This window comes from Tenrec ecaudatus, chromosome 3, assembly GCF_050624435.1.
Source record: "Tenrec ecaudatus isolate mTenEca1 chromosome 3, mTenEca1.hap1, whole genome shotgun sequence".
In the NCBI taxonomy this organism is placed as follows: Eukaryota; Metazoa; Chordata; class Mammalia; order Afrosoricida; family Tenrecidae; genus Tenrec; species Tenrec ecaudatus.
In genome coordinates this window covers 33,019,483-33,091,571 of record NC_134532.1, presented here as the reverse complement: position 1 = coordinate 33,091,571, position 72,089 = coordinate 33,019,483, and the positions used below count along the sequence as shown (strand labels likewise).

The following is a 72,089-nucleotide window of genomic DNA, read 5'->3' as shown; positions in this document are numbered from 1 at the left end:
GTTTGGTCCAATATGCATTGGTGGGAGCACAAGATATAATGCAGCTCTCTCATACCAGGTCAGTATCACCTGGGACACCTCCAAATGCAACTTTTATTTAAAATTGAGCTCTTTGGATCCTGAGGACACCGCCATGTATTACTGTGCTAGAGACACAGTGATGGGAAGTCAGTGTGAGCCCAGACACAAACCTCCCGGCAACAGGCCATGATTTTGGCAGATGCAAAAGAGAGAGAGAAGTCAGTGATGTTTTCCTCTCAGAAGCTGTGCTTTCCCCACCTTGTCAGCACCTCTCTAGGGACCACCAAGCACAGACTCTAGGGAGCCTTCATGTATCTGAACCTGGCTTCTGTTCATTGGAGTGGGCTTTGTCTGTATTTTACCATCTATCCAAAGATAGAATTCTCAGAAATACTAGTGTGTATTGATCACATCTCCATTTACCATTTAGGGCATTAACCACTGCTGTTTTTTGCAAAAGTTAGAAATATTCCAAGAAAGCAAACTCACTGCCATCGAGTTGATGACAATTTGATGATGCCCCTGTAGGTTTCCAGGATTGCAACTGTTGTGGGAGTAGAAAGCCCCATCTTTCTTCCTTGAGAGGCTGAGGGTTTCAAACTGTGGACATACACATCTCAGCACAACACATAACCAGTACGCCACCAGCCTCATTATAAAAACATGAATGCAGATGGGTGTCCAAAGTTTTCATTCCAGTGAATGCTGACAAATGTATGCTTATGTAATAATTTTAACTTACAATGACCTTGATAATATTGTTGATATTGTTAGGTACCCTTGAGTTGGCTTCAACTCCCAGAGATCCTATGTACAAGGATGAACTGCTGCCCTGAAGTGCACTCTCCTCAGTCATTCCCGTTTGGACTCATCATTGCAGCCTTTGTGACAATCCACCTCCTTGAAAGTCTCTCTTTTTCAATGGCATTCCAATTTAGCAAACACAAGACCATTCTCTGGGTTCTGGTTCTGCATGATGCCATACCCAAATAAGTGAGATAAAGTCTTACTTGAATGCTTCCAAGAACCATTCCAGATGTGTTAATTCTGAAAGAGACCCACTTGTCCGGCAGGCAGCCCGTGGTATATTTAATATTATTCTCTAACACCATAACTCAAATGCATCAATTCTTCTTTGGTATTTCTCTTTTTTTCTTCTTCTTTGCATGCAGGTTGGATATTTTTTATTATTTTATTTTTATCAGTTTATTGGGGGCTCATATGGCTCTTATCACAATCCATCTATCCATTGTGTTGAGCATATTTGTACTTATGTTGTCATCATCATTTTAAAAACATTTTCTTCCTACTTGAGCCCTTGGTATCAGCTCCTCATTAAAAAAAATTCTTATTTGGCCTTTATTAGAGTCACTCTTAGGTATCACCACTACGGCAGCTGTTTCTGGCATTACAGATAGAGACCAGGGTTGCTACTAAAATCACACAATGTATAGGAAAGCATCCTACAATAAGTACTCAAGGAGCAATAAAATAGCAGTAGTGCCAGCATTGAAGAAATCTATATAATGTCTTAACACCAGTCAACATGAAGAGAAATGTTCATCAGCAGAAAGTAAAGGTCATGATGTATGTAAGTTATACTTAGAGGAACCTGGATCACAAAACCATGTGGCACAATGATTAAGTAATCAACTTTTAGGCAACAGGTTGGCAGTTCCACTCATTTGGATAAAGATCTGATAACTTTCTCCCATCAGTACTAAAGAAAAGAAAATCCTCTTCAGATAGTTCTCTTTCATGCAGGCTCTCTGAGTCTATGAGTCTCTGCGCCCAAACAACCTTGGATGCTTAAAGTTCTTTAAATATGTGGACAAGACAATGGCTACCAATAATTAGCCAAAGTACAGTGAACGTCAACATAAGAGCACTTATAAAGACATTGTATTGTGTTACATATTTCCCTTTGCTAGACGTGCTTCTCTGCATAAAGCATGTACCTTTCCCCCAGCACTGTTATTCAAACCAGGAAGAATGTTGTGTGTTCTGTTATATTTTCTTTTTGATGGTGCAAAGTGCCAGAGTCAGTTCCAAATTCTAAGTGATTCAATGTACAACAGAAGGAAATAATGCCTAGTTCAACATCACAATAACAATGAATATTTTTGAGGTCATTATTACAGCCAATGTGTCAAACCATCTCATGATGTGCCTGTTCTTCACTGATCCCCTACTTTATCATGGTTGATGTTTTCCTCAAGGGACTGGTATCAAGAGTCTCCCCATCCTTGATTCTAAGCAACTCTCTGGCTGTCCTCCTTTCAAAACAGATCTGTTTGTTTTATTGCCAGCCCGCCCCACAGTACTTTCCTCAGGCCATCATTTTTTCCATGGCCTTCTTTTTTTATAGTCCAGAGTTCATATGCATATACTAATAATGAAAATATTATGACTTGGCTTTTGAAAGTGACATTTTTGAAACCCTGTACTGTGGGCCTGTCGGTACAGAGATGTAAAGGGCTATGGTGGTGCTGTGGGATAAAATTTGCTCACCACAAATAAGGTCAGGGATTCAAATCAGCCAACGGTTCCTCCTGAGTAAGATGACATTGTCTATTCCTGTACATAATTATACTCAGCAAAAGCCTAATAAGCAGTTCTCATCAGTCTTCTAGGGTTCCTATGAGCCAGAGTACATTTGCTTTTGAAAGAAGAGATTGTTCATTTTTTAGCTCAATTGCTTGGTTTTCTGATTTTCCCTCAGTCAGAAGAATGTCTGGTGTGTTCCTAGCTCTCAGACCTCACAAAGAAAAATTAATTCATCAAACAAGACTGCTACACTGGAACTCTGATTTTGTAATTTCAAATGTTGGAATCTGGGGAGCCAGCTAATTAAATGTATGCTTGTGGGTCACATCACTCCTATCTCTGTCATCCAACTTGATTCAAGAATCAGCTCTGGAGATACTTTCTTGTGGAGCTGTGGTGCCTGTACATTTGCACATTGTTCATAGTCCCCACCTCTTTTAACAGTCAGGAACACTCATAGGCAAATACCTGTTGTGGTTTCTTACTTAATAAGACCACCACCATCAATGCCCTGCAACCAGGGTATTCCAGAGCCTTCTGAGTCGGGGAGCCTTTGATAGAGAAATGTCTGCCTCCTTTCTCTTCCTCCTCCTGATGGTGCTGGGTCTCCCATCAGGTCACTGGCAGGGAGATGCAGTGGATCACAGCACATTCAAAGACATATGGGGCCTTTAATACTTGTTTCTGAAGACTCCAGGGGCCCTGTCCCACATGCAGCTACAGGAGTCAGGTGATCAGATGGTTAAGCTTCTCAGACCCTCACTCTCACCTCTACCATCGCTAGGGAGTCTATCTCCAACACCAGTGCTACTTGGGACTGGATCAGACAGAGCCCTAGGACAAGCCTTAAGTGGATGGGAAGGACCTTCTCTGAATCAGAGTGGTTTAGCAAATACACATCATTTCTCAGAGACCATCTAGTCACATCCATGAATCAGTTCTTCCTGCAGCTGAGCTCTTTTACCACTGACAAGCACTTTGCAAGGAGATAAGGAGAGGGAAAGTCAATGTGAGGCCCCACACAACCCACCATGCAGGAGAGCTGGGGGCTGAACTAAGAGAGCTCTTATAACAGCAGGGGTAGCACAGGCCCAGGAACCAGAAGCAGGTGGGTGTGTGAGCGCAGATGAGATCTTCTGCTGTGTCTTGGGTTCGCTTTGTTCCCACTGCTTAGGAGCAGATTGAGAGGAAACTCCAGTAGAAACTGCCCGAGGAGAGTATGGGGGTGGGGGTAGTTTTGACATTGTATGCTGAATTTTTCTTTTCTTTTTAACCTGATGAGTAATTTCTTTTAAAATTTGGTAAGTAGTCGCCATGTTCTTAAACATAGACCCTGGGATCTTCTTCAGGATTACATTAAAGTTATAGATTGTTTAGAGTGTTTTACTTTTACAAAGTTAAGACTTCCTCTTCGTGAACATGACCCGTTATTCTAATTATGGGTGTGTCTTTTGGTATCTTGGGAAAATGTTTTCTTATCATTTTCATTATATAAGACTTTTGTTTCTCTGCTTGGGCTTACTCCAATTTACTTTATATTTTAAGTGGTTATTGTAAATTGTATTATTTTCTGATTTTCTTTTCAGAGCTTTCTCTAATGGTACGTGGGAATCAAACTGATTATCTGTGTTCCCCTTATAACCTGTGAAATTGCTTAACCTTCAAAACCGGTTTCAATAATTTTCTTCTAGAGCTTTTGGGTTTTCTATGTTTAGAGTAACATCCTCAGCAATTATAGAGAGTTTGATTTCTTTATTACCATTTTGGATGCATTCATCTATCATTTGTTGATTTATAGTTATAGTTAAATTTGAAGCATGATATGAAATAAGATTTATATTTAATGGTATCCTTATCTGGTTCCAATTTGACAGGTAAATGCTTGTGCTTCCTCTCCATGGAGTGCAATATTTGCAACTGGCATTGTATGTTGCTGTTTTAAGTCCTATCAAATCAGTTTGGATTCATAGCAACACTAGAGAAAACAGAATGAAACAGAATCATCCTTACAATTGTCATGTATGAGGCCCTTTTTGCAGTTACTGTGCCAACTATGTTCTTAAAGTTCATCCTTTTAAAAATGACCTTATGCTTTATCAAGCATGATGTCTTTTTCCAAGTTCTGATTTCCTTGACACATGTTCAAAGTACTTGAGATGAAGTAATACTATGCTCACTTCTTTCTATTAAGCATCACAAGTGTACATCATCCAATATACGCTTGTTCCTCTGACAGTCCACCACACCATCAAATTATTCACCAGTATCATGATTCAAATACATTGTTTCATCTTCGATCTTTCTCATTCATTGTCCAACTTTGACATGCATATGAGACCACTGAAATTTCATAGCTTTGGCCAGGTGTATTTTAGTCCTCAAAGAGACATTCTTGCTCTTCAATCTTTAAAGAGGTCTTGTACTGCAGATTCACTGAAATGCATCATTTGATTGACGGCGGCTTCCTGAACACTGATTGTAAATCTAAGCAAGATGAACTCCATCACAGCTTCGATCTTATCTCCACTTATCATATTTTCAATTGGTCCCATAGTGAGAAGTTTCATTTTCTTTGCATTGATTTGTAATGTAGAGTGAAGGCAGCAATTTCTGAACTTCATCTGTAAGTTTTCAAGTCATGCTATATTGGAACATGTAGTTTTATTTCACCTGCATATCACAGATTATTAGCTGGGTTTACTACATCCTGATGTTGTGTTTTCCATTTAGTACAGCTTCTTGAGTTATTTGTTCTGTTTAGCATGGTGCACAGAGAAACGGCTGACATTTCCAGCAATTCTGTATTTCTGTGATGCACAATGAATACCCATGGAAGAAACAAACAAGAAATCACACCATGGACTGCATTGAGCAGAGATATGAAAAATGACTTTATGAAAGTACCTAAAATGCTTTCCAGAAAATATGGCCATTCTATAACCACCCATTCCAAGAAAATATCTCCAAATGAAACAATGCCAATCTAATACACAATAATAGCACCAATGAATAATGTGTTACTATATTTGTATCTTTTCAACTTAAATGTCTCCTTCATTCAAGTACCATTTCATGCCCTTTGCCTATTTTGATTATCCAAACTCTGTACATGTTCCACTGTCATGACTGGTATTAAGTGAGATGACATGATAAAGAAATAGGAATTAACTCTCCAGGAAATATGCAGAGAAATGAGAAAACATAGTAGAATAAATGTTCACTAATAATTAGGGGTATTAATAAAATTAGAATTTCTTAACACTCTATGATTTCTGTGTCCATAGTTTCTCTGATCTTCAGCCTAAGGAGCTTGATTTCTCAATAGATAGAGGCAAACAAACCTCAAGAGAATGGAGGACATTAGACTTTCTCTTTTCAGTTTCTGAGAAAAGACTGGAGGTTTATCTGCCTTTTTCCTTTTTTCTTCTGGGATTTCTAACATGCAGATCACCCCTTCAATTTCCAGATTAAATTTCAAAACTTGGTGAAAAACATCACATTTGGGGAAGAGTTTTTTTTTTAAGAACTACATAACTTGTCCCTAGTATAGATTTTCTTTTGGCTATTCTTTGGCCTTATAATTAATTTCTAGTAGTATCATGAAATTCTAAAAATGTGTAGGAATAAAAGAAGTGTGCATTAGTTACCATCATTGATTATCTTGGATGTCCTGTGACAGCTTCAGCATCATTATTTGGACCCAGGAGTGATGAATCCTTCACAGAGACTCATCACTTAAAATTTGCTGCCTCTGATAACTACGTATTTTTGGCGCTGGATCTACCAAAACCTGCAGAAGAGATTGGAGTCGTTGTTATCAATATGTTTTAGTAGAAGAAAACAATTACCCATCACAATTGAGTTGACTCTCAAGCTCAAAAAGCATGTCCACGAAGAAGTTCTCCCTGCAGCTGAGCTCAACGACCACTGAGGGCACCGCTGTCCATTACTCTGAGAGGAACTGTGAGAGGACTCAGTGCCATCCCATGCACAAGCTTCACTACAATAATGACATTGGCGTATAGGAACACGTAGGCTGCACACAGTACAGGAGCCAGGCTCCCAGGGCAATGGGAAAAAGCATGGGGGCAAGGAGCTCCTTGTTGGCATCTAGGGTTTCCTTTCCTACCAAATCATTTTCTCCAAGAATTCTCTCTTCCATAATGTTTATTACAAAACACATCAGTTTCAATATTCACTCATATGTGATATAAGTAAACACAATTAAATATATGTATGTGTGCATACATGAACTCTGGTGGTGTAGTGGTTAGTTGATAGGGTATGAGCTTAAAGCCCAGGGGTTCAAAACCACCAGCTGTTCCACAGGAGAAAAATGGTGTTTTCTGCTCCCATAAAGAGTTACAGTTTCAGAAACGCTCAAATCTACCCTTTCCTATAGGGTCGCAATGTGTCTGCATTGACTCAGTGCAATGAGTGAGAGTGATAAATACATTAATAAATACAAATCCTGTTTGAATCATTAACATACGTTTAATGGTTTTCGTATCTTGGATGGCTGTACTGAATGAAAATTAAAGTGCAATATTAAAAAGTGTGGGAAATCGCTAAGCCAGGCAGCGGATGGAGGAAGCCCTAGCTTGAGCTAGCTAATAAACTCCTTGTTCCACTTTTGCATCTCAACTGGTTGTGATGATTATTGCGTGCACCCAAGGTAAGTTTGCCTTCCTTCCTCAAATCTCATATTTGGGAGCTCGTCCAGGATTGGTAATAGACAGCCTGAGCCCTGCCAAGGACAAACTGACTGACCTTGGGATAGGAGGGTTATTTTTTCCTCTAAAATTCTGTCCAGACACATGTATGGGTGGCGCTGTTAATTGGGACCAGAATACAACCAATGTGGAAGCGCCAGAGCTGTCACTGGTTGGGTTCAGGGTGGGAGATATCCTCCTGTTCCACTGGTAAGTTCTGGTTAGAGTCTGGACCTAATCATGATTCAGCACTTTTTTGCCGGAAGCCATGTGGATACCCCCACCATTCTTGAGATGATTTCCCCTTCACTGACTTGGCTTTTGCCCTACTTTGGGTCTCATTTCATCTCTTTTGTGAGATGGTGGAAGCTTTTTTTTGGATTGTTGGTGCACATAGTATGTTGGAGCTGTGAGCATTGGCAGCTCTGGAGTGGTATGTTTTCTTGATGCGCATTGAACATTTAATTAAAATTCTCTTCATACACGAAAAAAAAAGTGTGGGATTTACTATTTCACGCTCCACTTGATCCTTAGCGCCTGCTCCATCCTGCTCTCTCCCCTTCGTTAGTCTTCGCTCCCCTCAAAGGAATTGCTGCTGCCGTAGTTGCCCAAAGAGAGTCGGAAACACCACAAGGCCATGGTCCTGCCTAAGAATAAAGGTAAAGGAGGTAAATATAGACGTAGAGGTAAGAATGAAAACGAGTCTGAAAAAAAGAGAACTGGCGTTCAAAGAAGATGGGCAAGAATATGCATAGGTCTTCAAAATGTTGGGAGATGGATGATTAGAAGCCATGTGGTTTGATGGTGTAAAGAGATGTGTCACATCAGGGGAAAATTGAGGGGAAAGGTTTGGCTAAATACCTTGGACATCACATTGGCCAGTCTACGAGACTATCAGGATAACAAAGTGGACATCATTTTAAAAGACAACGCAGATGAAGCTAGAAGTCTGAAGGCCTATGGCAAGCTTCCAGCGCATGTCAAAATCAATGAAACGGATACCTTTGGCTCTGGAGATAATGATGAAATCCAGTTTGACGACATAGGAGATGATGATGAGGACATTGATAATATCTAAGTAGAACCGCATGCTTTACATTCCATTAGAATGAGGATTGGCCTACAATTTTGTGCTCTCCCATTGTAGAAGATTGCAATTTCATCAGCATGAGTACTATTTATTCAGGCAGGTTGATTTGTTTTTAAGGGGTTGGTGTTTCCTTTAAAGCCGAGAATGTTGAAATATCTTAAGTAAAATCTTAGGCCCACTTTATTCTGTTGAAGTAATAAGAGTTTCTGGGTAAAAGACCAACCATAAAAGCTATTATTAAAAAAATATTTTAAAGCAATTTTGCCTTTCCCAGGTTGGTCACTTTACTTCCAGGAACTAGATATTCAAATTAATTCATTGTCCACTACTTATTATGGGTTTTGACAGGTCTATTGACTATACAAAGTCTTTCTGTCTGCTCCAAATACCTATTAGTCCCTGGAGATTTTGATACTGTTTTAAGAGTGACAGAAGTCTGCATCTATAGTCAAAATAATTGGGTCTATTTTTTTTCATATTTGAATAGCATATGGCATTTTATACTGATTTTGATATCACATAGTTCGGTTTCTGATCTTGTGTTGTCAGCATTAAGACATGTGAAAAGGCATTTGCAAAATTCGCTTTTCAGAACTTCAGTTTTAGTGGCAATTTTTAATTTTTAAAGCTAGTAGTTACAGAAATTGAAAACTAGGTGGCACTAAATTATTTTAACATTGGAAATACTGAGTAATTTTGACTTTTTTTTAAAGTCGTGTGCATAGGAAAGTTCCCAAATGGATATGTTCTAATGAGATGCATGTATGTAGACTGTTTTTACAGAACAAAATCCTCATGCTAAATATATTGTTTTATTTTCAAAAGTTATAAATCATAAGCTATAATTTGGAGTATTTTATAAACAATTGAGTTATATATAAATGAAAATCTAATTTCATTAATTTATACAAATGAAGCCTTCTTCACACCATCCCTAAACTAGTGAAGGGGAATGGAATCATTGCAGCTTAAGGAATGGAAATAGAAGTGTCCAATTTCTAAAAGGAAAAGCTACAGCTAAGGAACAAAATAAGTTGAAGAGTGTATTATGTACTTTCCATTAAGGATTATGTATTTGATTTTGTGTACATTTGTGGGGCGGTTAAGTTTATCCTCTTTTCAAATGGTATTAACTGTGATAAAGTGAAGATCAAGGCTGGAATAGTTCAATCTCCCTGACCACATTTGAGTTTCATCCTACTTCTGAAGGAGCGATCCATAATGAATTGATTTCCAGAGAACTTTCCAATGTTGAGAAATAATTAAGGAGAATATAAAGGGGATAAACTTCCCTTCACATGGCTATAGGAAAACTAATGTATCATCCCTTATCCTTCTCTGCTATAATTCCCTTTTCTGAAAAATCTGAGGCCAGAATATGTGCTAAGAATCGAAAAATAGGAATCATATCTTCACACACACAAAAAAATTATGGGACTCAATGTAAGAGAACTTAGTTTGGACTTCATAGCAACAACCCTATGTAAATTATAGAAACAAAATTATAAAATTAATTACCTCAGTTTCTATCTAATGAAACTAGAAAAAGTTGCAATATGCCATATCACAGATTAGAATGGAGAAAATAATAAATAAAGGAAGTCAAATAAATGAAATAGCAGGAACACAATAAATAAGCTAATTAAACAAAAACTATTTGAAAAGATGAAGTAAAGTGATAAATATCCAGTTTTCCTGATCATGACAAAAGGAAGAGGACTGGAATCTCCAAGATAAGAAAGCAGAGAGGAAACATCATTGTGCAAGGTTTGTGGACATGTTTTATGAACAACTAGATGTCTGCTGTTTAAAAATATCACTGAAATGTGAAAATTCTTGGAACATAAGGAAACCAATAATGTTTCCAACAAGAAAGAGATAATAGAGCCATCCAGTATATGCACCTGCATCCACATCTTAAAGGGAACAAGTCAGAATGTACTGTTACCTCTCATGCCACAATGGGTATTGTGTATGTGATATAAAGTTCATAAACTTACAACTACTTTAAAAATATTGATAATATCTAACAACTAAAGCAATGCCTGATAAACAGATTAAGAGCTCTGTTGTCCTTTGAGAGTGCTTGTGTTTCTGAGTCTGAGGGAGAACTCTGGTCCATATTCTCGATTCCTCTGCTTCTAAATATCAGGGGACATGCAAATGCAGCTCTCTGCCTGCAGATAAATCAGCCACAGTCCCTGATGTGGGAGATCTCAGAGGACAGTCCCAGTCTCTGAGGTCTCTGCTATTTCCATTTGTGCTCAGGAGCTAGTCCACAGGATACAACATGCGTTTTTCACCAACCTTGGCTTTCACTGTGGCCATTTTACATAGTAATCATTGTAGACCATGTAAAATGGTCTGATTTGATATTATTGTAAGTATAATTGTGCATACATTAGTTTGTATGTGTGTGATCTAATCACGGTGCCTCTGTATTTGCAGGTGTCCAGTGTGAGGTGCAGCTGTTGGAGTCTGGGGGCGATCTAAGAAAGCCTGGGGGGTCTCTGAGACTCTCATGTGCTGCCTCTGGATTCACCTTCAGTAGCTATGGCATGAACTGGGTCCGCCATGGGCCAGGGAAGGGCCTGCAGTGGGTTGCATGCATTACTACTGGTGGTGGTACATACTACACAGACTCAGTAAAGGGCCGATTCACCATCTCCAGAGAAAACGCCAAGAACACGCTGTATCTGCAGATGAACAGCCTGAAAGCTGAGGATACGGCCACGTATTACTGTGCAAGAGACACAGTGAGGGGAAGTCAGTGAGAGCCCAGACACAAACCTCCCCTGCAGGGAGGAAGCATGTCTCCAGGGGGAGCACAGGCCCCAGAGAGCACAGGATCAGTCCCAGCAGCAGGTGCAGATGGTTTCAACTTGGGGATTCTGCCCCATCTCACTGTTCCCCAGGAAATCTCTCTCTTTTTATTTCGTGATTATATACCCACCCATGATATATCCTAATTCAAAAACGGTATTTTAAAAGTAGGAAACATTCTCACATGCAGAAAGAGCAGCTGTCCCTTATGGAGGGGGAAAGACCTTGACAGGCGCCCCCAGCGTCAGATATCTGCTAAAGCTCAAGAATTGATTTTACAATCAGATGCAGGGAAAACGCAGTCCCTAGCTAGTGCTAATTGTGAAATGTGAACTCATGTCTGAACGGTTAGTTTGAGCCCACCCATGGATGCCATAGGACACAGGACTTATGATATGATTCTTGTTGCTGTTTGGTGTAATTGAATTGCTTCCAGCCCATAGCGATCCTGTGCACAACTGAACCAAATACTGCATGTGCTGCACCATCCTCACAATTGTTCCCATGGCCGAGCCCATTGATGAAGCCAGTGTGTCAATCAATCTCGTTAAGCGCCTTCTTCTTTTTCACCACCCCTCAACTTTATCAAACATGATGTCCTTCTCCAGGTCCTGGTCTCTCCTGATAATATGTCCAAAGTATGTAAGATGAAGTCTTGTCATCCTTGCTTCTACGGAGCACTCTGGCCTTACTTCTAAAAATGCAGATCTGTGAGTCCTTTTAGCAGTCCCCGGTACTTTCAATAATATTCTCCACCACAATCCAAATGCATTGATGCTTCCTTCTTCCTTATTCAATGTCCAACTTTCACAGGCACATGATGCAATGGAGAATATCATGGCTTGGGTCAGGAACACCTTATTCCTCAAAGCAACATCCTTGCTCTTCTGGTGCACAAGAGACCTTCTGCACCAGATTTATACAATGAAATCTATGTTTTGATCTTTGACTATTGCTTCCATTAGCATTGATTATGGATCCAAGTAAGACAAAATCCATGACAACCTCAACCTTTTCTCCATTTAGTGTGATGTTCCTATTGGTCCCGTGGTGAACATTTTGGCCTTCCCTACAATGAGTTGTAATCTATACCCAAGGCTAAAATCCCTGGTCTTCATCAGCAAGCCCTTCAATCCCTCCTCACTTTCATTAAGAATGGTTGTCTCATCTGCATACCACAGGGTATTAATAAACCTTCATCCAATCTTGCTAGACTTATTCACACAAGTCAGCTACTCTGCTGATTTGCTCAGCATATAGAATAAACAACTATGGTGAGAGGATACAACCCTGATGCACACCTTTCTTGATTTTAAACTGTGCATATTCCCTTATTCAATTCATACAAATGCCTCTTGATTCATGTGAAATTTCCTCATGAGCATAATGAAGTGCTCTGGAGTTCACTTTCTTCTCAAGGTTATCCACAGTTTATCATGGTCAACACAGTTGAATGCCAGTCAATGAAGCATAAATAAATATCTTTCAGTTATTCTCAACTGTGAGCCAAGAACAACCTGGTTTCAGCAATGATATCCCTTGTTCTACATCCATTTCTGAATCTGGCATGAACTTCTGGAAGTTCCGTGTCCAAGTACTGCTTCAAACCGTGTTGGTTGATCTTAAGCAAAATTTTACTTGTGTGTGGTATCAATATCATTCTATGGTTTGAAAATTTTTTGTACCACCAGTCTTCGAAAAGGGCACAAATATGTGTCTCTTCCAGTCCATTGGCCAAGTATTTGTCTTCTAAATTTCCTGACATATATGAGTGAGGGCTTCTAGTGCTTCTTCAGGTTTCTGAAACATTTCAATAGGTATTCCACCAATTCCTGGCCAATGCATTCAGTACACTTTAAATTTCTTCCTGCAGCACCACTGGTTCTGGTTCATATGCTACCTCCTGAAATAGTAGAAAGTAGACTAGTTTTTTTTTGGTATAGTTACTCTGTGTATTCTTTCCATTTTTTCATGATGCTATGTCATTCATTAATGCATGCAGGAAGCATGATCTACTTGGGAAGTATTAATCTCAGGGATTACAAGAGAGTGTAATTTCTTCAATATGATACTCTCTAGGATTTAATTTGAATGAAGAGGCTGGGTTGTTCCAGGAGAGTAACATCTAATAGCATGATGGGATTAATACCTGACCCTTTGCCTCATATAGGTGTGTGGGAGTCAAGTTGAACTGCCTAAAACACTCTATATTCAATATATCATCATGTGATGAACCTAGATTTGGCTCCAAGCATGAGCCCAGCTAGCACTGGTGTTCCTTGCAAATCTTGGTTGTCACAGAAAGTTATTTCTGGTTCTCAGATGGTTGTTATACAATTAAAGTGAGGATAATGCCAGTAAACTTAATGCATTGTGTTACTTCTGTTTTTCCCAATGCATGTTTTTTTCAGGCTAAATTTTAGAGGAGTGACTCAAATCTTCAAGATTTCCCTGACCGTAAGGACAGAGGAGTATTTTATTAATTTTTTTAAATTTTGGTATGATCTCATCCATAATCTCAGGACTCAGTGACACATAACCTTCAATGGGGAATGTTCAGATGATTTTTCAGTATAATAAGCCTCCTGGTTAAGCTCCTAAAAACACCCTGCCACACAGTTGATTTGAATTCATAGTGTCCCTGTAAAGCAGAGTTGAAATGGCCTTTCCCTTTCCAAGGACTTACATCTACAGAGGAGCAGACAGCCACCATAGCTTCTTCTGCCTCTTGGTGCAGTCTTCACCTCTGAGCAGTTATCTTGTCCCTTCTGACATCATTCAGAATGGAGTTCTACTGCCCCAAAATGTTCATACAATTACCCTTAATGTAGTCGTGTTTATTTTACTTCTAACTGTCCACAATCCACTGAAGAGACCCAGCAAGGCAGAAAAACCACACTATTTACATGAAATCAATTTTATGAATGTGTTTTACTAAATTACATCTACAAGTTGTTATCATTTGTGTGCAGAGTAGTTTATTTTCCTCATATATTTCCTTCAATGAGAGAGTGTTCAGGCCCAAGATGTTTTGTAGATACCCAACAGTGTGCAGAGAAAAAGCAGGAAATGGGGTGAGAACTAGCCCATAACTTAATAAAGGCAACCTTCTAAAGTAATAAAATTGCTTTGGATTGAATGAATACTTTGCACTCCACAGTAAGTTTTAAATATCTATAGCTGTAAATTTGTTTTACTTGAACTAATGGTTTTCCATGTTAGTTACTCACTCAGAGTGATTCTGAATATAGAAAATAATGCCTATGGCCTGGTTTCCATTGAGTGTGATTTCTAGATCTCAATGATTCATAAACGTAGGAAAGTATAGTCAATTTACCATGAAATAATGGAGAAAGAAAAATGATGGGTATTTTATAATCTGTAAATCCCTGGGACTTGAAAATCATTGACCTTCTTTCTAAAGCTATCTTCTCCTTTGGAGTTTTCTACCTCTTTGACCAGTTATTCTAGCATCAGCCTTGTTCTACATGAAGAGGACTCTGGGCTTGGTGAATGGAAAATAAAGGTGGAGGACTGTGTTCTCCTGAGGGGCAGTCAACATTCCAGTCCCAGAAGAGTCTATTACAAAGATCCTACTCACATGCAAATCTCCACTTAGTTCATCAGATGAAACTTCATAATACATTTCTTTATATTTATGCTCTTTATAAGTCCATGTACTATTTATGGAAATGTTGGACTTTATTCACAAGAGTTTGGAATGTGTTTGTGTCATTTTCTTCTTGGTGGCAGCTCACTGATGCAATAGCTCAGGGATTCAGACACGAAAGTCTGGAAATGTTTCATTCTACCCAGTGGTTCACTGGATTCTTCCTCGTTCAGAGGTCTCCTGTCCCAGCTGCAGATGCAGGAGTTGGACCAGGTCTAGTGAGATTCAAAGATCTTTTCCTTTACTTGTGATTTCTCAAGGTGCTCCTCAATCAGCATTTCTGAAAGCTGGGCCACTCAGGATGCATTAAAGAGATGAAAATATGTCATTACTATATGGAGAGGTTGGAGTTATAACTCCTCTCTGATTTCTTGAGTACAAATTACTCCTCTCTGATTTCTTGAGTGCCCCTTTAATACTCATATTTTTATTTAAAACTGAGCACTCTGATGGCTGATGACATGAGTGTTAATTTCTGTGCATGGAGGCAGTGAAGGAAGCTTTACCCTAACACAAAATGTCAACTGAAAAGAGAGTTTTGAACTTCAGTGTGCTCTTGAGGCTATTGAGAATGGGGGCCTAGAGAAAGATGAAAATTGTTTGATCAGGGAATTTGGGGATTTATTTTTCCTAGAACCTGTGGTTAGAATGGCATGAGGTACATATTTATCAGCTCCTTGGGAGAATGACTCAAGTTTTTAACTCCTGAAAACAGTCTCTGTCTTGGGAATCCATAAGTGGCTTATGTGAGTCAGCATTGACTGAATGGCAGTGATTTGGGAGTTTTTGTTTATTTTGTTAAAAGTTGGGCATATTTGACAGACTGTAGATATCAGCATATTGTTTTACATATTTTCATTTTCCATTTGATGTGATCACGGTGTACCTCTAGCTATAAATTTATAATACAGGTGTGAGCAAATCTTGTCGGTGATGAATTTGAAATAATTTCCTTCTTTCTGGGTAACAGAGTTAAACTTTGCTTTGATACTTGCACTAGAGGTTCTATTTAACATGCTTTCCACAGAGATTGTGTGTTATGTCCCCTATGCACCCAATTCTTATTTTTACTTGTGGTTAGTGTTGTAGTGAAGTTTTGGCTAAGGAGCAGTTATATGATCTTTCATCTGAGCCTCATTCTTAGGTAGGCGTTGTGAAACTGGATCTGAGATAGGATCTACCAATGTTTATGCTTCGCCTCTGGAGACAATGCTAACCTAGTAGCTGTTCCTTTTCCTCCCATGAAGCAGTGTTTTTAATTCCAAGTTGTTCCCTCCATAGCTGTAAAGATTTAGAGAAGGAGCCTTAGCTTTTATTTTTAGTATCCGTCCCCTTCAGTATGAATGTCTTATAGTTTAGAGAAGAAAGGTGGGGGGTTATTTTGTTCCATGCCTGGTCCCCAGTTCACATTTTTGATGGGATGCCACCTGTGCCTGTATGATATTGATTTTTACTGTTATCTCCTCGGTGTTGAGGAACAGTAGGCCTGAATGTATTTTGATGGTGAATTCTATTCCTCTGCACCATAATGGAAGTGAAGCGGATTAGATTTTGTAGTTCTCCCAATATTAAGGGATTGCTATGAAATAGAACAGAAATTTCCCAATGTCTATGGTAGTCACGGAGCATTTCAAACTCTAATGATCTTATTGCTCAAACTTCCACTATTTAAATCTGTTCAGAGTATAGGATGAAAATAATTCCAATAAATTACTAATATAAGAATCTGAGCTTGTTTCCGATGAAGGTTAAATTTATAATGTTAAGAAACAGAAAATGTATGTTTTGATAGGAAGTTTCTAAACATTTAATACACATACTTATTACATTTTCTTGGTGAGCAAATAAGAGAACACATGAATGGAGTCCTGAGGTAAATGGAGGAAGCAACACAATGAATAGAAAGTAGAAAAGTTCAAACAGGAGAAAGATACACATTATCACTTCAAACATTTATTTACCTTCCTTTTGTTCTAGTTCTTAGGTATATACAAAGAAAATAAGCATATTAAAACCACCCCCTTCTGATATTCAGTTATGCTGTGTTTGCTTACACATGGCTATGATGTTGACACTCCATTACAAGAATTTTAAATATTATCATGGTCAAACCTGTAGGTCAGAATACAATATTGTCCAAAAAAGGGATGGACAATATCCCTCTTAGATAGTTACACCCTCAAAATATATAGGGTGAACCACAGAATCATTTATCCCCCAAATTATGAAGATGTGTTGTACATGGATGGGGGAGTTACATAATTTCATGTCAACTTGAAGATATATGAAAGTTTATGGGTGGTATTCAACCTGTCAACTAGGTCACCACCTGATATAGCCTCCTTGTAGATGTGTCATCATCAGGAGGGCTCTGAGAACCTTCCCCTCTCTCTTGGTCTTCATATTCCTCCTGGCTAACCATGATGGCAACCAGACACTGTCATTGGGTCCACATGATTTTCAACCACTGGCTGATAGTTTCTTGATATATAAAGCTTTTTGATACTAAGCTCCTTCTTACACATATTTGCGCATCACTTGATTTGTTTTTTTTAGTCAACCCGGCTTAACACAATGGGTCATCATGAGTCAGAGTGGAGTCAACAGCAACTAGTCACAGCAACCTGTGTAAAAATAAATTTTAAAAAACCTTGGCAATGCTGACAGCTAAGTGTTGTGCAGCTAAGTAAAATGTTGGTGGTTCAAACACACCAGCCCCTCTGTGGGAGATAGAAACAATTTGGTCTCATAAAAATTCACAGTCAACTTCCAGGAAATGGTGACTGAGTAACACATACCAAAGGGACTCTGCAGAAATCATCCCAGGAGAGTTACTAAGAGTGAAATTCCACGCCGCTTGGTCACAGGAGCATCGGAAAGATAAGTAGACACAAATCCACTAGGTTTTCAGGAGCTGGGGGCATTTGGCTTACCACAGTGGAGGCTGACTAGGGTTTGACCTTAGCCCCGCCATTGCCTCAGCTGGAGCCAGGATCTTTTGGAGCCAATGCAGGGGCTTCATCTTAACAACCACAACTTGCTGATGCCTTAGGGCAGGGTTAAACTCCTCCAGCCCCACTGTCAGGGATCTGGGCTCAGCAAACTTGTTTCATTTGTTTCTCTCTCTTGTTTCTTTCCCACCACAGTTTCAGTGGACTTTTTTTTCTTTTTCTCTTCCCTTTCACATGCCACTGCTGAATTCCAGGCAACTCCCCTTAGCCTAGAGCATTTATGCCCACATTCTAACTAATTGGGAGACCTCCACCTTCTGCACCATGACCCAAGGCTGGGGAAAGGAAGCCCACCTTCCTCCAGGGAAATTCTGCCTACCTTCTTCCAGAGGAAATCCTGTCCATCTTCTTCTGGGGGAAATCCTGTCCACCTTCCTCCAGGGGAAATCACACGCACCTTCTCTGGGGGAAATTTTGCATGCCTTCCTTCTGTAGCGCTTAATATGTGGCTGGGGAGATTTCACTCACCTTCTTCCTGCCTTCTGTGACACTTTGTGGCACGTGGCATCCACACACACCCTCTGTAGTGCCCGAAGCTGCTATGCCCACACCATCACGGCTTCTTATGACCTCACCCAATGCAACACCATCCTCATGAATCCACAACCACCCATCTAGTGTCCCCTGAGAGGACCATCCAACTTGCCCTCCAAATAACAGAATACTGTTTGATCAGGGAAAGAGTAAAGCCACGGGACAATAAAAGAGATAGGCCAATTCCATAATGCAATTAGCAGCAAGCAGTTTGAAGAAGTATTCCTAAAAGTCTACCAGAAAGAGGCCAGTGCTCTTTGACTCTCTGGAAAATGGCTCATCTAAAACAATGCAATTCAAACAGCAACTAGTCTCAATGACCTCAATGAAAAAACAAGAGAGACAAAAGAAGATGTCAGAAGATGTTCTGAATGTAACGACATGCATAGAAAGAGACACTGATCTGCCACAGAAAGAAATTTTCAGAAAGCTGCTTGGAGTCATACAGGACATAAGGGAAACAATACAGAAAAAGGAGGAAATGCCATACACCAAAAGGAAATATAAGAGTTTAGAGATGATATAACAAAAGCCAATATCATACTCATGGACTTCACTAACTGACTGAAGGAGGCAGATAGCCACACCAGTGATGTAGGGGACAGCCAAGCAAACTTTAACAAACGTTAAAAAATCTAATAAAATCATCAGAGAAGCTGAAGAAAAGGGCTGTATCTGGTGCTATGAATAGGAACAGCATAAAAGTAATTGGATTACCAGAGGAAGACACAACAAAGAAATCATCAGGGAAAATATAAAGAGAATTCTTAGAGGAAAACTGCTCCAGGTTAATGAATGAAAAGCAGGCAACCATTCAGGAGGCTGAAAGAACACCAGCTATACTGATTACCAAGAAGAAATCATCAAGGCACATAATAGTCAAATTATTCAACTTTTAGAGAAAGGAGACAATTATGAGACCAGCTAGGGAAACACAACAATCACATATAAAGGTTCCCAAATAAGAATATTCTTAGACCAATCAGCAGGAACTATGAAGAAAAGGAAAGAGTACAGTAACATATTCCAAAATTTGAAGGAAAAATAATCCAAACACAAGAATACTCTATCCAGCCAAATTATCTATCAAGTAGATGGAGAATAAGTCTTCCCAGACAAATAAAAACTCAAAGAATATGTTAAAAGAAACCCAGTCCTACAAAATATCTTTTCTGACCCAGCATAGGCAGAAGAACAGCACTCACCGAGCACAAATAAGAGACCACCACACAGAACAACCCCACCCAGAGGGCAACAAAGAGAAAGCAGACCCCAAGATAGCATTGGATTAAGCATGGAAAGAAGTCAAGAATGACCCCCACACACACACACATGCACAACACACTGATAATAAAAGGAGGTAGGAAAACACCCAACACAACAGGTACAAGATGACATCACAGAGTCCACAGATGGAGATAATAACCCTCAATATCAATAGATTACACTCAGGCATTAAAAGACTGAGGCTAGCAGACTGGCTTAGAAAATACAACCCATCAATCTGCTGCCTACAGGAGACACATCTCAAGTCTAGACACAAAAATAGGCTGAGAATCAAAGGCTGGATAAAATGATACCAAGCAAACAGCAATTAAAAAATCAGAGGTTGCAATCCTAATTTTGGATAAAATTGACATCAAAGTGAAACCATAAAAAGAGATAAGGAGGGACACTACATAATTCTCAAAGGAATGGGAGACAAAAAAACATTAAGTATTTTAGACATATATTCCCCCAACAAGGGACCCTCTGAATACATCAATCAAACGCTCCAAAAGATGAAAAAAGAAATCACAGGCTCAACAATTATAGTAGGGGAGTTCAATACACCACTTTCTGAGAAAGATAGATCACAGGGAAAGGAATGCAACAGGGAGCTTAAAGATCTAAAGACTATAATTAGACAATTTAATCTAATAGATATATACAGATTTCTTCACCCAAATACAAAAAAAATCACATTATTTTCAAACTCATATGAAACAGACTAGAAGATAGACCAGATGCTGGGACATAACATGAATCTGAATAAATTTAAGCATATTGATATCATACAGAACTCTCTCTCTGACCACTGTACCATAAGGCTGGAAATCAATAAAATGAAGGTGAAGAAAACAAGGGCAAACAATTGGAGGATGAATAACTCTCTATTGCAAAAGGTGTGTGTATTTCCTCAGACAGAGATGAAATTAGGACCTTTCTAGAAACCAAAGAGATTTAGAACATGACGTAACACAATTTATGTGACACAGAAAAGACATTTATCAGAGGAAGTTTCATTGTACTAAGTACACACATGAAATAGGAAGAGAGACTTATTGATATACTGTCACAAAATTTACAGCAACTAGAGCAAAGTCAACAGGACAATCCTACTAATAGCAAAAGAAAAGAAATTATAAAAATCAGAGCTGAGACTCAGGAGAGGGAAAATGGGAAAACCATGGAAAAAATTAGTGCTGCTAAAATTCAATTATTTGAAAGGACAAAGAGATTGGACAGACCACTGGAAAACCTAACCAAAGAAAGGAAGGAACAAATTTCAATACCAAGGATGAGAGGACATTACAACAGACCCTAATGAAATCAAAAGAATAATTACACAGTACTACAAAGGACTGTATTCTAATGAATTCAACAACTTGGAAGAAATGGACAGATTCATGGGAAAACAATCCTTCCCTAGACTATCACAGATAGATGTCAAGAATCTCACCACACCTATTGCAATAGAAGAAATAGATAAGGTTATCAAGGGATTACTAACAAAAAATCCCCTGGACCAGATGGGTTCCCTGGAGAATTCTACCAAGCATTCAGGAAAGAACTGATACCATTCCTACACAAACTCTTCCAGAACATAGAAAAAGACAGTCAACTCCCAAACTCCTTCTATGAAGCTAGTATAACTCTAATGCAGAAACCAGGCAAGGATCCCACAAGAATCAACAACTGCCGACCAATATCCCTAATGAACATCGATGCAAAAATCGTTAACAAAATACAGACGAGTAGAATACAAAAGTATATAAAACAAATAATTCACCATGACCATGTGGGATTCATACAAGGGATGCAGGGATGGTTCAACATATGAAAGACCATTAGTATCGTCCACCACATTGAATATGAAAAACTATAAGACCCACATAATAATATCAATAGATGTGGAAAAAGCATCTGACTACATCCAACACCAATTCCTGTGTAAGACGCTTGAGAAGATAGGGAATGGAAGGAAATATAATACAAGCTATATATGAAAAACCAACAACCAATATGGTAGTCAATGGACAGAAGATGAAAGTAATCCCACTGAAAAAGGGGTGCCCTTTGTCCCCAATATTATTGAACATTACTGGAGCTCTTAGCAAACAGCATAAGGCAAAGAAAAGTCATCACAGATATTTGTCTGGGTTAAAGAAGAGGTGAAACAATTGCTATTCACAGATGATATGAATTTTGTATATAAAAAAATCCGAAAAGCTTCACAAGAGGAGTACTGGAAGCAATAGAAAAATATGGCAGAGTGGCAGCATACAAGATCAACCAACAGAAATCTGTTGGACTGTTATACATATCAGGCAATACCACACAGGAGGAGATCAAAAAGGTCGTACCTTTCACAATGGCGAACCACAAATCTAAATATCTAGGGATATACCTGACTTAAAAATATATATCAGAAGATTTCTATGAGGAAAACTATAGAACACTATTAAAAGGAACCAAAAATGACCTCAACAAATGGAAGAATATCCCATGCTTGTGGATTAGAAGAGTCAATATAGTAAAGATGTTGCTTCTGCCCAAGACACTATATAAGTTTAATGCAATCCCAATAAAATTACCATCATCTTTTCCCAAAGAAATGGAGGGACGGGGGAAGATGGCCGACAGGGACACCCGCATACTCTGAGAGCTCCTCCAAACAAAGCGGGATTGGCGACCAGGTAGCTGAATAGTAAGAGTCTGGTGAGTGAAATATCCCCCTGGGTCAGCACCCCAGTCCTACCCCACGTATTTGTCCTGAGCAGGGGTCTAGGTGAAAGAGGACCAGACTAGTGGGACATCTCTGGCCACTAAGCTGCCGTGAGCTCACTGGTGACCGGCTCAGGCTCCATCCCCAAACCCGACGCCAGCCCAGAGCCGCTTGCCTGCCCTGCCTACTCCAGTGGCCCACTCCCCACTCCCTATCGCGGATCCCCACTGGGAGAGAAGCTTTCCTCTCCCGCAGTTCCCCTCTCCCCACAGGGCAGCGATCTGCCCTCGGGCCCACGTCCCTCCCTCCATTCATCCAAGCTCAGGGGAGCGGACCCGCGGGTTGTCTGGCGACCCCCACGGGGGACCATCCACCCGCACCGCTGCCGCGGACCTCTCCACCTGCCCTCCGTGCGCCGGCCTCCCACCCCTGCCCGCCCCCGCCAGCCCCTGGCAGCCTAGCGCCAGCTCCACTCCTGGCGGGGACCCTGCGCTGAGCACTTCCCGCCAACAGGAGCCATTGCCCAACCCGCGCCTGTCCCGGACCCTGAGCTTCCGCGGAGCGCCGCGCCCCGCGCTGCTGAGTCTGCCCACCAAGGGCCCCCCCCTGCGCAAGGCACAACAGTAGGTGCCCTCCCCAGGGTGCTGCGGGGACCCCGGCGGCCGCGACTCTGAGCCTGAGCAGAGGAAGGGCGCCATTGCCCCCTGCGGTTTCACGCCAAGCCTCCTTTGCCGGCGCCATTACCCCCTGCGGTTTCGCGCCAAAAGGGCGGAGAGCGAACACCATTGTTCCCTGCAGTGTCCCGCAGCTGCCTGCACAGCTATCCAAGGGGCCTCCCCGCGCCCGCTCACAGCCCGGGCAGATCAAACACTCCACCTGCAGTGGAGCCTGGGTCTCGGCTTTGCAGTCCCTGAGGAGCCGTCAGTGAGCTCCAGCCAGCTCTCACCACCTGGGGCCCTGTTGGGTCCCCAGTGCCAGCCCTAAGCCTGCCGCAGCCCGCCCCAGCCACCCCAGGAGACGGCACAGTGGCCTGAGCCTCCACACAATAAGGTTACTCCTGTCTCCCAGAAGCATGGGGCCTATTAAAGGATCAAGGAAAAATCAACAGACCACATCACTCCCAACAAAAAAATCAGAAAAACGAGGCACTTTAACAGACCTAACGTCACTCATAGAAGAAACAGATATAGATCAGCCACAAAAGGAAATCTTCAGAACTCTGCTTGCAGTAATACAGGAGCTAAGAGAAGCAAACCAAAATAAGGATGCAACGATAGAAGGGATGAAATGCACAATAGAGGGGATGAAGTCCACAATAGAGGGGATGAATACTATCCACCAAAAGGAACTGCAGAAGCTAACAGAGGAGGTAGCAGAGGCCACACAAAAGGTCACAGAAGCTATATCTAGGCTTGAGGAGGCTGAGAACCGTATCAGTGAACTCGAGGACGCTCAAACCAAACGAAGCAAGCGAGAAAAACAATCAGATAGGAAAATTAAAGAAACAGAAGACAGCCTGAGATCAATGACAGATGCTATGAAGAGGAATAATATTCGAATAATCGGTCTACCGGAACATAACATAACACACAAATCGACCGCCAAGATAGCAAAGGAATTCCTGGAAGAAAATTTCCCCAACCTAACAAAGGAGAATCCGACTCTCATACAGGAAGCAGAGAGGACGCCGGCTAAGCTAAACACCAAGAAGAACACGCCAAGGCATATAATTGTAAAATTATCCAACTTAGAGGAAAAAGAGAAAATTCTACGAGCATCAAGAGAAAGGAAGACAGTCACATACAAAGGAGCGCAGGTAAGGATATGCTCAGACTTATCAGCTGAAACCATGAAGAGGAGGAGAGAATGGAGTAACATCTTCCAAAAACTGAAAGATGAAAATGCCTCCCCCAGAATCCTATACCCTGCCAAGTTATCCATTAAGATAGAGGGTAAGATAAGGGTCTTCCAGGACAAGGAAGAACTCAAAAAATATACAGCAAGTCACCCAACCCTGCAGAACATACTGGCTGACTCACTATGGCCAGAAGATCAAGCTCCAACTAGAACCACCAGGAGACCACCATATAGCCCATCTCCATCTAGAAGCCAACATGCCAGCAACGCGTACCAGGACAACACGGTCTCAGATGGAAAAGAGGACAGGATAGAAACCCTCCACTCAAACGCAGTACACTGATATGAAGGAAGATAGGCAAAGACCCAAAACACAAAACAGAATATGGCAACCATGAAGCCAGAGATTGTAATAATCACTTTGAATACAAATGGGCTCAATTCATATGTTAAAAGAAAGAGGCTGGAGGATTGGATTAGAAAACATAACCCATCAATCTGCTGCCTGCAAGAGACACACCTTAAGCAAGCAGACAAGCATATGCTGAGAATAAAGGGCTGGCAGAAAGTTTACCAAGCAAATGGTAACTCCAAGAAGGCAGGAGTGGCTATCTTAATCTCCGACAAAATGGATCTCAAGATCCAAAACATAAAAAGAGACAAAGAGGGACATTACATAATGCTCAAAGGCTCAGTAAACCAGGAAGCAATAAGCATACTGAATATTTACGCACCTAATAATGGTGCGGCAAATTTCGTCAAACAAACTATTAAAAAAATGACAGAAGAAATCACGGAAACAACAATAATAGTGGGGGACTTCAACACTCCACTATCAGAGAAAGACAGGTCACAGGGAAAGAAGCTCAGCAAAGAGGCCAGAGAGCTAAACAATGTAATTAGGCAACAGGGCCTGATAGACATCTATAGAGCCTTTCATCCAAAAGCAAAAGGTTTCACATTCTTCTCCAATCCACACGGATCTTTCTCAAGAATAGATCACATGCTGGGGCACAAGTCCAGCCTGAGTAAATTCAAACACATAGATATTATCCAGACGTCTTTCTCAGACCACCATGCCATAAAGCTGGAGATTAATAGAAGGGCACCCAGAAAAGCAAGGGCCACCAATTGGAGAATAAACAACGATCTCCTGCGACATGAATGGGTTAAGGTCCAGATCAGAGAGGATATCAGGAAATTTCTAGAAACTAATGAGAACGAGCATACAACATATCAAAACTTATGGGACACTGCAAAGGCAGTTATCAGAGGTAGCGTGATATCACTGAATGCATACATGAAAAAAGAAGAAAGGCGTATGACAGATATGTTAACACAAAACCTCCAACAACTAGAACAGAGTCAACAGAACTACCCCTCCAATAGCAAGAGAAAAGAAATAATAAAAATCAGGGCAGAGTTAAACCAGTGGGAAGACAAAAGAACAATGCAAAGGATTAACGCAACTAGAAGCTGGTTTTATGAACGAATTAATAAAATTGACACTCCCCTGGCAAAGCTTACCAAAGATAGAAAGGAACAATCATCAATAGCCAGGATGAGGGATGAATCGGGGGCAATAACAACAGACCCCAATGAGATAAAAAGGATAATCACAAAGTACTATGAAAGTTTGTATTCTAATGAATTCAGAAACCTGGAAGACATGGATAAATATTTAGAAAAACAATCTATCCCTAGATTATCTGAGACAGAGATCAAGAACCTCAACAAACCCATAGCGAAGGAAGAAATAGAGAGTGTCATCAAAAACCTACCAAGGAAAAAGGCCCCAGGGCCAGATGGCTACACAGCAGAATTTTACCAAACATTCAGGGAAGAGCTGACACCGATCCTCCACAAAGTATTCCATAACATAGAAAAGAACGGCAAGCTCCCAAACTCATTTTACGAAGCCAGCATTACTTTGATACCCAAACAGGGAAAAGACCCCACAAGTGTAGAGAATTACAGACCATTATCTCTAATGAACATAGATGCAAAAATCCTTAACAAAATATTGGCCAATAGAATACAAAGGAACATCAAACATATCATTCACCACGACCAAGTAGGATTCATCCCAGCGATGCAGGGATGGTTTAACATCCGAAAATCCATCAATATCATACACCACATCGAGAAGAAAAAGTATAAAAACCATATGATAATATCCATAGATGCAGAAAAAGCATTTGACAACATCCAGCATCCATTCCTAATCAAGACACTCATGAAGATAGGATTGGAAGGTAAGTTCCTCAAGCTCATACAAGCTATCTATGAAAGACCAACAGCCAACATCATAGTCAATGGAGAAAAGACAAGAACAATACCACTGAAAAAGGGTACAAGACAAGGATGCCCCCTGTCCCCTCTTCTATTCAATATCGTTTTGGAGGTTCTGGCTAACAACATAAGACAGCGGAAGGACATCAAAGGGATCCAGTTGGGAGAGGAGGAGGTGAAACTATCGTTATTTGCAGATGACATGATCCTATACATTGAAGACCCCCAAAACTCCACAGTTGGAATACTTACAGCAATAGAGGAATACGAAAGAGTAGCAGGATACAAGATCAATAAACAGAAGTCGGTAGGGTTTCTATACACATCGGACAGGGCCATGGAAGAGGCGATTAAGAGGGAAGTACCCTTCACAGTAGCCAAGAACAAACTGAAATACCTAGGAATATACTTAACAAAAAATACTAAAGACCTATATAAGCATAATTATAAAACCCTATTACAGGAAACCAAAAGTGACCTTCACAAATGGATGAAGCTCCCCTGCTCATGGTTAGGTAGGCTGAACATAGTAAAGATGACAGTTCTTCCTAAAGCACTCTACAAGTTCAATGCTATACCAATCCAATTACCATCAACCTTCTTCAAAGAATTGGAAAAACTGACCACCAACTTCATATGGAGAGGGAAGAAACCCAGAATTAGCAGAGAACTCCTCAAGAAGAAAGACACAATTGGAGGACTCGCCCTACCTGATTTTAATGCCTACTACACACCTACAGTGGTCAAAACAGCATGGTACTGGCACAATGATAGACACTCAGACCAGTGGAAAAGAATAGAAAGCCCAGGAGTAAAACCATCAGCATATAGACAACTGATCTTCGACAAGGGCCCCAAAAATGTCAAGTGGGAAGCAGATGTCCTCTTTAATAAGTGGTGCTGGAAACAATGGATATCCACATGTAGAAAGTTGAAACAAGACGTCTACCTCACCCCATGCACAAGAATACACTCAAGGTGGATCACAGATCTAGAAGTCAAACCCCAAACCATCAGGACCATTAAGGAGGGAATCGGGACTAATCTCAGAGCACTGGCCCAGGGAGCACATAGGCTCACTGCAACAGGGAAGGGGACACACACAGGTGATCTGGAAATCGACAAATGGGATCTAATAAGAATAAAACACCTGTGCACCTCGAAAGACTTTGCCAAGAGGGTGACAAGGCAACCCACAGACTGGGAGAAGATTTTTAGTAATGACACGTCAGACAAAGGGCTCATTACTAAAATCTACAACACCATCATGACCTGCAAAAAGAGGAAAACAGTTAACCCCCTAAGGAAGTGGGCAAAAGAAATGAGAAGAACTTTCACTAGAGAGGAGATCAATATGGCCAATAAATATATGAGAAAGTGCTCGAAGTCCCTTGCCATAAGAGAAATGCAAATCAAAACAACCATGAGATACCACCTAACACCCCTCAGGCTAGCTCAGATCAGTAAATCAGAGAGCAACAAGTGTTGGAGGGGCTGTGGTGAAATAGGAACCCTCCTCCACTCCTGGTGGTCGTGCAGATTTGTACAGACACTGTGGAAAGCAATCTGGCGATACCTAAAGAAAATGGAAATTGATCTACCTTACGACCCAGCCATCCCTCTACTGGGCATATACCCGGTTGAAGCAGCAAATAAAACACGACCAGTCATATGTGCTCCAATGTTTATTGCGGCACAATTCACAATAGCAAAGACTTGGAAACAGCCTAAGTTTCCATCGATAGACGAGTGGATTAGCAAACTTTGGCACATACACACAATGGAGTATTGTGCAGCACTAAAAAGCACCGATGAGCACATGAAACACGTTATTTCATGGGAAGAGCTGGAAGGAATTATGTTAAGCGAGATAAGCCAGACCCAAAGGGACAGGTACAACATGAGTCCCCTGAGGTAAGTACAATCAGCATGACAGAAATGGGGCATTAATCCACCCAAGGGGAGGGTATGGTTTATATCTCCACAGGGAAAGTGGGACCAGACTTCAACCCAGTGTCGCAAGGTGTGAATGCAATATCCCGGCGTGGAGGACGGAACCGGTGGAGAGGTCTGGGAGGCTGGCACCAGCACCATAAATTAAGTGGATTCCTGCCCCTCCCCTGAAAAGAATTTGTTCCAAAGGACGACATTGACTCTGCAGCTATGGGAGATGGACATATTTGATCAGAGCACACGGGACCAGATGAAGGGGCAGGAGGAGAGAGTGGAGCACAGCCTGGCCCACCAGGCCGTGATGATGATGTTCCTGAGTAGAGCAGCCAGTCCACAGCGAGAACAACATGGCTGGCCCTACTATGAGACATGATGCCCCTCAGTGACTAAGGGCGATACAGGGGACAGTACCGGAGACACAGTGTGGGAATTGCACCTGACCTGATCCCACCACACCGAGGCAAATCACTGGGGGAGTACAGCGGAACAGCAAGGGAATGGAGTGGCAAGGTCCCCAGGGAATGCTGAAAGTGGACTTTGGGGCCAGGGCGTGGTGCCCCAACAGACTGGACTGGAAAACGCTCCTAAGGGCCAGCAAAGATCCCTGAACTAACTACAAGCTTTTCTCTTGTGAACTGTTTTGTTCTGTTCTTTTTCAGTGGTTTGTTTTGGTTGTTTTGTTGTCTGGTTGTATACTGTTGCTTTGTGTTCCTCTGTCTAGTTTTCGTGCATGTTAGTGACTCCACAGGTCTGTCTGAATAGGACAGGCTGGACGAACTATCTGGATGAAAAACAACAGGACCGACAGTTCCGGGGGGACTTGGGGTGGGGGGTAGGGGGGGGTAAGGAAGTGGTGTTAACAAACCCAGGGACAAGGGAAAAACATGGGACCCCAAATGGTAGAGAAGGGGGAGTGGCAGGCCTGATGGGAAATGATCAAGGGTAAGGTTGCTTAGAGAAGAGGTATACTCTAGCCCAGGTGGCGATGAAGCATGGTAGTAGGGCAGGAGGAAGGTCAAGGGAGATGGAGGAAAGAGCTAGGAGTCAAAGGGCATTCATGGAGGTCTAGACAAAGACATGTACATGCAAATATATATAGGAGGTTGGGGAAATAGATCTTTGTGTCGATATTTATAGGTCAAGTATTAAGGTGGCGGAAGGACCTTGGGCCTCTACTCAAACACTCCCTCTATGCATGAATACCTTCTTTTATTTAATTGGAACTCTAGGATGCTCACTCTCCCGACACACGGCTGGAGCCAAAGTGGGTGAACAAGTAAATGTGGTGAAGAAAGCTGATGGTGCCCGGCTATCAAAAGAGATAGTGACTGGGGTCTTAAAGGCTTGAAGATAAACAAGCGGCCATCTAGCTCAGAAGCAACAAAGTCCACATGGAAGAACACACCAGCCTGTGTGATCGAGTGGTCCCAAAGGGATCAGTTACCAGGCATCAAAGAACAAAAAATCATATCATTGACTGCACACCTCCATGATAGGATCGCTGAAGACAAATGGGTGCATAAGCAAATGTGGTGAAGAGAGCTGATGGTGCCCGGCTATCAAAAGAGATAGTGTCTGGGGTCTTAAAGGCTTGAAGGTGAACAAGCGGCCATCTCGCTCAGAAACAAATAAGCCCACATGGAAGAAGCACACCGGCCAGTGCGATCACGAGGTGCCCAAGGGACCAGATATAAGGCATCATGCAAAAAAAAAAAAGATATAAGTGTGTGTATGTATGTGTATATATGTGTATATGTATGTATATATATATATATATTATATTAAATGAAGGGGGAAGTGCAGAGTGGAGACCCAAGGCCCAAGTGTCGGCCAATGGAGATCCCCTCATAGAGGGGCTTAGGAGAGGAGATGGGTTAATTAGGGTGTGAGGTAGTATCGATGAAGAACACAGCTTTCCCCCAGATCCTGGATGCTTCCTCCCCCCAACTACCATGATCCGAATTCTACCTTGCAGGGCTGGATAGGACAGAGGCTGTACACTGGTACATATGAGGGTTGGAGGTACAGGGAATCCAGGGTGGATGATACCCTCAGGACCAAGGGTGTGAGGGACGATGCTGGGAGAGTGGAGGGTGAGTGGGTTGGAAAGGGGGAACTGATTACAAGGAGCCACATGTGACCTCTTCCCTGGGAGAGGGACAGCAGAGAAGGGGGGAAGGGAGACCCCGAATAGGGCAAGATATGACAAAATAACGAGGTACAAATTACCAAGGGCATATGAGGGAGGGGGGAAAGGGGAGGGAGGGGGGGAAAAAAAGAGGACCTGATGCAAGGGGCTTAAGTGGAGAGCAAATGCCTTGAGAATGATTGGGGCAGGGAATGTATGGATGTGCTTTATACAATTGATGTATGTATATGTATGGATTGTGGTAAGAGTTGTTGGAGTCCCTAATAAAATGTAAAAGAAGAAAAGAGAAAAAAATGATTAGGGCAAAGACTGTACAGATGTGCTTTATACAATTGATGTATGTATATGTATGAACTGTGAAAAGAATTGTATCAGCCCCAATAAATTGTTTAAAAAAATTATATTATAAATTATTATATACATATTGCTAAAAACACAGCAAGTAGGCACATAATTACATGAACATATTTTATTGTTAGTTTATACATTAAATTAATTTGATTGTTATAAAGTAACTATTTTTAAAGTTATTTTAATTTAAATCCTATATTTCTTTCTAAATAATAACAATACTAACTTGTATTATTTTTTCTCTGAATTTGCCGTAACGTAAGTCATAAGTGTCACTTTCAAGGCCAGTGCTCGACTTTTTGCCGCCACTATGAAATATAAATAATATGAGTACTGTCTGCTAAATTCAAGAAAATGTATGTATTTATGAAACAAACAAATAAATAAATAAATTGCCTAAGTTAAAAAAAAAAAAGAAATGGAAAGATTTATTACCAACTTCATATGGAGAGGGAAGAAGCCAAGAATTAGCAGACAACTTCTGAAGGAGGACACAGTGGGAAGGCTTATTTTACTTGACTTTAGCACATATTATACAGCCACAGTGGTCAAAACAGCATGATATTTTTCTAATGACAGATATTCAGACCAATGAAAAAGAACTGAAAACCCAGAATTAAAATCATCGGCATACAGACAACTGATCTTTGATAAGGGCCCTAAAACATCAAATGGGAAGCAGATGCCATTTTCAACAAGTCATACTGGAAAAATGGATATCTACTTGCAGAAAAATTAAGCAAGACCCTTACCTCACTCCCTGCACAAGAATAAAATCAAACTGGATGATAGACCTCAAGGTAAAAGCCCAAACTATGTGGACCATCAATGAGGCAATAGGAACCAACCTGAGAACTTTGGCGCAAGGATTACATAGGCTATGAGAAATAAGGAATGACACAATACAGATGATTAACAAATTGACAAATGGAATATACTGAAGATAAAACACCTGTGTACATAAAAAAAAACTCACCAAAAGAGTAATAGGAGAGTCCACGGACTGGGAAAACAGCCTTGGCAATGACAGATCAGAAAAGGCGTTATTACTAAAATCTCTAATATTCTGCTAGGTTCAAAAAAGAAAAAAAACAACAAACTAATTGTCCACCGAGGAGGTGGGCAACTGACCTGAAAAGAAGTTTCACAGCAGCAGAAATCTGAAAGGCCAATAAACTTATGAGAAAATGTTCCTGATCATTAGCTATAAGAGAAATGATAACTAAAACTACAATGAGATACCAACCTAACACCCTCAAACATAGCCCAATTCAAAAAAATCAGAAAGCAACAAATGTTGGAGGGGTTGTAGTGAGATAGGAACTCTCATCCACTGCTGGTGGACCTGTAGGTATGCACAGCCACTATGGAAATAGCTTTGGTGATTTCTAAAACAGATGGAAATTGAGCTACCATATGACCCAGCAATCCCCCTATAGGCATACACCCAGAAGAGGCAAGAAACAAACCACGGTCAGACATTTGCGCTCCAACATTCATCGTGGCAGAGTTCACAATGGCAAGAAGTTGGACACAACACAAATATCCATCAGTAGACGAATGGATTAAAAAACTTTGGTACATACATACAATGGAATACTACGCATGGCTAAAAAGCAGTGATAATCACATGAAACATATCACCCCATGGGAAGAACTGAAGGAAATTATGCTAAGTGATGTAAGCCAAGCACAAAAGGACAAGTACAACATGATCCACTGGGGTAAGCTTGAAAAAAATGCAAAAGAGGCATAGGAAAAATCTGCTGTACACAAACATTTTTTGGGTGAGGTGCAGGTAGTATGCCAGGGGCCAGACCATATCCAGGTGTACACATGGTAGCCAACTAAAAAGGAGGAGAGGGAAAAGATAGAAATGTGAAGTGGGAGAACAGGGCTCTAACCCACCCATGGGGAGGGTATTGTTTATATCTCCACAGTGAGAGAGGGACCAGACTTCTTCCCATCCCCGTGTTCCTGTGTGTGAATGCAGAGTGCTGGCATGGAGCAGCAAGCCAGTGTAGGGGTCTGAGGGTCCGGCCCCCATTCCAGCTATGTGGACAGCTGCCGCTCCCCCAGAAGAATTTACTTTAGAGGTCAGCACCAAAGCTGCAGCTCGGGGAGAGGGAAATGTCTGAACAGAACATAGGGGAGCAAATGAAGATGGAGGAAGAGAGAGTGGAGCACATCCTGGCCCACCAATCCTGGAGGATGATATCCCCACTAAGAGCAGCCAATGCGCAGAGTGGCTCCACTATGAGACACGGAGTTCATTGACGATCCAGGGCACTATGGGCAACAACTCTGGAGCCACCGTGTCAGGATTGGCCTGGTCTGACCCCACCAAACCAAGGCAAAACCCTCAGGGTGTTTGCCATAGCAGTGGGGAGAACAGAGCTGGGAGGTCCTGAGGGAGTGCAAAGGACAGATTTTGGGGCCAGAGTATGGCACCTCACTGAACTGGACTGGAACACACTCGTAGAAGTCAACAAACAGATTTTGAACTATTTACAGATTTTCTTTTTCCAAATTAATTAATTTTTTGATCATTGGTTTTTTTGTTGTTGTTTTACTTTCTTTGTTGCTTTGTTTTGCTCTGTGTTGTTTTTGTTCATGTTATTACCTCTACAGGTCTATCTAGATAAGACAGGCTGGATAAACAGTCTGGCGGAGAAAACATCAGGACCGAGGGTACCGGGGAGACATGGGAGAGGGGGAGGTGGGGGAAAGGAGGTGGTGTTGACCAACTCAGGGACAAGGGAACAACAAGTGATCCAAAATCAGTGGCATGGAGGGTGTGAGAGGCCTGGTAGAGATTTATCAAGAGCAATGTAACTGAGAGAAATTACTGAAACCCAAATGAGGGCTGAGAATGATAGTGGGACAAGAGGAAAGCAAAAGGAAATAGAGGAAAGAACTAGGAGGCAAATGGCATTTATAGAGGTTTAAATACAGGCATGTACATATGTAAATATATTTATATATGAGGGTGGGGAAATAGATCTATTATGTGCATATATTTATAGGTTTAGTATTAAGGCAGCAGATGGACATTGGGCCTCCGCTTAAGTACTTCCTCAATGCAAGAACACTTGTTCTATTAAATTGGCATTCCATGATGATCACCTTCCCGACATTACTGCTGAAGTCAAATGTGTGCGTAGGAAATCTGAAGAAAACTGATGGTACCCAGCTATCAACAGATTCTGTCTGGGTTCTTAAAGGCCTAAAGGTAAACAAGTGGCCATCTAGCTCAGAAGCAACAAAGCCCACATGGGAGAAGCACACCACCCTGTGTGATCACGAGGTGTCGAAGGGATCAGGTATCAAGGCATCAAAGAACAAAAAAAAGCATATAATTATGAATGAGGGTGAGAGCAGATTGGATACACAAAACCCATCTGTAGGTAACAGACCAATCCCTTACAGAAGAGTCTCAGGGCAGAGACGATCCAGTCAGGTGCAGTGTAATGACAATGTAACATACAACTTTCCTCTAGTTCTTAAATGCTCCTCTCCCCATCCTGATCCCAATTCTACCTTAAAGATCTGGCTAGAGCAGAGGATGTACACTAGTACAGATAGGAACTGGTAACACAGGGAATCTAGGACAGTTAATCCCTTCAGGACCAGTGGTGAGAGTGGTGATACAGGAGAGTGGAGGGTAGGTGGGGTAGAAAAGGGAACTGATTATAAATATTTACATATAACCTCCCCCTTGGGGATGGACAACAGCGAAGTGGGTGAAGGGAGATGTCAGATAGTGTAAGATATGAGAAAATAATAATCATTTATAAATTATCAAAGGGTCATTAGGAGGGGGAATTGGAGAGATAGGGGGGAAATCAAGAGCTGATACCAGGGACATAAGTAGAAAGCAAATGTTTTGAGAATGATGAGGGCAACAAATATACAAATGTGGTTGACATACAATGGATTTATGGATCGATTGTGATAAGAGTTGTATGAGCCCCCAATAAAATCATTTTCAACAAACCTGGAAGAACAACAAGTGGCCATCTAGGTTAGAAGCAACAAAGCCCACATGGAAGAAGTACACCATCACAAGAGATCATGAGGTGTCAATAGGATCAGGTGTCAGGCATGAAAGAAAAAAAAATTATATCATTGTAAATGAGTGGGAGTGCAGAATGGAGACCCTAAATCCATGTATAGGCAACTGGACATCCCCTTACAGAAGGGTCATGGGGAAGGAGCCGAGCCAGTCAGGGTGCAGTATAGTACAGATGAAATATGCAACATTTCTCTAGTTCTTTAATGTTCCCCACCTGCCCACCAACTATTATGACCCCAATTCTACCTTACAAATCCAACTAGACCAAAGCATGTACATAGGTACAGATAAGAGCTGGAAACACAGGGAATCCAGGACAGATAAATCCCTCAGTACCAATACCGAAAGTAGTGATACCAGGAGGGGAAGGGGAGGTTAGGGAGAAAGGGGGAACCAATCACAATGATCTACATATAAGCCCCTCCCTGGGGGAAGGACAACAGAAAAGGTGAAGGGAAACACTGGACAGTGTAAGACATGAAAATATAATAATAATTTATAAATTTTCAAGGGTTTGTGAGGGAGGGACAGTGCAGGAGGGAGGTGGGGGGAAATGAGGAGTTAATACCATACCAAGGGCTCAAGTAGAAAGAAAATGTTTTGAGAATGATGATGGCAACAAATATACAAATGTACTTGAATCAATGAATGTATGTATGGATTGTGATAAGAGTTGTATGAACCCGCAATAAAATGATTAAAATAAAACAAAAAACAACATTATTAGGTTGTGAATAAAAAACAAAAACTATGCTTCATCTCTGAAGAATTGGACCTTGAGCTTCAGAAGCACACCCACAAAATACTTCTCTCTATAGTTCAATTCTGTGACCACGGAGACAAGACACATTTACTCTATGGGAGTTTCAGTAAGGGGAAGTCAGTGGGATCACAGACACAAACTACTGTGCAGGAACAGGGCAGGTCTATACAGACTCTTGGGTGCACAGGACACAGGACACATCAACATCCTATGTCAAAATTCAGAGAGGAGCTATGACTTAATATTACCATTTTACATGGTAACAGTTGAGGACTCGTTGAGTGGTTGTCTGTATACTTGGATGCTACTGTGTGTGTTATCTTATCACAGTGTCTCTGTGTTTACAGGTTTCCAGTGTGAAGTGCACCTGGTGGAATCTGGAGGCGACCTAAGAAAGCCAGGTGTGGAAGGGGGATGTTCTCTGAGACTACCCTGTGAAACTTCTGGATTCACCTTCATGGGACATTATATTAGATCCGACAGTTTCCAGGACAGAGACTGGAGGGCGTTGGTTTTATTTGAAATGTCAAACAACAGAGTATGATTAAATCTATGAAAGGTAGATCTTCCATTTGAAGAGATAATCTTCCATTTGAAGAGATAATTTGCAAATGAACACACTGAAATCTTAGGACACAGCTTTGTTATACTGTACAAGACACAGTGAAGGCTAGTTAGTATGAGCCCAGACACAAACCTCATTTACAGTTAAGGGATAGGGAGATGGGTGCTCATGCCCCACTAGCACAAGCACAAGGACCACTCTCAGGAGCAAACAGGTGTGGTGAGGTATTTCCTGCCAGGCGCTGTGGTTTTCCTCCCACTTGAGCTGGAGAATTGCTAAATTGTACATTCGAGAGCAGAAGCATAATAGTTTATGATATTTTATTCCTGGTTCTTTTTGAAACAGAGTTTGATGTTATAGAGCTGGGAAGGACATAGAGGGTAAGGAAACAATGAGTTAGAAGGTGGCCAAGTGCTGCCTTTAGTGAAGGAAGGGATGATAAACTACATGAGGGAGAAGAAGATAAAAAGCGTGTGGGCGGAAGAGAATGGGGGGAGGGAGAGTCCGGATAGGGCAATATATGACAAAATAACAATCTATAAATTATCAAGGGCTCATGAGGTAGGGGTAGCAGGGATGGAGGGGAAAAAAAGAGGACCTGATGCAAAGGGCTTAAGTGGGGAGCAAATGCTATGAAAATGATTAAGGCAAAGAATGTATGGATGTGCTTCATACAATTGATGTATGTATAGATTGTGATAAGAGTTGCATGAGCCCCTAATAAAATGTTTTAAAAAAAGCGTGTGGGCAGGGCAAAGGATTGGAAGGCTTGATACATTAAGTTATCTACTACTAACGCGATTATCTGGAACACAAACAGACTGCATTACAAATACCATGTTAATAAATATTAGTCTTTTATTATGAATCTAATGAAGTGATATGTATGGATTGTGATAAGAGTTGTATGAGCCCCTAATAAAATGTTCTTTTAAAAAGTAGATCATCAATGTTACATCCAATAATTCATATACATTTTAGTTCATGTCAGTAATTGCAATTCTCTCACTATCACATTACTTATCCAACTCCTCCCTGTACTTTTCCTGTTGAGTGGTGCTACATCAGCAAATAAGAGTCACACATATTTTACTCTGAGCCACATCTTTAAGGTCTACTCTACTTTGTGAAGGAAGTCATCCCACAGGCTCATATTGAATGGCTTTAATCTTCTGGCCCTGTGTCATTCAATGTAGGATCTGGTCATAAATTTTCAGAGGTAAGTTTTTCATACAAGGACCACATTTTTCTTCTATTACAATATTCATTCATTTGTAGATTTTATGCATACACAGAATTGTATGTGTGCATGAATACATGTTTTATATACAAATGCTGTTTGTCTCATTGATAGCTATGACAGGTATTTAACTATTTTTATAACCTGGAAAGCTGTACTGGATTGAACAAAAATAAAAGCACAACATAACAATCAATGGGATTCCACTGAAGAAACTTAGTGGATAATTTGTAACAACAAACACCTGTATAATCTAGAATTAAAATTCTGAAATTAATTCCTTCAATTTCCCTCTAATGGAACTAGAAAACAGTTGAGTATGCTACATCATAAGCTAGGAGGGTGTGGGGTGGGGGTAGGAACTAATAAATATATGAAACTCAAGTAAATGAAATAGAAAGAGCACGATAATCTGCAGATTAAACAAACCTGGCTTTTGAGAAGAGGACGTGATAAATATCCGCCGGTTTACCTGATTATGCAATCTCTAAGATCAGAAACCAGCAAAGTGACACCATTCCCCATGTTTCATGGACATGTTTTATGAATAACTTCATGGCCACAGTTTAAAAATATCACAAAAATGGGGACGTTCCTTGGAGGCAAAAGAATACAATACTGTTCCCAATCAAGAAACAGATAAGAGTCGACCACTATTATGATGTGTATCCATCCACCTCTTAAAAGGAATGAGAGAGTATGCACTGTGAGCTCTCATAACACAACTGATGTGCATGTCATATAAAGTTTATAAATTGAAAACTACTTTTAAAAAACTGATAATATATAATAATCAAAGCATAAAAGGTTCTTGATAAGAACTTTTTAAGAGCTGTGTTTTCCCTTGAGAGTGCTTGTGTTTCTCTGAGTCTGAGGGAGAACTACACATCAGGTTCTAAATATCAGGGGCCATGCAAATGCAACTCTGTCTGCTAATAAACCAGTCACAGCACCTGACAGGGGGGGCTCAGAGGACAGTACCAGTCTCTGGGGTCTCCTCTGTTTCCATTTTGTGCCCAGGAGCTAGTACACAGGACACATCATGAATTTTACACCATTTTACATTGTAATCACTATAGACCCTGCTGTGTGTGTGTGTGTGTGTGTGTGTGTGTGTCTAATCACAGTGCCACTGTGTTTTCAGGTGTCCGGTGAGGTACAGCTGGTGGAGTCTGAGGGCTATCTGAGAAAGCCTGGCGGGTCTCTGAGACTCTCCTGTGCAGCCTCTGCATTCAGCTTCAGTAGCTATAGCATGCACTGGGTCCGCCAGGCTCCAAGGAAGGGCCTGCAGTGGATCGCAGCCATTAGTGGTGATGGTAATTAAAAATACTACATTGATTCCGAGAAAGGCCGATTCACCATCTCCAGGTACAACTCCCAAAACATACTCTATCCTCCAATGAACAGCCTGAAAGTTCAGGACATGGCTGTGTATGACTGTGCAAGAGACACAGTGAGGGGAAGTCAGTGAGGGCCCCAGAGACAAACCTCCCTTCAGGGAGGAGACTGGTCTCCAGAGGGGCGCTCATGACAGAGCACAGGATTCAGGAGCAGGCACAGCTGGAGCTTCAAGACTGGCTTCCTGTGGTAATCTGTGGATTAGTCTAAATCTGTTTCCCTAGGGAATCTCCCCCTAATTTAAAAATAATGATTCTGTGCCTACACCAGATATCTGTGAATTCAAAATCTGTACTGTAACAGGAAAATACATTCTGTACTACAGCAACAAACAGTCTGTCCCTTAAAGATAAGAAATGACTCTGCCAGGTGTCCCTCTATGAGGATTCTCATAATTCTCAGATAAATACTCTCCAATCCGACACAGGGAAATGGGGGCCTGGGTAAAGGTAACTATTAGGTGTTTGACTGTTTGGCTGAAAATTCAGCAGGAAATTCTTTCATCACACTTTATGAGTTATTCTGATAATCATTGAGTCAAAATCTAGGCTGTAAGCCTATATTTTATTGAATTGTTCTACAAATGACACCATATTTAGTATTATTTTTAGGGGGTACATCTAACCATGGTGGCCTAATACTTGTGTGTGTGTGTGTGTGTGTGTGTGTGTCTTTTCTGGCATCCCATCTGTAAACACATACACTCACCAATTATATTTTATTATCTGCGTACTAATATCTTGTATCCATCTATCCTCCAGAACCTTCAGCTCATGATGGCCAAGACAAACAAAAACTTATCTGTGCAAATTCAGGATTCAGGGAGATCTCTAGGGGCAAACAGGATCAATCGTTTCTTCAGGTCAGATATTATATCTTCATCTACACAATCCCAAAATGTGGGATTGTGACACTCATAGAATGTCAGCCACTATATCTGGTTACACCCAGAGGGTCCACATTTGTCCTGCTTATCAACCTACTTTTCTGATGGCTTTCTTACTAATTTACTGTATGATATCACTAACATTCACAGTATCTAGAGACACAAAATCTTATGTGAGGAATTTCAGATACTTCAGTATACGATCTGGTATAAAATTAATGATTTGGTGGATATAACATTATTAATGATGACATTCTGAATTAAAAATGTATTCTTGTGTCGAAGGTAAATTACTTCAGGATGAATTGTACTCTTTCCACACTAGAATCACTCTTGAGTAGACATAAAGCCATTCCTATTTACAGCAAATATTGAATTGGACCTGGTTTAGGGAAATGGGTCTTTAACCTGTGTGCTCAGCAATGGTGCCACTGGCTCTATACTCAATATGAAAAATTTCTCTAAATGAGTTAATCCTTGAGTCTAGGGAATAAACTCAAGGTTCATATACCTAGCAGTTATCAGTGGGCTGCATCTAGGGCAAAAATGGAGAGGCTGACTTTGGTTGCAAATGCTCACCTTTCAGATGGATCAGAGTCCCCTGGGAAAGGGACATTTTTAAAAGTCATTTTATTGGGGGCTCATACAACTCTCATCACTATCCATACATACATCAATTGTATAAAGCACATTTGTACATTACCTCCCCTCATCATTCTCATAATATTTGCTCTCCATGTAAGCCCCTGGCATCAGCACCTTATTTTTCCACCCCCTCCCCGCTCTCCCCAAACCCCTTGATAATTTATAAAGTATTATTTTGTCATATCTTACCCTGTCTGGCATCTCCCTTCACCCACTTTTCTGTTGTCTGTCCCCCAATGGAGGAGGTTATATGTAGATCCATGTAATAGGTTCCCTCTCTCTACCCCATCCTCCCAGTATTGCCACTCTCACCAATGGTCCTGAAGGGATCATCTATCCTGGATTCCCTGTGTTACCAGTTCCTATCTGTACCAGTGTACATCCTCTGGTCTAGGCAGATTTGTAAGGTAGAATTGAGATCATGATAGTGGGTGGGGAGGAAGCATTTAGGAACTAGAGGAGAGTTGTATGTTTCATCATTGCTACACTGCACCCTGATTGGCTCATCTCCACACAACCCTTCCTTAAGGGGATGTCCAGTTGCCTACAGATGGTCTTTGGGTCCCCACTCCGCACTCCCCCTCATTCACAATGTTATGATTTTTTTGTTCTTTGATGCCTGATATCTCATCCCTTCGACAGCTCGTGGTCACACTGGCTGCTGTGATTCTTCCATGTGGGCTTTGTTGCCTCCGAGCTAGATGACCACTGTTTACCTTAAAACCTTTATGACCCCAGATGCTCTATATTTTGATAGCCGGGCACCATCAGCTTTCCTCACCACATTTGCTTATGCACACATTTGTCTTCAGGGATTGTGTTGGGAAGGTAAGCATCTTAAAATGCCAGTTTAAAAGAACAAACTGTTCTTGCACTGAGTGGGTACTTGAGCGGAGGCCCAATGTCCATCTGCTACCTTAATACTAAACCTATATCTATATGCACATAGATCTGTTTCCTCATCCTTATATATAAATATATTTACATAGGTACATGCCTTTATTTAGACCTCTATATATGCCCTTTTCCTCCTAGATCTTTCCTCTATTTCCTTTTACTTTCCTCTTGTCCCACTACCATGTTCAGCTTTCATTTGTGTTTCATTCATTCCTCTCAGGTACTTTACCCATGGTCACGCCCTACCAGGCCTGCTACACCCTCCTCAACACCAATTTGGATCACATGTTTTTCCTTTGTGCCTGCATTTGTTAACATCACTTCTTTTCCCCTCACATCCCCATCTCCCATGTTTCCCCAGAACTGTCAGTCCTGTTGTTTTCTCCTCAGATTGTTCATCCAGCCTATCTTATTTAGATAGACCTGTGGAGATAATAACATGCACAAAGACAAGACAGAGCAAAACCAAGCAAGAAAAGAAAAGAAAACAACAACAATAAGTCAATGCCAAAAAAAAAAAAATCAAAACACAATGAGAAAGAAAAGTTTGCAGTTAGTTCAAAGGACTCTTTGGTGGCCTTCAGGAGTGTTTTCTGGAGGAGTCTGATGGGGGACCAAGCCCTGGCCCCAAAGTCTGTTTTTGGTCTTCCCTGGGGACTTCATTGCTCTGTTCCCCTTGTTGTTCTCTTCCATGCCCTTCGTGTTTTGCCTTGCTGTGGTGGGATCAGATTGGGTGGATTTCCCACACTGTGTCTCAAGTGTTGTCCATGTAGGGCTATGGGTCAGTGAGGGATGTCATCTCTCATATGGTCTTCTCTGTGGATTGGCTGCTCTGAGCAGGAACTGCTTCGTCAACGCTGGGTGGGCCAGGATGTGCTCTACTCTCTCATTCTCCCTCTCCATTTACTCCCATGTGCTCTGTTCAGACATGTGCCTCTCCCTGAGCAGCAGTTTCAGTGCTGTCCTCTGAAATAAATTCTTCTTGGGGGAGGGGTAGATGTCCACGTAGCTGGAAAAGCGACTGGGTATTGTTTATATCTCCACAGGGAAAGAGAGACCAGACTTCAACCCAGAGCTCCAAGAAGTGAATCCAACATGCTGACATGGATTAGGGAACCAGTGGAGAAGTCTGAGGGACTGGTCCCTTTTCCAACTCCGTGGACACTTGCCCCTCCTTTTTAGTTGGCTACCATGTATATCCCTGGATTTTGTTTGGCTCCTGCCATATTAACTGCTCCTCACCCCAGGGATGTTTGTATAGAGTAGCTTTTTCCCTGTGCCCCTTTTGCATTATTTTTAAGCTTACCTCAGCGGACTCATGTTGTACTTGTCCTTTTGTGCTTAGCTTACTTCACTTAGCATGATTTCCTCTAGTTCTTAGCATGCGGCGATGTGCTTCATACATTCATCACTGCTTTTTAGCGATGCATAGTACTCCATTGTATGTTTGTACCACAGTGTTTTAATCCACTCTTCAGTTGATGGAAATTTGGGTTGTTTCCAACTCCTCGCAATTGTGCACTGTGCTGCAATGAACATTGGAGCACAGATGTCTGGCTGTGGCTTGTTTCTTGGCTCTTCTGGGTATATGCCTGGTAGGAGGATTGTTGGATCAGCATACTCCATCCTTATAGAGCACATTATTTTTATTCTTCAGGTCCCCTTCATTGACATTCATGTCAGAGAGGTGGTATTTCCTGGTCTCAGAGGATGAATGGATTCTAGGTTTCCTAACATGAAAACTGTGAAACTGAATGACTGAATAAACTTGGAAATTAGATATTATGCTGAGGGTTGATATATGTTGTTAAAGATTGACTTTGAAGGGGAACCCACACTCTTGAATTTTATACCAACTTAAGAAAATTTTCAGACACACTATATGTTTTCAGTCCAAATCAATGAACTCATTGTGGCAGTAATTTTTAATTTTTTTTCATGAATACACTTGTACTTAAAAATAATTTAGAGAATTAAGAGTTGTGATCAATACTTTAGTTGCTGCTACTATATCCTGTGAATTTTTACACTATCATTTTTCCCATTTACATTATATTTTATTTATCTTTTTCTTTTTAAAAACATTTTATTAGGGGCGCATACAACTCTTATCACAATCCATACATATACATACATCAATTGTATAAAGCATATCTGTACATTCTTTGCCCTAATCATTTTCTTTTTTCTTTTTTCCTTTTCTTTTTTTACATTTTATTAGGGGCTCATACAACTCTTATAACAATCCATTCATATACATACATCAATTGTATAAAGCACATCCGCACGTTCCCTGCCCCAATCATTCTCAAAGCGTTTGCTCTCCACTTAAGCCCTTTGCATCAGGTCCTCTTTTTTTTTCCCTCCCTCCCCGCTCCCCCTTCCCTCATGTGCCCTTGGTAATTTATACATCATTATTTTGTCATATCTTGCCCTATCCGGAGTCTCCCTTCCCCCCCTTCTCTGCCGTCCCTCCCCCAGGGAGGAGGTCACATGTGGATCCTTGTAATCAGTTCCCCCCTTCCAACCCACTCACCCTCCACTCTCCCAGCATCGCCCCTCACACCCTTGGTCCTGAAGGTATAATCCACCCTGGATTCCCTGTGCCTCCAGCCCTCGTATGTACCAGTGTGCAGCCTTCTGCCCTATCCAGCCCTGCAAGGTAGAAATCGGACCATGGTAGTTGGGGGGAGGAAGCTTCCAGGATGTGGGGGAAAGCTGTGTTCTTCATCGGTACTACCTCGCACCCTAATTAACCCTAATTAACCCATCTCCTCTCCATTGGCCGACACTTGGGCCTTGAGTCTCCACTCTGCACTTCCCCCTTCATTCAATATGGTATATATATATATACACACATATATACATTTATTTATCTTTTTCATGATTATATGACTATAACACCAAGATCCCCTTGTTTTCCAGAAACCTGGGAGAATTTGTGAAGACATTACCACTAATATTTTATTAATAATTTAACTAAAAATAAAAAAAATAGTTATGTTTATTTTACATAGCAATCATATTCCTGTTCCTGTCATATTTCTTCCCCACTATATAACCCAGCTAATTCCTATTAATTTAGTTCTTGATTTCCAAGTAAATGTTTTTCTCACTGCTCTTTTTCATAATTATGGTCCAGTGCCTTATCTTTTTATATATTAACTTCCATTTTACTATTTTTCCCAATATGATTATGTACTTTTGATCCACATCCTATATACAATACTTTTGTATATATTTTGTTAGTATAAAGGGGAAGTTTATAAGACCTGATACTTCTCAAGTTCAATTGAAGGTAAACATCTTATTTTCACCAGACTTCTAACTGAGCGAAGGAATATTTGGTGAAGAACGTTCTTTACTCCACCTCAGACCATAAGCCTTGACATGCTTGGTGAAAGGGATCAAGCTGAATCATCTCATTTATGCCATTCCAACGCATTCTGGGTATTTCATTAAAGTTTATCCTGCTCCAAGCCCCTTGCATACCATGGATACTGTACAATATCTATTGTGTGTGAAGTGTGTATGTTGGGAGAGCCCATTTATAAGCCCATAAATATGCACAATAGGATGTGGTAAGTACTAGAACTTGTTTTAGAGGTGGACAATAAGAGACAGAAGGACACAAGCAGAAAATCCTAGAGGTGACTTGGCCAAGGCAGAGACATCCTTAACAAAAAACAAGCCCAGAGGGATGTTAATTTCTACTCTCCTCAGCTCTTGTGTTCAAGGGTGTCCAATATTAAAGCTGTTGGGAAAGACTGCACCCTACAGAAAAGGAGTGGCAAGGGGTAGGTAAATGGGTGATGCCAAAAGCCAAGGTGAAGGATGAAGCTTAAAAATACATTAGATGGATCAAAGAAAGAGATGGCTTATCAACCATCTGTCAATTTTCCCTAGAGCCTGGGTTCCAATCATTCAAATTAATGCTGACAGATCGCAAACAACACAAACTGTGGGAGAGGGCATATTGGCTTGGGTTGTAGGTTGTCCCATCCATAGTTTGGGTCTTCAAAGGAGAAGGGGAAAGCTGTGTATAGGCTAAAGTTTGTGAAACCTGCTCCACCAGGAACCTGTAGGGGTAGGAAGTCAAAATGAGTGTGGTGGGGAGAGGCTATGCTGTGGTAAGTTAGACAGGCACTAGCCCGAATAGCTACATGGATATCATTGACACTTCTCTTTGGCAATCCTCAGGGAGTTTCTGAAGGCAGGGAGCTGAGAGGTGGCAGTTATAGGATAGGGGTGTATGTTAGGGCCCCTCTAAATATGGAAGTCAGGATACTAGAAAAATAAACAATTTGCTTTAGATGCTCTCATGGCCAAGCATCATGCATGTCTAGACTATAAGACTCTCCATTCCACTAAGGTATTAAGAACAGGTTTCAATCTCAGGGCTCTTAGTCAGGATGATTGCAGAGCAAGTTTGGTTTTCAGACCCCTCCTTGATCAATATTCTTAGTATAAGCTTGACTAAAGTTTAACACGTTCCAGAACTGTTAGCTTATGGAAAATTAAAAACCAACCCAGAAGTTTTAGTAACAGCCAAGAAATCAATAGCTACATGACATTTGGGTAAATCTGCTGAACAAGGCCTCCTTAGAGGGTTGCAAAGCAGTGATGTAATTTTGAGGACTAGGTTCAATTGACCCAAACATGGTACTGTCAATTGGCTTATGTGTATGTGAAAGTAGGACATTGAACAAGGAAGACTGAAGAAGAATCCATGAGCTTGAGTTGCTTTAACAGTACCATGGGCATCTGAAAGGAGAACAAATCTGTCTTGGAAGAATTAAGGTCTGAGTGCTGCATAGAGATAAGGATGGTGAGAGTTCATACTACATGCTGTGGGCATGTTGTTCATAGAGACCACTCCCTGGAGAAGGATGGTATGTCTGGTAGAGGGGCAGTGAGGAATAGGAATCCTACAACTAAATGGAGGTGGACACAGTGCCTGCAACAATGGATTCATCCTAAAATGTGACGATGGCATAGGAGTAGTCAGTGCTTCCTTCTATTGTGCACTGGGTCCCTGCGAGATAGAATACACTCAAAGACAGCTAACTACTACAGTCTCAGAACTCAGTAACCAACACCCAAGACATGCATAAAATGCTAGTGTGTTAGTTATATTCACAAAAGTTAATTCCATTGTATCAGAAGCCAAGCCCTTTTATGTCTTAACATTTGCTGGCACTTAAGCTCTCTTGAGGGGGGTAGGGAGAGAATGACTTTCTTTTATTTAAAATTTTTGAATAAAATAGGTGATGACAAAATCACTGAGGAATCCCTGCCCCTCATTGATTTAGACCAGGGGTGTCAAACTCAATTAAAATGAGCAGCTTTGATTTTGTGATTTTACTCATCTTCAGTAGTTAAAGGGTTAACGAGAAAATTGTGTGTATGGTATTGCCTCAATCTCCTTTAAGTGCTATTGTCTTCATAACAGTCTTTTCTATTTTGATTTCAGGGCATTGTTGGTCACAACAAATTACCTCATGACCCATGGGCTCCCTGTTTGACACTCCTGATTTAGACCATTCTCCTGGAAATGAGCTAAAGGAAATTCTCTAGGGTGCACACAACATTTTATATGGCAGACTATTTCCCCAGACTTGGGCTCTAGTGTGAGGGCAGCGCACAGATACTCTTGTATGGATGCCTATTTTTCTGCCAAGGTGATTGTAGATCAGTTAGTCCTCTAAACTTAGGGGTCAGCTGGAACATCTGTAGTTGTTCACTGGGTTTCCATGTGATCAGAATGTCTATAATCAAAGAATCAAAAGAAAATTTTATGAGACACTTCCACCTTAACTGTAAGAGAGATAAAAGGTGAAGATTCTGGCAGCTACAGACCAGAGTATTCAGACAGTATGAATAAACACAATTTTATTATTTGGTTTTTTTATGCTCAAGTTATTGGGTTCAAACATAACATTGGTTATGAAAGAACACGTACTAACACTTTCCATGAGACTAGTAATACTCTGATATCAGTGTCAGATAATGATACTTCAAGAAAAATGTAGACCAATATTGGTAATGGATCTACATGAAAAAAAATCTTTAAAATATTTGGAACTGAGTCAGACAACATTTTAAAATAATTATATACCATGATTAATTGAAATTTGTCCCAGGGTGGATTTAACATAAGAAAATAAACACTGTAATACACCAATTGTGGGGAAAAAAAGAATAAATTTTCTAAGTAGACACAGAAATTTTACCAAAGTCAAAGGCTTTCCATGCTAAAAAAAAATTCTACAAACCTAACACCCAAAAATAACTTTGGTACTTAACTCTGTAACAACTAACTGCTAATCACCATCTGCTAAACTAATAACCATTCCACCTTAACAGGCACGGCATCCTTACAACACACTGATAATCTCCTAAAGGAACTATCTGGAAAGTCCCTTACCATCCGGAACTTCTACTAACAACCTAGGCAACCCAAGATGCGCACTAAACACTCTGAGTCTAACCTTATGCTTTATTCCAATTCTTCAAACAGAGTGACAACCTTAAATATATTCTATAACCATAAGGCTAACTCTATGACGCGAAGATTCACAAATTCAAAAGCCAAATGCCCAAAACTCCTTAAGCCAAAACTGTACAGCATTAGAAGAACACATAAGCCCCGAATCAACCCCAAACGTAATCTGTTAAGCATTAAATGTTAAGCATCAAGCCCTTTCATCTGGCGAATAACATCTGATATGTAAGTCATGACACTTAATTCCTTGACTCTTGTTCTTGAACAGGCTACATTGATTAATCCCAGAACCTAGAATGGGATCTTAAGCACAGACTTTGACTCTAGCACACTAAAACCCTAAGCGGAACCCCAAACCTACCACACCAAGAAACTCATGTTGTTGATCTGTTTCTGCTCTTAGATTTTATCTAAACTTAGGGGATTGTGATAGGTAGACATGCAGAATTAGGAATCTCAAACACATGGTGTGTTTTCAGTTAACTTTTTAAAATGTTTCATGACATTTGGCAAAATAAAGTGGTATAGGAACTTTTAAATAAAAAGCAACCTCGTGACTGAGGGCTATCACAGGTCTCTGTGGACCTCCACTCTACTGCGTCCTGATCTCAGAAAGACCTGTCTGCTATTAGACATATGCAGGGATGTGTTACCCAATGAGCAAGGTGCCTGAGGGCTCAATTGTACTTATTCAGTAATTTGTAGATCACAATTTTAACTCATTTCTTCCTCAAAGATGTAGTGGAACTATGTTAAATAAAGCAAATTAATTATTGGTTATTCTATCATCGACACCTTCCATTGCCTCATTTCCAGGGGATCCTCATGTCACCAGAGATGGAGGAGGTAGCAAATAAAAGGTGCTTACATTGGAACCATTGGCTCCATTTTTCAAAACATTGGCTTTTTTCTCAGACCAAGGTTAAGCGCTCAGATGAAGATTTTGTCCACCCTTTCAACCAGTGTGAACTGGTAACCCTAAAATATCTGTGACCATGACTACTTGAGTTTCCAGTAAGCCCAAAACGTAACCTCACAAGACATACTTGAAGTGAAAGCTATATCTTCACCCCAGAACTGAACAGGTGTCAATCCCAGGGACTTCCTGTGTGTCCAGGGCCAGGAACTCCCTCTCACAGCCCACTGGGGCACACCACTCATGGAGAAGTCAATCCTAAAAGAGTCACGGATGATAACAATGGTAGGTCAGCCCCACTACAAACTGCTGACTTCACACCCTGTTCCCATTGACATCTCAGTAAACCCTGGAATGAAAGCGGGGTACTGGTGCGGAAAAATCAGTAGCTAAGAAGTCATTGGTGGAGCTTTCATTACAGGATGTTAGCGCAGGACTGTCTATATTTGAGCCCATCTCTGGGACTTTCAGAGGCAAAAGGAAGTAGTCTTCCCTGAGCCAGTCTTATATACTGGCTGAGGGAACCTTGCCTGTGATAGCCTCCATTTCCAAGGTTCTGATCTCTCTTACCTTCCAGGAAGCACAAAACATCTAAGTAAGGATGATTCACTCTCTTTCCATGTTGCAGAGACTGATCTGGAAATCCAGATCTGCCCCAGTTCCAGCACTTAGATGATCTCTCTCTAGCCTCACGTGGGTCCTGAGAGTGAGCTGGGAAATAAAGGGGCAAAGGCTAGAGATTGATTAAATGATAATCAATTATAATTACTTCAGCCTGATTCATAAATCAGCATAAGTTATCCTCCAGATGTCAGATGAAGGTAGAGTAAACCTCAGGTGAATCTGGTTAAGTTGCTGTAGGGGGGCAGTTCTTAAGGAACACTTGGCAGTCCTAAGAATACCTTTGCTCAAACAAATGCACATGCACACTTTAAATTGGTAGCAAACAAGAACTTGAAAAGTAAGCAGAGATCATTGAAAAACTGAGTGAAAGTAAGAGACCACGAATAATAACATCAAATAAGACCCACCTACAACCCAGACCTTAACAGATGGTCTGAATATTTACTCCATTAGAAAATATAATACTCAATAACACCTTTTCTGTTAATCTCAATTATCATACTAGTTTGTCCATCATTAAATTAATTTTCATTCTACATTGATCGATTATGACCACCTTTTTTTAAAAAATAATTTTATCAGGCCCTCATACAGCTCTTATACCAGTCTATTGTGATCTCCTACTATTGGTCACTGTAGTAGTCACCTGACCTTTCCAAGAAACAGTTCTCCCTACCCTTGATCTCTGTGAACACTGAAGACACATCAGTGCAGGTGGTCACAGAGATGGAAGGCAGTGTGGGCATTCACATAAACTACTGTATGGGGTGCTCAGACCAGAATGGGGACTCAGGAAAAAAAAGCACAGGCCCAGGATCCAGGAGCAGATGCAGAGCTGAGCACAGGTGGGGCGTTCTTCTGTGTCTTAAGTTGGTTTTGTTTCCCCAGCTCTCAGAGATTCAGGGGAAACTCTATTTACAATACATTGTCTCCTCCATTGTAACAAGAAATTCACTGCCATCAAGCTGATTGCCACCCAGAGTGATCCTGTGGGGCAGGTCTGAACTACCTCTATAAAAGGTATTTGCATAGAAGAGGTTGTTCTTTCAAGATTCTGTCATGTGATCTGCAGGTTTTTTTTAACTTAATTAGTTTAAATTTAATTAGTTGAAAATATAGGAAATATGGCGTTTACTATACATGCAAACCTGGATTCGCATGAAAGTAATATCACAATAACATGTAAAATAGGCCCCATGGAATGAGATATAAAAAGGCATGGTGATGTTGAAAGCTAAGCATTGGGCTTTTAATGTCAAGGTCAGTGGTTCAAACCCCACATCCTCTCCTCAGGGACTTTACAATTGTCTCTTAAATTCGAACAAAGGAAAAGAAGACAGTAAAAAAAAAAAAAACCTAAAAGTTGGCGCCCATGGAAGGCGAAAACCTGCCACAAAAATAAAATACAAGTGTATTACACAAAACAAGGGATAGAAAAGCTCTAATCTTATACCCTATCATTAGTGGAAAATTTGAGTCCAGGGGGCTGAAGGTGTAGGGTGGTGTCAGGCAGTCCCACTGGGTTACTGCTCTCACCAAATTCATTGTGTGTTTATTCACTGCACAGGGTGATGTATATGAACAATTTCATCTTTTGTATTCTGAAAATGAATGATTTTATAAATTGATAGTATGATGAAGGTAAAGCAAATTTATTTTGCTTTTATATTAATATTTAATTAGAGAACTGTAACTCTTTCATAAAGTGAACTTTTGCATAACTGCTATCTACAATTCTGAAAGGCACTGCAACTTGATGTCACAAGTAGAGATTATTTAAGGATACAAATATATTTTGTTCAATATCTGGAGACTAAAGTTCAAATTCAAGCCCAACTCTGAAGGAAGTCTTTTTCTCTGATGAAAAATCATTTGATGAATGACAATCATTTCAAAAAATAGTACTAAAATAGTGAAAAGAAAAAAATATCATATAGACTTGGTTCTTGTTGGGAAAATTATGTAAAAGTGCTTACATGTTAAAACAAAATGCAAAGTCATAAATACCTTAGAATAAAATCATATATATTGTTTAAGTGTTTGTATTTATATATGAATGTGAGATTCCAGATACAACTGAGAAAGCATGATTCACAGAAAGGAAACTAGAGTTAAATTTTATGAAAAGCTAGATATTCTTATGTAACTATGTTTAACCTTGGAAGGAATGAGAATTCCCTAACACTCCATTGTGCTCATGAGGGACTTGTGCTTGGATCAAGAAGTACTGGTGATAACAGAACAAGGGCATGCCCCATGGTTTAAAACACAGAAAGGTGTGTGTCAGGATGGAATCCTCTCATTTTATTTGTCCAGTCTGTATGCTGAGCAAATTATCAGAGAATTTGGATTATATGAAGAAGAATGTGGCATCAGGAATGGAGGAAGTTTTATTAACAACCTGTGATATGAAGATAACACAACCTTGCTTGCTCAAAATGGGAGGAATTGAAGCACTTGCTGAGGATGATCAAGGATTGCAGAGCTCAGTATGGAGTATGATTCGATGTCAAGAAGATGAAAATCCTCACAACTGGACCAATAGTTAACATGATGGCAAATGGAGAAAGAGTTGAAGTCACCAAAGATTTTTGTTTTGTGAGGATCTATTTTCAATGCTCATGGAAGTAGCAGTCGAGAGATCAAAAGATGAGTTGCATTAGGTAAATATGTTGCACAAGATAGCTAACATCCTGGAAACAAGGATGGTATTCTGAGGACTAAGGTGAGCCTGACCAAGCAACGATAATTTCATGTGCCTCATATGCATGTGAAAGTTGGACCTTGGATAAGGAAACTGAAGAGGAATCAAAGCATTTGAATTATGGCACTTGAGAAGAATATTGAAAGTACCATGGACTGCTAAAAGGACAAACCTATCTGTCTTGGGAGAAGTACAGCCAGAGTGCTCCTTAGAGGCAAGTATGGCAAGATTTTGTCTTACATACTTTTGACATGTTGTCAGGAGAGACCAGTCCCTGGAAAAAGACATCATGGTGGTAAACTGGAGGGGCAGCAAAAAAGATGAAATCCCTCAATGAGATGGAGTGATCAGTGGCTAAATCAATGGGATCAACTGTTGAAGCCCATTAAGACTCAGCCTTGAAATGTTTGAGAAGTCTCATGACCTAGGTGTTTGCTGATTTCTTCTGTGACTTTACGCTTTGCACAGACTGTCAAGGACAAGAAAGCAAGCAAGATCTAGGAAAAACAGGTTGTTTGATTTTCTCAAGGATGTCTGACTTGGCAGAAGATAGAGTTGCTATGTATATCAAATGTGCTTGCTTAACATTGAGATAATAAACCCCAGGTTGTTTCTGCATGGATATAAGGAGTGTGTAGAACAAACTCCGGTGCTTTAGTCCATCATACTGCTGCCCTCCCGATACTTTCTGTCTCTCTTTTTTTCCTTAATCCTCCCTCCCCCTCTCAGGACTGTTCGACTCATCGGCTGGCTCTGAGAATCAACCATAGAGACAATTGTAAGGATGACACAGGACTGGGCAGTGTTTCCTTCTGTTTTGCATAAGTTCACTATGAGTCAGATCTATGGTATCTAAAAAAGAAAACTAAGTTAAGCTCTACATAGTTTTGTTTTGGTCACTTGAATAAATACAACAAAAATCTGAAATGAGACCTGCAGTGGGGCCCACATGAGAAAATGACATTGTGATAGAATATTTAAACCTAGGATAAAAGAAGAATGCATTTCTATAATATTTATATATAAACAAGGTTTCTAAATACAGTATGACATTCAAAATAAACGGCAAATGTAAAATGAAGCTGAATAAATTTTAAAAAATATAAAAAGGACAAAAGCTATAAGTCATAAAATTGAATTGATAAACTGGAAAAAACATAAATGTTATCACCAATAATGCTTTACCATAAAATATCTCCTGCAGGTTTCTAATAATGTGAGTATTTGAATACAAAATATAAACCCAAATCCTGTAAAGAGGTGTACAACTTTAGATCTTTGGCATTTCATCATTGCAAGGACAGGAGATTCATGGCAGCAAAGCAAACTATCTCTTTGTCAGGTATTTCATTCCAGGGAGAGAGACTTACAAAGGAGGTCACTAAGGATTCTGGGCATCAGCATTCTCCACAGCTACGTCACTCCTTACCTGCCTTCTCTCTGTGTCTCCAAGAGAACCCAGGCAGGCCCACACCCCCTCTGATTCCTACTATGCTGTACTACTGAGGGGTGCGCTTATGCCAATTAAGTTTACTGAAGAGGAAAACTAGAAATTCCCGTTTTAGTCGCTCTTGCTTAGAGTTCCCCCCGGAAGCAAACCTCTCCTCTGCCTAGGGCTCCCCCTATACTGGATGTCCTTCTAATCAAAATTACCACGAACACCAAAGTTCACTCCAGCGCCTAATGAATTGCCATGTTTGTATGTCTCGCTTTCTATTTCTGTAACCTCGCTTGCTCCCGGGTCCTGACCCTTATCAGCTGTGCTCACGCCTTGCTCAGAGCCCACATCTTAAGAACGTGAGTTCATCTCGGTCGCTGGCTAAATACATCCTCTTTCCATCTCTCCAGCGTGCCGCCTGGTCATTCCCATTGAGAAAACTGCTGAAATGGTCCAGGGTGCCACACTATATATATTATGCTCTGTGGTGTGAAATATGTCTGACCCAAGCATTGGTATTTTCAATTACCGCATACTCATATGAAAATTGGACACTGAATCAGAAAAATTAAGAAGAATCACATTTGAATTATAGTGCTGCTGAAGAATATTTAAATATTTAAAGTACCATGGGCTGTACTGACACAGCGGCTGCAACAATGGGCTCAAACATAAGAACAATTGTGAAGACGGCACAATTCCAGGCAGGGTTTCCCTCTGATGTACACAGGGTCACTATGAGTCAGAATGGACTCCGTGGCACCTAAGGCCAACCATGTGGGTCCCAGGAGGATGCTATGAGGGAAGTCAGCACAGAAGACAGGAGGATCCAACATCGCCAGAGGTGAGACAACAGGTAGCCACACATACAAACAGAGTAGTTCAGACGAGATTTGACAGTTTTCCACCCAAGCAAAGAGAAAAAGGAGCCCAAATGAATGAAAGAAAAGTCATCTGGGCCCAAATGCATATCTCCCCATGGCCTCAGAGAAAACATGGTACCTGGCTGAGCCATGTAATGGCCTTCTGTCTATAGATGGCAATGCAGACTCAGGATTTAATCTATCTACTTACAGTCCCCCGTGTGTGCCTATCATGGATCCTGGTCATAGAAGGGATTGCAGTGGGATGAGACACTCATTTTGCCCCTCCTTGTCCTCAGGTGCTCTGACTGAGCTGGTAGTGCAGGACTTGATTGCTGGAATTATGAAACCCTCACAAATCCTGTCCCTCACCTGCTCCTTCTCTTCAGTGTCTCTGTTACCAGTAGATACGATGAGAACTAGATCAAGGGAAAGGCTGGACAGATGGGGTGATGGGCTGGGCAAATAAGGGAGAATTCAGCTTCTCAGTTTGACATCTCCAACACTATTGGCATGACCATGGACCTGTTCTCTCTGCAGCCGACCGACCTCTGTGCTCAACCAGGACATGGTCAAGGATTACTGTTTAAGGGATACCATGATGACACAGCAGTGTGGTCCAAGAAACAATGACTTGCTCAGGGAGTCAAGAGGGGAACTGTGGGGCCATTAAGCACCTGTGGCACCTGGTGGTGCCAACAGGAAGTTTTCAATGTTGAGTCCCACTTATCGCTGTCTCTATTTTTCTTCCTTAAGAAAAAGGTTCTGTCTTTTTACCTGGGTCTCACCTTTTATAGAACACAAGGAAGACTTGTCTGACTTTGAAGCTTTATAGTGGCAAGGACTCTCCTCAAACCTCTGAGAATTCCTTGTTTCCTCTTCATGAAGGGACAAATAATAAAGTCCACATACTAATGCCTTGGGGAGTTTCATGGAAAAGGGGTGCAGATGTAAACAACTCCAATACCCTCAGACCCTTAAGCCCAACGAACAAATAAATACACACTTTCTGAACTTGACAAATGTCAGGACACATTAGTAAAGAAAACCATCACAATTACTTTTTGGAACTGAGAGTTTATGCTTTTATATTTTATAGTAAATCTAAATTTTCTTGTATAAAATTAAGCTTTCATATATGAGATTTCGCCTTTAAATGGGAATAACTGTGCCTAACTTGTGAATGGCCAGGGTAGATAGAGAATATAAAGGCATTGTTGGAGCAAAGGGGACCCTTGCTCATCACAGCAATGAGCGTAGTCGGATCCACACGGATGTCTGTTTTATGGACAACATGCTACCTTCAAATAGCGTGGGCTGGTAGCATCCCCTCTCTCTACTCTAAGGAAAATGACTGGTTATTGCTAAGTGAGCTTGGCCTCAGTAATAGTCACAGTCCTCAGATGAGTGTCAACTTCCCTCATAGTGTTTTTGTGTATAAATATGGTAGTGCATATAGAAGGTGTAGTACATATTTTGGACAATGAATGCTTCAAAATTTAAGCTGCATATATTGTACCATCAATGTTCCTTATGAAACAAAAAGTAATGCTTATTTTAAAAATAAACCTTCAATACATGCATTTTTAACTTTTCAATCCCCCAATTCTTCGATATTTATTAGACCATTGAATTACTTGTGTATAGAATGTGTCAGATCTAAACCCACTGACAAAGTAGAGAGTCCTAACTCTTTTGTTGTAATATTATGGTTTAGCAACTGGTATGCCTTAAGCTGATTCTCTGTGGGAAACTCCCTTCCTGCGGGAATGTGCCCCGTTGCACAGGATGATTTTGAAGTACAAAGGTATGGTTTTAATTTAACATATTTGTGGTTTGCATTCAGTTTTGCTAAGTCAGACCCATTCACAGGATTAATTGAGGTTTCTAATATGCAGTTCATATACAGTTGAACTGATACTACACTTGATCTCAGACAAAAGGCCGAGAAGCAATGGTTAGGTAGTGGTTTTGTATTTAGTTTTATCCATATGGACAGCAATTGGTAACCTCCAGCAGCTCCGTGGGAGAAGGATTGGGTTTTCTGCTCCCGTAAACACTCACAGTCACAGAAACCCACAGAGGGTACTGTGAATCACCATTTACTCAATGGCAGTGATATATATATATATATATATATATATATATATATATATATATATATATATATATGCATTTTTAAGACTTTATTACTATAGCCATCCGCTGGTTCTGATAGCATGCTTAAAACTTGTTTTTCTTTTTCTTCTTTTAGCATGAACTTATATATGTCCAAACTATAATTATAGTAGTGGTATTTTTGACACAACATCATAAAATTGTAAACAAGAAAGTTCCTCAATAATAAATGAAACCTTTATTTCAGGTATTTCAACAAGTTAGGAAACCTTTGAAATGTCAACATTTTTCTAGTTTATTTTTCAAACTCATTACATTAATATACCACTTATGTTGCAAATATTTGAAGTACATATGCAAAACAAAATACAGTGATCAAATTCAGAATAAACAAAATTCCAACAACAGCATCAAGAAAAAGAAAAACAACATACTCAGATAGAATATCTGTGGAGGGAAAGGAAATACTTAAAATTCACATGCACATATTTAAGTATCATTTTAAGAATTTTTAAGGAGATCTAGAGATACATTCACCCTTTCCTACTTAAAACTGCAAGCCTGGTTGCCATCTCCTTGGAATTAACCCGAAGATCATACTGTCCATCATGACAAGATCTAGGTGACCATTTATCACATTACCATGCCTCACTTCCAATTCATCAGAACCCAATACCAGTCTTGAGCACCAAGTCATCAGTGTGCGACCGAATAGATCCTTTTTTGACATCCATCAATTTAAGGCAGTGGCCCCTGTGTGTCTTCCTGGGTCAGAAAGAGAAATAAGATTTAAATGCAACATACACAGTCTTTCAAAGATTCAGCTCTCAAATATTCATGCCATCCTAGCACAAAATCCTTGAATTCCCCCAGGAAACCCGATTCTTGTATTATCAGCATGATTTAAAGTATGATATGCTGCAGCTCATGGTATGGGAAGCCAGAATAAGGGCCAGGGAGGCTGCATTTAAAGGCAGAAGTCAGAAATATAAAGGAGTCTGGGGTTACCTGGCTCTGTTCTTCCATGAGACGGCTAGATGAAAAAGAAAGCTGGAGACAACAGATTCAGAGTCCCCACCTCATCCTCACTGACTAGGGAAAAGTGTTCAAGGAAAGGGGAGAGGCATTTTCCTCTGTGCAGAAAGGAAGAGGGAAGAATCAGCCTCCACCTCTGAGACCAGTGTGTGCTCCCAGCATACTCCAACCTGATGGCCCTGTCTAAGCACTCTTCAGTGATAGAAATGCCTCTTTGTGAGAATTCTTGAAGACATTATATTTTCTTAACATGCAGAATTGTTCTTATCGTCTGCCCTGTGTCCTCCTCTACGCTTTGATGCTACCTCTTCCCAGAAGTGTCCTATGAAAACATGGTGGCCATTTTCTTAGGGACTTGACACAGTTGAGCTTATGATCTTTTTATCAATACTGGAGTACAACACCAAGCATTACCTGTTAATGCAGATCATGTAAAACTTGGGGATCAAATACAGTAGAAATTGTTCCAAGATCCTAGAAATAAAGGATGAATTCACCTGTGGTTGAGGGAAGCTTGAAGATCTGCATCCTGCCCTGACACCCTCTACATGTAATCTCCAAAGTGTCTTCAAAAACTAACACAGCGATACATACCACACTATCAGACAAGATAACATTAAGGGGAGTTGTATAAAAGTTAAAAAAAAAAAGAGGACCTGATGCAAAGGGCTTAAGTGGACAGCAAATGCTTTGAGAATGATTGGGGCAGGGAGTGTGAGGATGTGCTTTATACAATTGTTGTATGTATAGGTATGGATTGTGATAAGAGTTGTATGAGCCCCTAATAAAATGTAAAAAAAGAAAAAAAGTTTTAAAATCTGTATCAGTCTTTAATATGTGATACATATGCCATTTTTTATTATTTCATATTAAGTGCAAAATACTCATCACCACAATCAATTTCAAAACTTGTTTTATTTTTTAAAGCATTTTATTAGGGACTCACACAACTCTTTTTTTTCTTTTTTTACATTTTATTAGGGGCTCATACAACTCTTATCACAATCGACACATATAAATACATCAATTGTATAAAGCACATCCGTACATTCTTTGCCCTAATCACTCTCAAAACATTTGCTTTCCACTTAAGCCCTCTGCATCAGGTCCTCTTTTTTTCCCCCTCCCTCGCCGCTCCCCCTTTCCTCATGAGCCTGTGATAATCCACAGATTGTTATTTTGTCATATCTTTCCCTTTCCGGAGTCTCCCTTCCCCCTCTTTTCCGCCATCCATCTCCCAGGGAGGAGGTCACATGTGGATCCTTGTTATCAGTTCCCTCTTTCCAAACTACTCACCCAGTACCCTCCCAGTATCGCCTCTCACACCCCTGGTCCTGAAGGTATCATCCCCCCTGGATTCCCTGTGCCTCCAGCTCCTATCTGTACCAGTGTACAACCTCTGCTCTATCCAGATTTGCAAGGTAGAATTCAGATCATGAGAGTTGCGGGGGAGGAAGCACTTAGGAACTGGATGAAAGCTATATTCTTCATCGGTGCTACAGCACACCCTGACTGACTTATCTCCTCCCCTAGATCCCTCTGAATGGGGATCTCCAGTGGACGACAAATGGGCTTTGGGTCTCCACTCTGCACTTCTCCCTTCATTCACTATCGTAAGATTTTTTTTCTGATGATGCCTTATACCTGATCCCTTCGACACCTCGTGATCGCACAGGCTAGTGTGCTTCTTCCATGTGGGTTTTGTTGCTTTTGAGCTAGATGGCCACTTGTTTACCTTCAAGCCTTTAAGACCCCAGCTGCTATCTCTTTTAATAGCCGGGCACCATCAGCTTTCTTCACGACATTTGCTTATGCACCTGTTTGTCCTCAGGGATCATATCATGGAGGTGTGCAGCCAATGATATGATTTTTTGTTCTTTGATGCCTGATAACAAATCCCTTCAGAACCACGTGATCACACAGGCTGGTGTGTTCTTCCATGTGGGCTTTGTTGCTTCTGAGCTAGATGGCCACTGGTTTATCTTCAAGCCTTTAAGACCCCAGATGCTATATCTTTTGATAGCCGGGCACCGTCAGCTTTCTTCACCACATTTGCTTGTTCGCCCGCTTTGTCTTCAGTGGTTATGTCGGGAGGATGAGCAACATAGAATGCCAATTTAATAGAAGAAAGTATTAATGTATTGAGGTTATACTTGAATAGAGGCTCAATGTCCTTCTGCTACCTTAATACTAAATCTACAAATATAGGCACATAGATATATTTCTCCATCCTCATATGTATACTTGCATATATACATGTCTTTGTCTAGACCTCTATAAATGCCCTTTGCCTCCTAGCTCTTTCCTCTATTTCCCTTTACTTTCTTCCTGTCCCATTATCATGCTCCGTCCCCATCTGGGTTTCAGCTATACCTCTTTGTTACTTTACCCTCGATCATTCCCTACTAGGCCTACCACACCCATCTCACCACCAATTTGGATCACTTGTGGTTCCCTTGTCCCTGGGTCTGTTAACACCACTTCTTACCACCCACCTCCCCCTATCCCATGTCCCCCCAGAACTGTCGGTCCCGTTGTTTTTCCTCCAGATAGTTCATCCAGCTTATCTTATTTAGACAGACCTGTGGAGATAATAATATGTACAAAAACAAGACAGCAAAACCAAGCAACAGTATACAACAAAACAAACCAACCACTGACAAAGAATAAAACAAAAACACAACAAGGAAGAAAAGCTTGTAGTTTGTTCAAGGATCGTTTGTTGGCCTTCAGGAGTGTTTTCCAGTCCAGTCTGTTGGGGCACCACACCCTGGCCCCAACGTCCACTTTCAGCATTCCCTGAGGGCCTTGCCACTTCATTCCCTTGCTGTTCCACTGCACCCCCTCCAGTGCTTTGCCTCAGTGTGGTGGGATCAGGTCAGGCGCAATTTCCACACCGTGTCTCCGGTGCTGTCCCCTGCAGGGTCATGGGTCAGTGAGGGACGTCATGTCTCATAGTGGGGCTGGCCATGTGATCCTCTCTGTGAACTGGCTGCTCTAATGGGGGTCATCATCCTCAGGGCCTGGTGGGCCAGGATGTACTCCACTCTCCTACTCCCCCTTCATCTGCTTCCATGCCAAAACTTGTTTTATGTCAGAATGTATCCATTGTTATCTTCACAATTCTACCCTGTTCTCACCCTCCAACATGGCATTCAGTAATTATTAGTCTAGTTACTCTCTCTATAAATTTACCTCTCATGTATTTCATATACATAAGATTATAGAAGAAAGAAATCAAGAAACAAAAAGACAAGAACAATGACAAAACAAAATAGAAGAACCTCAAGTGAAAAGAGAACATAAAATATTAAAAACTGAAACAGCTTTAAAATGGTAAAAAGGGAGAGCAAATGATAAGGTGTTACATTTATGCCTAACCAAATCTTCCATAATAATTTTTTAATCATCTTTATATGATAGCACAGCCATTCACATCTCTGATCTATTATCTAAGGGATTCACCATAAGCTTAATCAATGTCAGGATCCTTTAAATAGATCTTGGGCTCCAAAATCAGTCATCTATAGCCTTTTGCAAATTGGGTCTTCATAATTTAAGCTCTGATACTCTTCCCTCCTCTATATTTGGATTTAATTACTTAAAATCTTTGAATCACACTGGCTGGTGTGCATCTTCCTAAGAGACTTAATTGATCCTTCAATCAGCTGGCTGATTGCTGGTAGACAAGTATTTAAGTTCCCCGACATGATTCTTTTTGATAGTTTGACATCACCTGATTCTGTTCATTCAAAAAAATATATTATAAATCACATATCATGTATTTCAATTATTTAATTAAATTAAAAGGAGTTGTACAATTACCACCATGATACATTTTAGAACATTTTTCTCTCTTGTATTCAATGTAATTAACTTCCCATTTCCCCCCATCTTACCATGCCATACTGCCCCCCAAAATTATTAATCCAGTTACTGTCTCTATAGATTTTCCTATCCTGGATTTCATACACAGAAAATCTTTACAAAAATTTTTTTACATCACCCAACAACAAAGTAAAACAGAGGAAAATCCTCAATATCCAAAAAGTAGAACATATTGAAGACTGGTATAAAATTTAAATGGGTTAAAAGGGAGATCAAATAATAAAGTGTCAACTTTTAACCTAAGTGCATCTTCACTAATCTACTTTCCAATGAACCTGCATGATAGCCAGGCTCTTCACATCCCTGGTCTATGGTCACAAGGAATTCACTGAAGGCTTAATCAACCTGTATTTTCCATTCACCTATTTTTTTTAACCCAAGCAACTTTAAAATATGTCAAAATGGAGATAAAATGATAAGATATTACATTTTAACTAAACTAAACTGCTGTAACCAACTTTACAATGCATTCTGTCTGATAACAAGGCTATTCACATGTCTGGATTATGGTCAGCGGGATTTACTGGAGACATAATTCATGTGTGGACCCCAGAAATGGATTATGTGAATGGAAATTTTGTAGAAAGAAAAAAAATTAATCCTAGCATATAAATTGTTCAGAACAACAACAACTACAAACAGATTCTACAGGCATTCAAATTCTGAATAAAAATAATTAATGGAAAGTATAATTTGAAATAAAATATTGTGTTCCACAGATGTAAGAAAATTTATTTTTTTCACATCAATGGAAAATTACATACACACAAATGAAAAGCTAAAAAAAATCTACTTCCACTGTGTACATTCTGATACATAATTGACCCAATTTAGACTTTGGGAGTCTTTGTAAATCTATGTGGGAAAATACAGTCTCATCGTTATGTGATGGGGCATCTGCAAGGTTTGAACTGCTGAATTTATGTTTGCAATCCCAGTGCTAAAGAGATAAAAGACACTCTATTTCACAAAAGAAATGTTCAACATGATAATACACACTGCTGTCACACACTGTGTATTCCATTAGGGTCTGACAGACAAGTTAAATCACTCAGAATCCTGAACATCAAGAGAATCTCCATATGTGACACAACCTTCCTTCCTCTCAGCTTTTCTTTTTCTCTCTTTGTTTCTCAAAGAGATTCTTGTTCCCACATTCTTCCCTCCTTTTCTGCCAGGATGCACCATGGAGAGGTGTGGTGACCTCTTCTGTGTGAAAATGGACTCTGTCCTACACATGTTCCACTTCATGAACCCCTCTATGTCCCTGTGTGAGGTCACAGTATGCATGGCTGGAACCCCGACACGATCACAGATTACAGGCTGTATTAGTCACCACTAGAGGCAGAGCAACTTAGATCAGGTCTGGTGGTTTCCTCATATTTAGCTTCTGGCCCTAAGATGCCACAGGGAGTGTATCTTCCCACTGGGCCCCAAATGCAAATCTCCCTGGTGGGTATCAGAGAAATCACCATCCTCCTAGGAGACACTCTTGTGGTCTTCATCATCCAGACGGCCATGCAAACACTGTGGACACTGCTCTGCCTGCTAGCAGTCACCCTACGTGAGTGTCTCTAGGTCAGGGGATCCATGAATCACAGGGACTTGCATGGGAGAGAGCATTATTCACCATGACTCCTCTTTTCCTCAGGAGTCCTGTCAGAACCTACACTTTAGGAGTCTGGCCCAGGGCTGTTGAAGCCCTCAGAGACGCTGTCTCTCACCTGCTCTGTCTCTGGTGACTCCGTCACCAGTAGTTACTACTGGAACTGGATCCGCCAGCATCCTCAGAGAGGACTAGAGTGGATGGGATACTGGACAGGGAGCACAAGCTATAACCCAGCTTTCCAGGGCCGGATCTCTATCACTGTGGACACAGCCAAGAACCAGTTCTTCCTGCAACTGAGTTCTGTGACCACTGAGGACACAGCTGTTTATTATTGTGCTAGAGGCACAGTGACAGAAAGACACTGTGAGCTCAGACACAAACCTCTCCCAGGAGGCATGAAGGAATGTGCAGCAGGTGGCACTCAGGACCCGAGTAGAGTTCATCTCCAGGAACCTGTGCAGAGGGCGTGACAGAGGATCTTCCTCTCAGGCTTCCTCTCCGTGACTCCTGTTTTTAGGTGAAATCCCTTGTTTGGTGTATTCATAGCTTATAGTTTTAGATGCTCTCAAGTCAATTATGTCTCACAGAAGCTCTGTGTATGACAGAACAAAAGTTGTGTGGCCCTGTATTACCCGCACACTATTGATATTTTCAAGCTCATTGTAGCAGTCACTCTGTCAATAAGTCACCTTGAAGTCTTCCTTTTATGACTTGCTCCATAGTTTACCAAGCAAGATGTATTTTTCTTTTCTTCAACAATTTTTTGGCACTTCATCCATGTGGAGTTTTTGTGCCAACATGGCTCCCATAGAACATGTGGGAGGAGTTTAGCCTGTCAATCAGGTTGCAGTTTGATTAGAGGACACCTGAGAAAAATGGCTCTCCAAGGTTGGCCTCTTTCTCTTTCTCCCTAGACATGGGACACACACACGATCTCTGCTTCACCTTCCAGTAATGAGGCACTTCAAGTCACGATCACGGAAGCCAGAGCCCTGGAGATGCCTCCACCGCCATTGCATCTACAAGACTTTGCCCCTATTGGGCTGTGATGCTACTGCATTCTGCATCAGTGCATGTGGCTACAGGAGTCTGAAGAGGGACTTATGGACTAGCATCAGACTTATGGATGAGTATTGGACTCAAGGACTTGATCTGGACTGGGATTGGATGCTTGCTTCATGTATAATTACTTCTGGAAATAAAGCTCTTCCCTATATATATGAGTCTCTCTGAATTTGTTTCCCTAATCAATCCAGCTTAACACACTCTACTATCATTTAATTCAATAGTTAAGCCATATCAAAAAGAGTTGTAAAGTTATTCCCATGGTCAATTGTAGGACATTTTCTTCTTCCTTGTATTCATTACTATTCAAGCAATTATTATTTAAATTTTGGCAAATATATGTGCAACAAAACTTCCTTCAACAATTTACACATGTATAATTCAGTGCCAGTTATTATACTCTTCATGTTGCACAACCACTATTGATAACCTTTTCTAAACAATTCCACCACCATTAGCACAAACTCAATGTTCCTTAAGAAAAAAAATTCTTCCTTTATCCATCATAACCATAGGTCAAGTTTTTCTTAGTAATTCTCTTGATATAATATTCACATATCATACACTTCCATAGTTAAATCATATTTTAATAGTTGCATATCAGTTCTAATACCCTTCCCACTCCCGCATTCATTATTTCTCCCCAATTCTCCTCACCCTCCCCACCCTATCTCTATTCCAGATAATCATTGATTCACTTCTTTTCTATATGCATCCACTCCTTCGGTGCTTCTATAAATTAGGTATTCCCAATTTTTCCCTTTACTCTTTTTTTAAGTGCTTTTATTAGGGGATCATATAACTTTTATCACAATCCATACACAAGTCAATTGTATAAAGCACATTTTTACATTAATTGTCCTCATCATTCTCAAAACGTTTGCTCTCCACTTAAGTCCCTGGCATCAGCTCCTCACTTCCCCCTGCCTCCCTGCTCCCCCCTCTCTCATGAATCTTTGATAATTTATAAATTATTATTTTGTCATATCTTACACTTTCCAACATCTCCCTTCACCCACTTATCTGTTATCCATCCCCCAGGGAGGAGGTAATGTGTAGATCCTCATAATCGGTTCCCCCTTTCCACCCCATCACCACTCCACCCTCCTGGTAGCACCACTCACACCACTGGTCCTGAAGGGATCATCTGCTCTGGACTCCCTGTGTTTCCAGTTCCTATCTGTATCAGTGAACATAATCTGGTCTAGCTAGATTTGGAAGGTAGAATTGGGATCATGATAGATCATGAATTGGGTGGGGAGAAAGCATTTAGGAACTAGAAGAAAGTTGTATGTTTCATCGTTGCTATACTACACCCGAACTGGCTCATCTCCTCCACACCACCCTTCCATAAGGGGATGTCCAATTACCTACAGATGGGCTTTTGGTCTCCAATATGCACTTCCCCCTCATCCACAATTGTATGACTTTTTGTTCTTTGATGCCTGATACCTGATCCCTTCGACATCTCGTGATCACACAGGCTGGGATGCTTCTTCCATGTGGACTTTGGTGCTTCTGAGCAAGATGGCTGCTTGTTTACCTTCAAGCCTTAAGACCCCAGACGCTATATCTTTTGATAGCTGGGCATCACCAGCTTTCTTAGCCACATTTCCTTATGCACATGTGTTGTCTTCAATGATTGTGTCCAGAAGGTGAGCATCATGGAAGCTATTCCCAATTTAATCGCTGATATTTCCTTTCATCATATTTGGATTTTGTAATAGTTATATTTGGATCATATAGGCTGCTGGGCTTCTTCGATGTGGATTTAGTTGACTCCTAATTTAAGATTACAGTTTATTTGAATATAAGCCTTTAAATGCCAGGAAATATTATAATTGATAGCTCTGCTCCATCTGCTTCATCTGTTTTCTTCAGAACACTTTGCTGTATCATCATTATCTGTAGTGATCTCTTCTTGATGGTGAGTATTTAGAAGGCCCATGCTATAATGACTGTAATTCTTGGAGTAGGGCTAGAATTACGTGGTAGCCCAGAATCTATCTGCTTGCCCACTAGTTATGAACTACTCTGATTTACTCTGGCAGTCATGATGTGACAAAAGCTAAAAAAAAGAAGAAAGACAACAACAACAACAAAACAAAACAACAAATCCCACCCATCCCCGAAATATTTATAAATAAAAAAAGAAAGAAAGAAAGAAAGACCCCTGGCCCATCTCCGAAGAGTTGACACTCGAGTTCCAAAAGCAAGTCCACATTAAACCCTCTGTAATTTAATACTATGACCACTAGGACAAGCCATTTTGACTCTATGAGAGGCACAATAATGGGAAGTCAGTAGGATCCCAGACTCAAATTACTGCCCAGGAATATTTCAGGTCTATACAGGCCACTGGGGATGAATGGAGCACAGCAGACATGAACACTTTATTTCAGAAACTAGAGAGGAGCTATAACTTTGTAGTGACTGGGTATTAAAAAGATAACACAGTCATATTGTAAGAACAACTTTATGTCAAAAGATCATCAATGCCAGTGAAATGAGGAAATACCTTGGAAGATAATAAACCAATAACTTTCACCAACAAGACACACTAATAAGCTGTTTACTATCATCATGTTCACTTGAGGAGTAACTACCATGTTTCCACATCTTGAGGAGGAAGGAAGAAGGGGGAAGGATGCATGCAGAAGTCTCATGCTACAGAGGTTCATCTTTAGGTAGAATGGTGTTCACAAATTAGAAGTTTGTCAAATATAGCTAGAATTTAACTGTTGATGCTCTATACCATGCATACAAACAACCATTATAAAAGCTCCATTCTCCTGTCATGGTACTTCTGTTTCTCAGTCACAAGGTGAACTCTAGGCTATGTATCTGACTCCACTGTTATAAATGGAGGGAACATGTGAATGCAACTCCCTGTGTGCTGATAAACCCTGCACAGGCCCTGCCTGGGAAGCAGCCCTGGGAGGGGGTCTCAGTGTATATAGTCTCAGTTGTTTACATTTTGAGCTGAACCAGAGGGCTCATCATGGGTTTTGGAGTGAGTTGGGTTTTTATGTTGGCCATTATGCATGGTGATCAATTAGGATGATGCTCTGTGATTCCATGTATGATTGTGTGCTTGTGATCCTATTACAGTGTCTCTGTGTTTACAGGTGTCCAGTGTGAGTTATAGCTGGTGACATTTGGAGGTGACCTCAGAAAGCCTGGCCGGGGGGGGGGGGGTGTCTCTGAGACTCATTTGGATTCACCTTCAGTGACTATTAGTTGGATCCGGCAGTTTCCTGGACAGATACTGGAATGGGTTTGTTTTATTAGAAATGCAACCAATGGTCAAACAACAGAGTAAGCTTCATCTGTGAAAGGCACATTCTCCTTTGCAAGAGCTAGTGGTAAAACCATCGCCTATTTTCAAATGAATGGACTGAAATCTGAGGACACAACCTTGTATTACTGTACAAGACACACAGTGAAGGCTAATCAGTGTAAGCCCATACACAACCCTCCATTAGAGTGAAGGGATGGGGCAACAGGGGGTGCCCATGCCACACTAGCAGAAGGACCAGCCTCAGGAGCAGACACGTGTGTGGTGAGGTATTTCTTTCCAAGAGCAGTTATCCTCCCACTTGAGCTGGAGAATTACTAAGTTGTACATTCTTGACCATAAATATTATGGATCGTGATACTTTATTCTTGTTTCTTTGTGAAACAGATTTTTATGGTTAATAGAGCTTGGAAGGACATAGAGGGAAATGAAAGTAATGTTAGAAGGCGGAGAGGTGTTATATTGAGTCATGGGAGGGATGATGTTATGCAAGAGGAAGAAGAAGCAGAGTAGGCAGGATAAACTATTAGAGGGCTCAATAAATTGAATAAGTTATTGAATACTAAAATGATTATCTGGAATATAACCCGAGACTTCATTAACAATAAAATGTTAATAAATAAATGACTTTTACTAAGGATCTGATGAAGTGTTACAAAGTAGATCCCCAGTGTTACATTCAATAATGACATTTTAGTTCATGTCATTAAATGCAGTTCTCTCACTGTAGCACTCCTTATCCAACACCTCCCTGTGCTTCTCCTTTTGAGTGGTGCTACATCAGCTAATAAAAGTCACAAGTGTTTTACTGCAAACCACATCTTTAAGGTTTCCTCTACTTTGAGAAGGAAGTCATCCAATAGGCACACACTGAATGGCTTTCATCTTCTGCCACTATCTTATTCAATGTAGCATCTAGTCACAAGTTTTCAGAGGTTAGTTTTTACACAAGGGCCACGTTTTTCTTCCATTGCAATATTCCTTCATTTGTAGATTTTATGCACACACAAAATTGTATGTGGACATGCTTACATGTTTTATATACAGTAATATTGGTATCATTGAGACCTATGACATGTATTTAATGATTTTTATATCCAGGGAGCTTGTATTGGATTGAACTAAAATGAAAGCGCAACAATAACAATCAATGATTTGGATTCAATTGAAGAAACTTAGTGGGCAATGTGTAGCAACAAACACCTGTTTAATGTAGAAATAAAACTCTGAAATTAATTCCCTCAATTTCCATCTAATGGAACTAGGAAAACCTGAGTGTGCCATATCACAGGTTACCAGGGCAGGGGTGGGGGCACGAACTGATAAATATAAACAACTCAAATAAATAGAAGGAACACAAAAATATGCAGATTATACATAAACTTTGAGAAGAGGAATTGATAAATAAGTAGTTTCCTTTTTTTAATAGAACCAATCTTGCAACTTAGATGAACTGGAGTGACAAATGGAGCCTCCTGAGAAGGGCCACTATTCAAGTACCAGTGCTGACTAATGTAACACCAAATCTCCCGAATAAGTAGTTTTCTTGATGATAACAAAAGCAACTGGAATCTCCCAAATCAGAAACCAGCAAAATGACACCATTCCCCATGTTTCATAGACATGGTTTATAAACAACTTCATGGTAACGGTTTATACTTTGCCACTCATGAAGTCCTCTCCCAGGCACTGGCTTCTCCTGACAACATGTCCAAAGTATGTGAGACAAAGTCTCCCCATCCTTGCCTCTAAAAAGCATTTGGCTCTACTGTTTCCAAGACAACCCTGGGGTTTATAAAGAGGTATCCCACACATCAGTTCCCTGTCAAAGAGGGAAGCTTTACATTGAGCAGGGACTTTGTTCTGACATTCATTTGGAGTGAAGGTTTATCTCCAGTCCCTCCACTGGGGTGAAGATGGTAAGCAGTCTGGAGTTCTCAGATATTCCCATTCCTCTCAAATCACAACCAATTGATTTGCAAGGCACTATTTTTGTCGTGGGCTTATACTCCCTGGCAATAACAGAAGAAATTCTGAGACTCTGACCTTGAAGGGGAATAAAATTATCTTTAGTTAGTCATCAATCCCTTCTCTGAATAGGATTGGACCTGCAATAACTCTAACACTTGAACCACCAATAACTTCAATTAGTGCAAAGTGAGTACTATCAAGTACATTTCCAACTGACCAACTAAAAGAGATAGAGATTAAAATAATACCTTGTTTCAGAAAAATGGCTAATCTCTGTGCAGATGAGAAAAAATATATATATTGGCAAATACAAGTGGCCAAAGCTCTGTCACAGATGCTGGATATTCCAGATGAAAAAAAGGGCATTACATGTGATGGAGTTTAGAAGCATGATGTTCAACTACTTTAAACAAAAGTAGGGAAAAACCGATAAAGCTAAAGAAAAATATAAAGCAAAATATAGAAGAACATTTTTAAAATATCTAACAACACAGGAAAATACTTAGGAATATATCAACAACTCCAAACAGAAATCTAGAAGACAAACATCAGAATAGTTTAACTGAATAACACAGTAAAACACCAAACCAGTACAATTGAAACAATGGAAGCCTGAATTAGTGAGTTTGAAGAAAGATCTCTCAAGACATACATAATTACAAAAATTGTGTCTATTAAAAAATTCCAATAAAATATAAGATTTTTTCAGACATGATTAAATTGAACACCTTGTGCTTGGTAAACATTCTAGAACAGAATAAAGAGAAAAAGACACAGGCTATAAACCCAAGATTATGTTAAAAAAGAAAATAAATGTATTTGAGACCTAACATGAACCCTACAATTTTCAATAGGCTCATTTTCCTCAGTAGAGGAAAATGAATGAGGACGACTTAAGAAAGAATCACTGAATTAAATTATGGTGTTTGTGAATAATATTGAATATATCAACCCTCTGAAATAAAAAAAAACACATGTGTCTTGAAAGGAGTGTACCCCAATTGCTCTTTAGAACTCAGAATGTGCTTGGTTCACTAAGCTCCAAGTATAACATTCCTGCTCAGAGTAGCCAATTCACAGAGAGGACCATAGGGTAGACCTCACCACAAGACATGACTTCCTTCACTGAACCACAGGGCTAGTAGGGACAACACTGGAGACACACTCTAGGAATTGTGTCTGGTGTGACCCCATCACACTGGGGAGAAACAATAAGGGCATGCAATGGAGCAGCAAGGCAAACACAGCAATGAAGTCCCCAGGAAATACCAAGAATAGGGACCAGAGTGTGGCATCCCATCAGACTCAGCTGGAAACACCCCTAAAGGTCAACAAACAGACCTGGAACTATTTATAGGCTTTTTTTGTTGTCATTGGTTCTTTGCTGTTGTAATATATTTTTGTCTTGCTGTGTTGTATTGTTTGGCTTTGCTCTGAAGTGATCTGAAATGGATGGAGAGAAGGGTGTAGGATGCATTGTGGGACTTAATCATAGGCAATGTAACCAAGAGGAATTACAGAAACCCGAATGGAAGCCAAGCATGATTGTGGGACAAGAGGAAGGTAAAACAAATAGAGGAAAGAACTGGGAGGCAAAGGACATTTATAGAGGTCGAAAAACAGGCATGTATATATGCAAATATAATTATATTTTATGATAAGGAATTAGATCTATGTCCTTATATTTATGTTAAGTTTTAAGATAGCTGATTGACATTGGACCTCTACTCAAGTACTTCCTCAACCCAAGAACACTGTGTTCTATTAAACTGACATTCCATGATGCTCACCTTCCCAACACTATCACTGAAGACAGATGAGTGCATAAGGATATGTGGGGAAGAAAGCTGATGATGCCCGGTTATCAAAAACGATAGCATCTGAGGTCTTAAAGGCTTGAAGATAAACCAGTGGCCATGTAGTTCAGAAGCAATAAAGGTCACCTGGATGAAGCACACCAGCCTGTGTAATTAGGTGTTGATGGGATCAGGTATTGGGCATCAAAGAACAAAAAATATTATCACTGTGACTGAAGGCGAGTTAGGAGTTGAGAACCCAAAGCCAATCTGTAGGCAACAGAACATTCCCTTTACAGAATTGTTGCAGGGAGGAGATGAGCCACTCAGGGTACAGTATAGCATTAATGAAACACACAACTTTCCTCTAATTCTTTAATGCTTCCTCCTCTCCACTATCTTGGACACAATTCTACCTTACAAATCTGGCTAGATTTGAACATGTATATGAATACAGATAAGAGCTGGAAACACAGGGAATACAGGGTAGATATACCCCTCAGGAACAATAATAAGAATAGAAATACTAGAAGGATAAGGGAAAACCAATCACAATGATCTTCATATAACCCCTTCCTAGGGGGATGGATAACACAAAAGTGGGTGAAGGGAGACAGCGATTGGTGTAAGACTTGGGGTGGGGGGAATTTTTAAATTATCAAGGGTTCATGAGGGAGGGAGTTGGGGAAAGGGAAAAATAAGGAGCTAATATTAAGGACTCAAGTCGAAAGAAAATGATTTGAAAATCATGATGGCAACAAATGTACTTGACATAGTGGATGAATTGTATTG

At 40.6% G+C, this 72,089-nt stretch overlaps 2 pseudogenes; one reads left to right on the top strand and one right to left on the bottom strand.

The window, feature by feature from the left end:
• Positions 1-7,917: 7,917 nt before the first annotated feature.
• LOC142443210 (eukaryotic translation initiation factor 1A, X-chromosomal-like) lies at positions 7,918-8,358 on the top strand (annotated as a pseudogene).
• Positions 8,359-56,330: 47,972 nt separating this feature from the next.
• On the bottom strand, positions 56,331-56,473 carry LOC142443937 (U2 spliceosomal RNA; annotated as a pseudogene).
• Positions 56,474-72,089: the final 15,616 nt, after the last annotated feature.